At 39.2% G+C, this 72089-nt stretch overlaps 7 protein-coding genes and 3 pseudogenes across 7 annotated transcripts; 6 read left to right on the forward strand and 4 right to left on the reverse strand.

Annotated features, from left to right (window-relative positions):
* Positions 1-4865: 4865 nt before the first annotated feature.
* LOC141714467 (uncharacterized) lies at positions 4866-5351 on the forward strand. Its single transcript, XM_074517985.1, has one exon. The coding sequence runs from the start codon at positions 4866-4868 to the stop codon at positions 5349-5351; it is 486 nt and encodes a 161-aa protein (XP_074374086.1).
* A 2478-nt stretch (positions 5352-7829) lies between these two features.
* Positions 7830-11027, forward strand: LOC141712642 (lysM domain-containing GPI-anchored protein 1-like). Its single transcript, XM_074515655.1, has 5 exons — positions 7830-8981; positions 9538-9655; positions 9764-9925; positions 10030-10061; positions 10523-11027. Exons 1-5 carry the CDS (start codon positions 8321-8323, stop codon positions 10813-10815), a joined length of 1266 nt encoding a protein of 421 aa, XP_074371756.1. The 5' UTR covers positions 7830-8320; the 3' UTR covers positions 10816-11027.
* Positions 11028-11669: 642 nt separating this feature from the next.
* On the reverse strand, positions 11670-12963 carry LOC141710832 (senescence-specific cysteine protease SAG39-like; annotated as a pseudogene).
* Positions 12964-13895: 932 nt separating this feature from the next.
* LOC141714468 (secreted RxLR effector protein 161-like) lies at positions 13896-14276 on the reverse strand. Its single transcript, XM_074517987.1, has one exon. It carries the CDS (start codon positions 14274-14276, stop codon positions 13896-13898), a length of 381 nt encoding a protein of 126 aa, XP_074374088.1.
* Positions 14277-17157: 2881 nt separating this feature from the next.
* Positions 17158-18015, reverse strand: LOC141714469 (uncharacterized). The gene has a single exon (XM_074517988.1). It carries the CDS (start codon positions 18013-18015, stop codon positions 17158-17160), a length of 858 nt encoding a protein of 285 aa, XP_074374089.1.
* A 2962-nt stretch (positions 18016-20977) lies between these two features.
* LOC141714470 (uncharacterized) lies at positions 20978-23551 on the forward strand. Its single transcript, XM_074517989.1, has 2 exons — positions 20978-23029; positions 23132-23551. Exons 1-2 carry the CDS (start codon positions 20978-20980, stop codon positions 23549-23551), a joined length of 2472 nt encoding a protein of 823 aa, XP_074374090.1.
* Positions 23552-23554: 3 nt separating this feature from the next.
* On the forward strand, positions 23555-25390 carry LOC141714471 (uncharacterized). The gene is made up of 2 exons (XM_074517990.1): positions 23555-24383; positions 24447-25390. The coding sequence occupies exons 1-2, from the start codon at positions 23555-23557 to the stop codon at positions 25388-25390; spliced, it is 1773 nt and encodes a 590-aa protein (XP_074374091.1).
* Positions 25391-39224: 13834 nt separating this feature from the next.
* On the forward strand, positions 39225-40235 carry LOC141714472 (vignain-like; annotated as a pseudogene).
* A 19965-nt stretch (positions 40236-60200) lies between these two features.
* Positions 60201-61097, reverse strand: LOC141714473 (uncharacterized). The gene is made up of 2 exons (XM_074517991.1): positions 60906-61097; positions 60201-60785 (listed from the first exon to the last, which is right to left on the reverse strand). The coding sequence occupies exons 1-2, from the start codon at positions 61095-61097 to the stop codon at positions 60201-60203; spliced, it is 777 nt and encodes a 258-aa protein (XP_074374092.1).
* A 6114-nt stretch (positions 61098-67211) lies between these two features.
* Positions 67212-72089, forward strand: part of LOC141710833 (senescence-specific cysteine protease SAG39-like) — a 5485-nt pseudogene continuing 607 nt past the window's right edge.

Here is a 72089-nt window from a genome sequence, read left to right on the forward strand (position 1 = left end):
ACTAGAGTATTAATTGCCTTGTAATTCAGGTGAGAGGGCTTTTTATGCCACAACTTGCTTTGTTCTTCAGATATCTTGGTGTAGAAACAATAAATTACATCCTCATTTGCTGAGTCCAGGTCTGCAATAAATAAGCTTCCTTTCCTTGCTCATTTCAAAGCAAATATCACCATTCTTTTTGCTGATAATTAAGAATTCTCCTTCGTCAAATAAAATATCGAATCCTCTATCTATAAATTGGCTGACACTCAGAAGATTCATCTCAAGACCAGCTACCAGTGCTACATCTTCAATGACAACATTTCCAGAAATTATCTTGCCATATCCCATTGTGAAACCTTTGCTGTTGTCTCCAAAAGTCACTAATGGGCCAACCATCTCCTCAAATTATGATATCAGGGCCATATCACTTGTCATATGTCTTGAGCATCCACTGTCTATGATCCATATGACCTTCTTCACTTTGCCCTGCACACAATGAGAATTAAGTGTGTTTAGCAACCCAAGCAGGGTTGGGTACTTTTTTTTTGTTAACAGATTTGGTAGAAGTAGAATTTGATGATTTAGAAGAATAGAATTAATTGATAGATTGTATTTTTTTTCAACCGAGGACTCAATATTGACTTCCTTAAGATCTACTCTTTGTTTGTGGTAACTTGTCATTACTTTCATGTTGTAAGGTATGCAATCAAACTTGTCACAAAATGAGTAGAGATCATCAGCCTTTGTTTTATTATACTTGCATGCTCCCACTCCTGGATTGCTAACAACCTTTTTACAAAGGTGAGTTAGATGATTAACAGGGTCACACTTTTAACACTGCTTCCTCGGAGCATCTGCAACAAATGCAAAGTTATTGCTTTTGTTTATTCCAACCTCCCTATTTATGTTTTTCTTCTTCTTTCCTGCATTCGCAGTCTTAACCTCCTTGATTGGCTTCTTGGGGGTTTGATCCACCATGGGCTTCTTCTCAGTTTTAGAAGGTGGAGTTATTTCTTTGCATTTCTTTTCATTGTCCTCATCAACAAGTTCTTACTTTATGATCAACTTTTCTTCACTGAAATTTACTTCTCATGCTTTGAACAGTGGTGAACCAACCTTTCTCAACATAGCCAGGACATCTTCTTTTATATTTGCTTTTCCTTTGTCATCTTCACCTTTCTTGTTGTTGTTCAATGCATCGTAATCCAAGCCAATAGCTATGTTTGCACATGGCTTGTCCTTCTCATGTTACTGACCAACTAGATGAGGTGCATTCCTGAATTAATTCAGTTTCACCTTATTCCTCTTTATCTTTTCTCTTAACACGACTTCTATTTCACTAGCACACTTCAACTTGTTCTTTAGATACTCATTCTCTTGTTTGATTGTCTCAAGCTCCACAAGCAGTAGCTCAAACTCTTGTTTATCAATCTCAAGCTTCTCATTAGCTTTTTATAACCTAATGACCTCATCAGTAGCTGCTACCATGCTAGTATGGATGTGGAACATTTCTATGCTCATCTTTTCAACAGTCTCCTTAAATTGAATTTCATTTAAATCAGTAGTGGTAAGAGTTGGTACCTGTATTTTTGATGAGGATGACCCTCCTTGCTCCAAGGCCATGAGTGCATAGTTTCCTACTTCCTCATCATCATCTGAATCATCCCAACTATTTCCTTCTATAATATAAACTTTACCTTGTTGCTTTCTTAGAAGAGCCTCATACTTTGCCTCCAATTCAAGATAAGCCTTGTTCTTTTTCACCTTTTTAGGCTTCCCACATTCTGTAGCAAAATGGCCCAATTTATCACAACTGAAGCACATGATCTTTGACCTGTCAACATATCCTGTTTTGTAGCCATTTTTGCTGCCAGAGTTGTACTGTGCATTTGCCTTCCAGCTACTGTCCTTGTTGGATGTATGTCCTCATTTTTGAAGAATTTTGGCTTCTTTACTCTAATGTTAGAGAATTTCCTTGCTAAGTAATCCATGGACTGATCTAACTCATCTAGTTCATCCAAGGTATAGAATTCATCCTCTTCAAATTCAAGAATAACTTGCTTATGTGGTTCCTTGTTCTTTTGCTCATTACTTGAAATAACCGGAGTTTGGATTTCTTGTTCATCATCAGATGACTGACTGTCATTAACAACTAGTGCACTTGATCCATCAACAATGTGCCCTTGACCAACTCTTAAAGATTTTCTTTGAATCATTTCCAGTTCATAGGTTTTTAGAATACCATACAAAAACTCTAGTGTCATTCTGCTCAAGTCTCTCCCTTCTCTTATAGCTAAAATCTTCTGTTCTAGATGGTCAAGAAGGGTGAACAAAAACTTCAAGTTAACCTCCTCAGCTTCATAGTATTTGTCATGAAGCTGCAATTCATTAATCAACTTATTGAATCTTTCAAAAACATAATTATACTTTCCATTTGTTTAGCCATGAAACCATCATACTGAGACACTAGTATTCTCATTTGGTTGGTTTTAACTTCTTCTGTATCTTCACACAAAATTTCTATTTTTTCCCAGATCTGTTTAGCTGTGTCAAAATTGAGAATATTGTTGCACATGACATTGTCAAGTGACTCTATCATAATTAATTGCAGACCACTGTCAAGAGAGACATTTTTTTTCTCAATTTCTGTGTATTTAGAAGGATCTTTAGGACCATAATGATCTGAGATAACCATGTCTCCATCTGTAGATTCTTCAATCCTTTCCATAGGAGTGAAAGGTCCATTCTTCAGAATCTGGATGTACAATGGATTGCCATCCTTAGAAATAACATCATTTTATTTTTCCATAATGTGTAGTTAGTCTTGTCAAAGGTTGGTATCTTGATACTGCTTATCTTCTGTGTATGCATTCTTCCAAGATCTTTAATCTGTTTGCTTTCAAATGTTGCTCTGATACCACTTGTTAGTTAATGAATAAAACACCGATGGGGCGGGGGGGGGGGGGTGAATGTGTTTTAGATATTTTTAAGGCTTTTTGAATGTTTGTTACTTGGTTAATAAATAATATTATAAATGCAGTTTTATTATGTTAGCTGATATAAAACGGTGCACACAATATTTCAAAACTCAATTTTATATTAAAATCAAGCTAGTATTTTGCTACAAATCCTGGGTTCTTCGTAAGTAAAGAACTCAGCTTCTTCCTTGAGAGAGTTACAAGAAAAACTAGATATACCTGATACAACTAAAATAAAGGACCAGTGTTTATTTTATAGATTAGTAAACACATATTTACAGAACATGCAATAAGATGTACTAAACCCTACTTTAAGTTATCTCTAAAGCTTTCCATTTCTGGATTAGTAAATCTTTGCAAATCATGTAGGTCTGTGACTTTCGTTTGTCAGTTAATTTTGGCCTTTGATCTTGCACTCTTCAAGCTGCTTTTGTAGACTTTTCAATCTAAGCGATTAGATCGTTTGTTGATTGATAATCTTGAATATTTAACTTGTCTGCATTCTGTACTTGAGGTTCATATCGAGATCTCCAATTTGATCTATAGAGAACTGGCATCTCAATAAGTATAATGGCTTATCGAGATCTATGAGTTCTCTATAAGTGTCTTTGACTTGTCGAGGTCTCTTAGTTATCAATAAGTCAACTTAACTTGTCGAGGTCTCCAAATTTATGCATGTAGGAATGAATTGTCGATATCTCAGAGATCTCTATATACATTTTAACTTGTAGATATCTCCAATCTTCATATCTTCATTTTGACTTGTCGATATCTCTGAGTTCTCTAATGCAGAAATGACTTGTCGATATCTCAGAGATCTCTATATACATTCTGACTTGTAAATATCTATGATATCTCTAATGATAATTTTGACTTATCGATATCTTCAATCTTCATATCTTCAGTTGGCTTATCGATATCTCCGACACTTCTCTATAAGCTATTTTGGACTTCTCAATAAGTCATTATGGAGTTATCAAATGACTTCTCTATATGACTTGATCTGTGAATTGTAGATATCTTGACTTAGAACAATTTTTTCTAAAACAGATTTATTCAACTCCAAGCTTCTTCATAATTTCTCCGAGGCATGATCTTCTTCCAGAGTTTATTCTTAGGCTTGAGAATATTTACAGAAAAATACTCCAGTCTGATCTTTCACATTTTTACAGACTCAAGTAATACAATACAAAACACAAATTTAGGTTATCATACAACTAATTCTTAGGGCTATCAATTTGACCTAGTCTTGTTATGATACAAACATATCTTGCACATCACGAATCCCCCGGCACCTCAAGGGACGAATCCCTAATTTCAGTAACTACATGCACCTATAAACCCTCAACCCGTTGGGTATGAATACTCAACGATCATTACCCTATAGACCACTAACTCACCTTATGGGATAAATCTATACCCTGAGGTGATTGGAGGAAGTGGGCACTCTAATCGAAGCAAAGGACAAAGGCAGATGCCCCAATACATCCGCGGCTTAGCTCCCATCCCTGAGAACCGAGAACTCTCTTGACCCTACTATGCTAGAGACTCTGAATCATCAGACGATGAAGTCGCTTCAAGGAGGAGCCAATGCCTAGTGGCTACTAACAGCCCATGAGCACTCAAGGGACGATTCCCCGAGATGTACAAGAGAGGATCAGGGCTCATGAAGTGGAGATCCAAAGGATAAAGCGTGGCTTGGAGATGCACTTGACCCTAAGACCTCCACCTGCAGTGAGGCAAATAGATTTTTTCTCTTACCATAGACTTGGAAGGTCCAACACCAAGAAGGGTTGCTACCCCAAGAGCTGATCCAAGTGATCTAATGCCCCTAGGAGATCCTGATGATCCAAATGCGCCATTCAATGAAGAGAAAATGATTCCCAAATCTCAAGAAAGTTCAAGATGCCCATCATCAAAGCATATGATGGTACTGGCGACCCGACTAGCCATGTTAGGACGTTCTCTAACGCCTTGTTGCTACAGTCCGTGAACGACGCTATCAAGTGTCGCGCCTTTTCCCTCTCAGGTATGGCTCAATGGTGGTACAACCGTCTACCCGCAATTTGGATTGGATCTTTCAAGAATTTGAGTCAAACTTTCGTCAAGCAATTTATTAGCGGCAGAGTACATGAGAAGAGTTCGGCTTCTCTCATGGGCATTGTCCAAGGAGCAAAGGAGTCTCTTAGAAATTACCTGAACCGATTCACCAAAGAGGCCCTGAAAGTCCCAGATCTTGACGACAAGGTAGCTATGATAGCCCTACAGCAAGGGGCCGGAGATGAGTTCTTTAAGATACTCCTGTCCAAGCGCGCTCCTAAAAATATGTTGCAGTTCCAGGATAGGGCTGGAAAATATATCAAATCACGTAGAATTACTGACATTTCATGAAGCAAGTAGGGAATGTATTTAGTTAAGGTTTGTCATCCTACATATTCGAAAATCGTGTGGATTATCAAGTATTTCAGATAGTCCTATAATTTTGCTCGAAAATATTTCAGCTTATATCAAATAATTAGAGGAAGAATATACCAAAAAAGATCGAACAAAACACATCTTGACAAAATTATTTTACACGCATGAACTGCAAGAAAATGATGATATTAAAGTACGAAAAATCCTCTCGATGTGATAATCTGATCGATTTACTTACGAAGTCACTATCTACATTAACATATGAGAAGCTGTGAAATAATATTTGATTGTGGAGATTGAAATAATACTACAAAAAAATTGTTGAAGTGTGAGACATTCTATTTAGGTGAGATTATTTTCTTTTTTTAATCAAGATTTTTATCCCACTAAAATTTTGTTGCATGATTTTAATAAGGTATCTAATTTTAGTAATAACTCACGTTTCACAATTAGATGGAAGTTTTATAATATAAATGAAATAATGATTGTTCAACAATATTATGTTAAACTAGATTAGTTCCCGGACAGATGCCCGATTATATTTTAATTATATTCTGAAAATTATTTTAAAATAGCTTACTTTGAATATAAATCAATACAATATTTTTAAAACATAATAATGAGAATTGAATAAAATTATAAATATAGAAACTTAAAAAATAATATTATCCAAACTACAAACTTGATTATCAACTTTTTATTAAATATAAAAATATAATAATAAATATTGGTATAAATAAAATTAATTTTGAATAAGATAAAATTAGTGAAGGAAATGGAATTATTGAAATTAATAATTTAAGAATATAAAAATGAGGAAGAAAAAGAATGAGAAATGACTAAGAGAGAGAATAAGTGGAGGTAATAAATGAAAAGAGGGGGATATATAGATTTGAATTAATGTAAATTAAATGAGGAGATGATTGTTAGCGGATGATGAAATTATCAAATTAATGAGAACTTGACATATGATTTGATAATGTAAACTCTTAAAAAAGAGCTTGACACATAAATAATGTTTTAGTATAATGTAAATATCGTAACAAGACAAACTATTAATAGTTGTCAAGTTTATTACTAACTATGATAGCTTTGATACGTATACATGTATAATAGACTTTGTATAAGAACTCATTTATCATGTATATGGAATCAAATATTATAATTGCACGCCTTCACCGTGCATATGTCAACAAGGTATTATAGAGAAGATTAAGGTATGCGTACGTAAATAAGGTATTAGGAAAGTTTAAGGTGTACCAAAAATTGAATCCAAATATTTTGTCCACGTAAACAAACATTAGAGAAGCTTAATGTGTATCAAAAATTGAATCAAGAAGCAAATTATAATAGGATCATTTTCATTTATAAGTTTTGTTAGTTATCTTTATTAAAATGTATGATATTAAAAGTGCAAATAATATACACTTTCTCAACAATTTATTATATTTTCTAAAAAACAAATACCACCTTCGACATGCACACATTATAAATTATTTCTATATTTATATTTTAACAATTTATAAATTTGTCCCTCACATTAAAATTGTTACGATAAATACTAATTTGAAATTGAAAATTTCATTTATTACTTTAAGTATAAATCATAAGTTGAGCCCAACAACATTTATAAAGAAAAAAGAGCCTAGAAACAGTTGGACCCAGCGGAACAAATTTTGTAAAATGTTATAATGCCCATGTTTGGGTCGAACCATTTTTCAATTCATCTGGGCTGAAAGCTCATTATGCATTTTAAGGACTTTTTGGCCGAAAATTGAAAGCAGAAAGTACAATTACTTAACATTCAATTTTCATTTTATTTCTCTCACGCCTGTTAACGTGAATTGTAATTACTGCCATGTCTTAATATATTATATTATGGAAAATGCTACAAATATCAAATTTAACTCATAACTTATAATTTACCTAACATATTACCGACGTATACTTAAAATTATTCAAACGTTTAAATAACTTATAAATTACGATGTTAAGTTATAAGTTACATATATTAAGAAAGTTCACACTAGTCTCATATTTAGAATTGCGCTGGAAAAACAATAATATAAAAATGAATATTTAGAGTTGGATTGAACAATTTATAACCACGTCTCGTTATTATCACAGCATTGTTCCTTGGATTCTCATTTCACTTCTTTCTCTCTATGTGGATATATTTTCCATATAAAAACAATAAAATCCAAATGGTTCCTTGCTGCATGCCTGAAAAAGAAGTGGGGTTCATTTCAGATGCTCATAATTCTATTACACATCAAGAATCACTGCCAAAACTACTACCACATTACCCTCACTTCACCCCCAAACTACAAAATAACCAGGTCATTAATCAATTTTTAGGGTTTAACCAGAAGGGTAGTTTGGTAGTTTAACACCTAGTTTCAAGGCTCGTAGATCTAGGAGCATACTTGTGTCGGAACAATCAAACAATAATAAACAAAACTAAAACACTGTACTAACAGTCTAACACATCTGTGTTGCATTTCTTCTTCCGGTTGTGTTTTTGGGCTTTTCTCTGTTTTCTCAACTACATTTCTTTTCTCTCTCTATTTTCCATGTTTTTTATTACACTCAATTCATTATTAAATCTTGCAAGTTTTAATCTTTTTTAAACCATAGCAAAAACCCATTATCTTCCTTCTTCTTTAGGTGGAAATATCACCAGGAGGCAAAAGATACCCTAGACACCCTTAAACCCTAGAAAATCTAGTTCAAGATTTTCTTGAAAATCTTATCAAGTTCTTATCTTTTCCACTTCCAAATCTACCCATTGAACTTCTGTTATGTTTCTTCAACTATTTCAAAACCCCATAAGTTAATTTTACATCTAAAGATTTTTAAAATCTAAACTTTGTTCAAACAAGAAAAGATTCATTTTTTCAAATCCAATCTTCACAAGACTTCTCTTTTCTTGAACACCTTGCAAAATGGTTACTAAAAAACCCATCTTTCTCATGTTCTCCATTGTCTTGATGTTTTCAGATTTACCCTTTTTGGCCTCTAAATCCACTATTGAGCCATGTTCAAACTCAGATTCTTGCAACTCTTTACTTGGCTACACTTTATACACAGACCTTAAAGTCTCTGAAGTTGCTTCTCTCTTCCAAATAGACCCAATCTCTCTGCTCACAGCTAATGCCATTGACATTTCTTACCCAGATGTTGAAAACCACATTCTCCCTTCTCAACTTTTCCTCAAAGTCCCAATAACCTGTTCTTGTGTTGATGGCATTAGGAAATCTGTATCCACCCATTACAAGACTCGACCTTCGGATACTCTTTCGACTATTGCTGATTCGATTTACGGGGGTCTTGTGTCTGCTGATCAGCTTAAAGAGGCTAATTCTGTGTCTGATCCTTCTGTGCTTGATGTTGGTCAGAGTCTTGTTGTTCCTTTGCCTTGTACTTGTTTTAACGGAACTGATAATAATTTACCTGCTATTTATTTGTCTTATGTAACAAAACCGGTTGATACATTGTCTGCTATTGCCTCGAGATATTCAACTACTATTACTGATCTTATGACTGTTAATGCTCTGGGTGGTCCGGCTATCAGTGATGGTGATATCCTTGCTATACCGCTCTCTGGTAATTTTGGATACCCTTTAATATAATGTGCTTGTTATTGAATTGTATGTAGTGGTATAATTGATATGATGAAGCTTATTTTGGCCCTCTGTGTTTTTGTGGTTTAAAGTATAGATTTTGGTTCCCGAGTAAGTTTATAAAATTAAAATGGAAAAGCCTTGATGTTAAATTAGGTATATACATTTAGCAAAAAAAGAAAGAAAAGAAATCAGGTATATACATAGTTGTAGGATTTGTACCAATGATTTGCTCTGAGATGAGCGTAATAATTTCGTGCTTTATAATGTAAGCCAATGCCCTTTATAGTTGTGTTTATTTTACTGGACTTGTGCGCGCTGTGTTCAATCTCACTGCCTTGTGTACTAAAAATCACTTTAGTACAATATTGACCATGCTTCCGCCAAAAGTGATTCAGCGTCCATTGGCCCTTTCTTAGTAATCGAAGAACTGCCAGTATTTCAGTACATGTAGAATTCGAAACAATGACTTTTCCTGTAGCATTGCACCATTTATTGTTCATAATTTTATTAATAGTAAGCCATGGTAATGTTTTCAGCTTGTCCATCTAATTTTCCGAAGTATGCCTCGGATTATGGCCTGATGGTACCGAATGGAAGTTATGCAATTACTTCAAGTCATTGTGTGCAATGCAGTTGTGTTCCTGGGAGTAGGAAGTATGCCAAATTTCTTGAAATTTGACTTCATTTATTTTAGTTAATCTAAATCTTCTAGGAAATTTCGTTTGACTTGTGTCGATGGACTTGAACTTGGTTTTGATGCAGTTTATACTGCATGCCAGCGTCATTGGCTGTTTCCTGTTCTAGCATGCAGTGCAAAAATAGCAACCTCATGCTCGGAAATATTACAATGCAACAGAGTAGTGCTGGCTGCAATGTTACTTCATGTAATTATGGCGGATTTGTCAATGGAACCATAATCACTACGTATGACATTAGCTAGCATTCCGGTTATCCCATTTACTCTTATATGTAATATTTGCAATTCAAACTAATAATAGTTCCTTAATACTTTCTTGTCTTCTCTGCAGATTGTCTTCATCTCTCCAACCTCGATGCCCAGGTAAGAGATAGCAAATGCTACTCTGTACATTATTGGTAAATTATGTGGCAGTTATGTGATAGAGTTATTCATGGTTTTTGTAATTTGAGTTCTTTTGACAGTTTTTTCTTTCTCAAAATTTTATTGTTGAAGAGTAATTTTGAGATATCAGTTTCTTAGACTTCAGTATGCTGCTTCCTGTTTATCTCTTTTATAAATCACCAACTATATGGTTAAAAACATGGGAATTATATGTATATGATGTTTACATTCTTATATTGTAGTTTCTGCACATCAATTCTCAATGCTGTAAAGTGCAAGTATTCCAGTTCGGGAACTTTCTGATAAGAAAAGTTAGGATCCTGTGCGATATTTTCGCATGTGATTCTATAGAACTTAATATTCTAAACATATTTAGCCTTAAACAACTCTATAGCTCTGTGTGCTTAAGTTTTGTGTACTTGTTGATAAATATGATACAGGACCCCAACTGTTTCCTCCACTTATAGCTCCACCGACTGTAGTTGGCCCAAATTCATTATTTGCTCCAGCTCCTGCACCTATTCAATCTGGCGGTCCTGGAGGAACAATTCCGAACACTGTAGTGCCTTCAACTGGGGCAGTTCTTGGATTCCCTCCTGCAAATGGCCCGGCAGGAAGTTTCCCAGGTAGTAGTAACTCCGGCACATCCTCTCTTGTGAAGTCCTTTACTAGGTTGCCAGTCGTACTTGTCTTGGCTCTGTTTTTTAAAGCGGTGGCATCTTTCGCATTGTAATTTCAGTGATTAAATATCACGTAGATGGTAAGATTACATTTTGGTTTTTAAGTATAGACCTGATTATGGATGCAGCCAATTTAGTAGTTTCCCCTTTGGCAGTAGTTTTCCTTGTTTTTCTTTATTCTGTATTCCTTGAGACAAGAGGTTGTGTTTGATGTATTGTGGTGACAAATATTAAATGCAAATGGTAGGCTGATTGATAAATTTTATTTCTCTGACTCAAGTTATTTAGTACTTTTATTCCATACTCTGTCTGTTCTAGAGAGTATATTTTTGAAACGTTTCTGTTGCTTAGAATTAGCACAATATCGGGGAATTTTTGAACAGAAAAAGGGGTGCAAGACGCCAAGACCTTAATAGAGTCTGACAAAGGATTCAAGAGAAGGTTGTCTGTGTTGTGCAAAGGCCACAGCCAGGTCTTCGAAGTTGTGATATTTGGTCTTATTAAACGAGATCTTAATCTCATTCCTTTCTGATTATTAATTTAGGCCAATTAAGGCTGCTTGAATATATTTTTCTGGCTTTCCGTTTGACCAGCCATTATCCTTCATGATTGCAGGATGCAGCACATTTAGTATCTTTTTATTTTCCCTTCCATTTATTTACCCATGTCATCTCCGTGCTATAGTTCTTTCATCATGCAACTGGTTTTCAAGTAGGTATATATAGTTCGAAACTAAATTGATCAATTTACAAGCACACAACTGAGGCAACAACGTTATTACTCTTTATATTAAGTTTAGATAGAACTTGTATGTGTATATATAACAGGATTCTTGAGGCCTTTGCACATTATGCAATAAAGTAAAAAATACATGAAAAAGTAGTAACAAGAGAAAATGTTGGTGACCTTCAAATGCAATATAAGCATAGTTAAAATGTATATTAACCAAGTTGTTTACAAGATACATGTTCCTGCATAGTGGGAGATATTTTCAGTTGCATAGAATGATATTTTTTTAGTCCAGTATAGAATATAATTATATACATAAGCCTTTGTTTTTTGTTTTTAACTTTTAAGCAGTTGGATATTAAGCCTCCATCGCTATGCCGCAGATGCCTTCTTTGGCCTTAATGCCTCTTTGCATCCTTATGTAACCTTCTTCGCCCCAACTTGTACCCCATGAGTTCTTCACCAGCCAATACTTGGTCCCATCAGCAGCCATGCCCTAGCCTACAGCAGTCACTCCGTGATCCAACTCGGTTCCACATTGACCTGTAAAGACACCGCTAGAGTAGAATTGGAAGTCGGAACCACTAGCATCAATGGCAACGGAGATTGGTTGATTTGCAACAGCTTTCAGCAGTGCACTTTCACTATTTGCTGTCACATCCTCATGCCCTGTTATCGTGGCTGCATGGTTTGTTTCTTTGTTGGCATTGCAAGTTCCATCAGTTCCCCTGTAAGAGTAGTTTGTTTCAGTTGAAAGGTCGTGGTTGGATAAAATCAAATGCGTTGTCCATAAGACCTCCCTCACAGCCTTGATCTTCGCCACTAGTATGACAATCAACCAGTTCTTGCTCTGACAAAGAGATCAGCTTGCCAGTTTTAAGCTGAGTAATTCCTTCCATAGCGGCCACAGCTGAAAACGCCCAGCAGCATCCTGTATATGATGATAATTATCAATGTTATAAGATGAAACATTTCATTTGTTGTATAAATTTAATCTTTCTGAGCCTAAAATAAAATATTTCATTTGTTGTATAAATTTAATCTTTCTGAGCCTAAAACTTACCACATTGGCCTTGGTCCTTGATAGGTATAACCGCACCTTTCTTTCTCCAGTCCATGGTAGATGGCAATGCACACAGACATGGCTTTTGTGTTTTGTATCTGTTCCTTGTGGTTGTAAACTCTTCATTTGTAAGGTCTGCAAATTCATTGATTCCCAGTTTGGATGGCTTGGTATTTGCCTTGTTAAATGACTCTATATATTCCAGGTTCTTATTGAAGATGGAAGAACGCGTAGCTTTCTCTTGAGCATCTTTGTACACACGGCCATAGTGGGACATCCACTGCTCATGAGTCTTAAATGTTGACGCCTCGACCTCACCCAAAGAACGTGCTACAGCAATAGATGCCAAGGCTCCAATAATCAAGATCATAGCCATGACAATGAATTGGTGCTTGCTTGTAAAAGCCATCTTTTGTTAATGAGAAAGGTAGATCTTTTACTTTTGTGGGAGCTTATGCATTTACTTAGCATACCACTCCATTATATAGGCCCGCCATGGGTTGTAAATTAATAAATTGGATTCACCGACAAACTTAATCTTATTACAAATATATGGTATATATTATATATAAGATGAATACGGGAGATACATCATATGAAATTGTATTTCATTCAAGTGTATATCTTACAAGATGAGACTTGAGTCATATTTATAGGCTCACTAGAACATAGGTAAAAAAATTCAAAGGTCAAATACATGAACATAGGTAGAAAAATCCAAATGTCAAATACATGTATTTGAAAAGCCAAAAGTCAAGAGTTATGACTTTGGAAAGTCAAGAGGTTGTTCTAGAGTATTCTAGAGACATCCATATACTAACACTCACCTTTGGATGTCCAATTTTCAATAATCATGCCTCGCTAAAACCTTTCTACGAAAAAAACCCATTGGGAAAAAAATCCTAGTAAAGGAAAAAGAGTACATCGATTTTGAAAAGTTTATTTCAAGTTCTTAAGTCGACGCATGCCAATCTTATATACCAAGTTTTCAAAAACTGATGGGGGTAGCGACTTCGTGAATAGATCTGCTAGGTTGTCTCTTGAGCGTATCTGTTGGACTTCAATTTTTCCATTCTCTTGAAGGTCATGTGTGAAGAAAAACTTAGGCGAAATATGTTTAGTATTATCGCCTTTGATATAACCTTTCTTTAGCTGCGTGATGCATGCTGTATTGTCTTCGAACATTATTGTTGGTGTCTTGTCATGATACATGCCACATGACTCCCGAATATGCCGACATATTGATCTCAACCAGACACATTCTCGACTAGTTTCATGGATTGCAAGAATTTCTGCATGATTAGAAGAGGTAGGAACCAAAGATTGTTTAATAAACAATGATCACCATGAGATGACTGTATCCCCATAAGTGAACAAATATCCTGTCTGTGATCGAGCTTTATCTGGATCGGATAAATATCCTGCATCTGCATACCCCGTTAGCACTGCTTTGGATTTATTAGCATAAAATAAACCCATATCAGTTGTGCCTCGAAGATACCGAAAAATATGTTTAACACCATACAAATGCCTCCGAGTTGGGGCGTTACTATGTCTTGCTAATAGATTCACATAAAATGCTATATCGGGTCGTGTATTATTAGCAAGATACATAAGCACGCCTATAGCACTGAGATAGGGTACTTCAGGACCGAGTATCTCTTCATTTTCCTCCTTTGGTCGGAATACGTCCTTTTTCTTATCAAGTGATCGAACAACCATATTGGAGAGTTAAATGGATGTGATTTGTCCATGTAAAACCGTTTCAAGATCTTTTCTGTGTATGATGATTGATGCACAAAAATTCCATTTGGAAGATGTTCAATTTGTAATCCAAGGCAAAGATTTGTTCTCCCAAGATCTTTTATTTCAAATTCTGCTTTTAAGTAATCAACTGTTTTCTGAAGCTTTTCAGGAGTTCCGATGATATTCAAATCATCAACATACACAACCACTATAGAAAATGAAGATTCTGTATTCTTTATAAAAATACATGGACAAATAGGGTCATTCTTGTAATTTTCTCTTAGTAAATATTCGCTTAACCTCTTATACCACATTCGACCAGATTGTTTTAATCCATATATGGATCTTTATAACTTAATAGAATAAAGATCACGAGAGTATAATTTAGATGCTTCAGGCATTCGAAATCCTTCAGGAATCCTCATATAAATATCTTTCTCAAGGGAACCATACAAGTATGCTGTCACAACATACATTAACCGCTTTTCTAATTTTTCAATAACTACCAGGCTAATAAGATAACGAAAAGTTATAGCATCAATTACAGGGGAATATGTTTCCTCATAATCTATGCCTGGTCTTTGTGAAAATCCTTGAGCTACTAAACGTGCTTTATATCTCACAATTTCATTTTTATTGTTTCTTTTTCGCACAAATACCTATTTATAACCAACGGGTTTAGTCCCTTCAGGGGTTCGGACTACAGGTCCAAAAACTTCATGCTTGTTAAGTGAGCTCAATTCCTTTTCAATTGCTTCTTTCCATTTTGGCCAATCTTCCCTACGTCGACATTCTTCGACATATTTTGGTTCAAGATCCTCGTCTTCCATCATTATATCAAGCACTAAGTTATATGCAAAATTTTCATCGACGATGATGTTATTTCGGTTCCATTTCTTTCCCGTGACAACATAATTTATAGAGATCTCTTCTATTTCAATATTTTCAGGTACCTGGTCCTCTTCCGGGGTTTGGTTATTCATGTCACGGGTCTCTTCTGGAGTCTCTCCTTGAGATTTTATTTCATCTATTTGGGCATCATCATATTTTGCTCCATTTCTTTTCCGAGGATTTTTATCTTTGGAACCGATTGGTCTACCTCGCTTCATGCGAGGTCTTGACTCATTTTCCTTGATAATTTGTCCTTCATAGACTTCAATTTTTGCAGGAACATTTTCAGCTGGTATGTGTGATTTAGTCACTCTATTGATATCATTGAATGCTTCAGGTAATTGATTTGCTATGCCTTCTAAATGGATTAGTCTTTGAACTTATAGTTCACATTGGTTTGTACGAGGATAAAAAATGTTCAATATTGGTGCATTCCATGTAATTTCTTTCTCCAGCTGCTTATTTTCTCCCACCGATTTAGGGAAAATTTTAATCTCTCCCCCTAATTTTGGAAAAACATTTTCATCAAAATGACATTCTGTAAATCTTGCAGTAAATAAATCACCTGTCATTGGTTCAAGATATTTGATTATTGAGAGAGATTCATAACCAACATATATTCCCAATTTTCTTTGAGGACCCATCTTTGTGCGTTGTGGTGGGGCAATTGGAACGTATACCGCACATCCAAATGTTCTAAGATGGGAAATATTAGGCTCTCTTCCGGAGGCCAATTGCAAGGGAGAGAATTTGTGATAGCTTGTAGGTCTGATGCGTATAAGTGCTACTGAATGTAAAATGGCATGTCCCCAAACTGTAACTGGGAGGTTTGTTTTCATAATTAATGGTCTAGCAATCAGTTGGAGTCTTTTAATAATGATTCTGCAAGACCATTTTGTGTATGAACATGAGCTACAGGATGTTCAACACGTATCCCAATTGATGCACAAAACTCATAAAAAGCTTTTGATGTGAATTCTCCGGCATTATCCAATCGAATTGTTCCAATATTATAATCCGGAAATTGTGCCCTTAATCGGATTATTTGCGCAAGTAGTCTCGCAAACGCCATGTTACTAGATGATAATAAGCACACATGTGACCACCTTGTTGATGCATCGATTAATACCATGAAATATTTAAATGGTCCATATGATGGGTGAATGGGCCCACATATATCACCCTGTATTCTTTCTAAAAATTTAGGAGATTCTGTTCCAATTTTTGCTAAGGAGGGTCTGATAATCAATTTTCCTTGAGAACAAGAAGCACAAGAGAATTAATTAGATTGAAAAATCTTCCGGTTTTTCAATGGATGCCCGTGTGAGTTCTCAATAATTTTTCGCATCATAATTGATCCAGGATGCCCTAGCCGATCATGCCATATAACAAAATTATTTTTGTCAGTAAACTTCTGGTTTACAGTGACATTTACCTCAATATTTCGAATATGGGTATAGTATAATCCGGAAGAAAAGGCTGGCAATTCTTCTATAACACATTTGCTACCCGAAGTGATACTTGTAATATAAAGGAATTCTTTATCCCCTTTATTCACCGTTTCAACGTGATATCCATTTCTTCGAATATCTTTAAAACTTAATAAATTTCTTTGTGACTTTGGGGAGAACAATGCATCATTTATAATAAATTTTGTTCCTTCGGGTAGTAATATAGTAGCTCTTCCGGAGCCTTCGATCAATTTTATACTCCCGAAAATTGTGCATACATTGCCTTCATATTTATTTAAAGAGGTGAAATATTTTTCATTTTTAAGTATAGTGTGGGTCGTTGCGCTATCTACAAGACAAATATCTTCCTCTTTTGTTATATGCCCAATACGAGAATGTAAAAAATCCATATTGCTTCTATAATACATAAATATATAATTAGTAAGGATAATTAGGAAGAGATACAATCATATGCATGCGAATGTAAAATAAAGCAAATAAATACATCAAGCATTCTATTTATCATCTAGGGTAGTGGTGCCGTCAGGAGTCTCATAAAAATTAGCGGTATCCAAATAAGTCATTGTTAAGAGATTATCTGCATGGTCTTTATCTTCGAAAACTAAATTTGTTTCAACATTATTGCCTTTGTCCTTCAGGGACGCTTGATAAAGGTCAGCTAGGTGTTTTGGCGTACGGCAGGTACGTGACCAATGGCCTTTCATTCCATATCTATAACATTCACTTTCAACAACCCTTTTTCCTTTATTAATATTTTTCTCCAACTTCGGGTTAGAATTAGATTTATCATACTTGAAAATAGGGTAATTTTGGATTTGAGATCCACGACCACGGGTTCCTTGTCCATGAGCAAAACCACGTCCACGCCCACGATTACCCCCTCCTTCACGCCCATAATTGTATATTGCCGCATTCGCTTCAGGGAATGGGCGAGATCCTGTGGGGCGAGACTCATGATTCTTCATCAAAAGCTTATTATTTTGTTCAGCAACAAGAAGACAAGAAATCAAATCTGAATATTTTGTAAAACCTTTTTCACGATATTGTTGCTGAAGGAGTACATTTGAGGCATGAAAGGTTGAGTAAGTTTTTTCCAACATATCCACATCAGTAATATTCTCTCTGCACAGTTTTAATTGAGAACTTATTTTAAAAAGTGCGGAGTTATATTCACTGATGGTTTTGAAATCTAGCAGCCTCAAATGCATCCAATCATAACGAGCTTTTGGAAGAATCACAGTATTTTGATGATCATACCTATCCTTTAAATTTTTCCACAATTCAAGTGGATTTTTCACCGTAAGATATTCACTTTTAAGTGCCTCATGGAGATGGCGGCGAAGAAAGATCATAGGTTTTGCGCGGTTTGACTCAGTCTTTTGATTTTCCTCTTTAATTGTATTTCCAAGACCTTGTGCAGCCAAGTGAATTTTGATATCCAATATCCATGACAAGTAATTCTTTCCCGTAATATCAAGAGCCTCAAATTCAGTTTCGTAAAGTTTGACATATTATAAACTATACAAAAAGTGTTAGTAAAATATATTAAATATTTATTACAAATAATAAGACTAATAAATCACAAGTGTAATATTTTAAAAATATCCACTCTTATCATGCAACAATAATAAATAATTATGAACAAAGGTTACTCCAATAAAATTAGTTATAAATTATAATGAACATAAAATAATGAGTAAAATAAATTAACAAAGGATAACCTACAAAATATTATTTTTATTCTTAAAGATTTTCGTGCATAATATCATGCATAACACGTAATTAATCAATAAAGAATTATACGCACAAGACTAGCATCAATATTGATATTAATTTCTCGTTTTAGATAAAAAACAAATAATAAATATACAAAATGATGGACACAAACTCTGAACTATAACAAAAAGGTACACATGATCAAAATGTTTGCGACAAAAAATGAGACACTATTATTTATTACACATGAATAAAGATATCCAGTATTAGTGCCTAGTGGTTACTCATTTTTATATATTAATATTCTTACATGACACATACAAAATATGGAGCTCCAATGACTACTCTTCATTTTGGAAATTTCATTCCTAGATAGGCAGGTCATGGTGGAAAAGAAAAAGTATAAATTTAATCTAATCTTTTTACTCATGTTAGTCACTAACAACAAAAAGCAAAGAAGGTCCAGTTTGCATGAATTTAGGGTAGCAAAAACACTCAACCAAGAACACAATCCAGAGGATTAAAATAATATAATATTATCTAAAAAAATTGTAATGCATGTAGATAATATCTTTGGCTTAAATGGGATATAATAGATTGCTCCTTCTAAACTTTATGCAAACCAAACTCCTTTCAAAGTTTTGAGCAACTCGTGCTGATATCGTATTACAATATAAAATATATTATATATAAGATGAATATGAAAGAGAAGACATCATATGAAATTGTATTTCATTCAAGTGTGTATCTTGTAAGATGAGACTTGAGTCCTATTTATAGGCTCACTAGAATATAGGTAGAGAAATCCAAAGGCCAAATATATGAACATAGGTAAAGAAATCCAAATGTCAAATACATGTACTTGAAAAACCAAAAATTAAGAGTTATGACTTTGACAAGTCAAGAGGTTGTTCTAGAGTATTCTAGAGACATCCATATTCTAACAAATCTTGATTTTTTTCCTTACCCACACACTTTAACGTCGTGTACGTTCATTCAAATAATAACATTAACATCTGAAGTACAGTGTATATGAACACATTTAGCTTGTAATTTTTTTGAATTTTATGTGCACTGTAGTCAGGTAGAGTACACATTGATGTGCTGCCTTAACATACACTATGCATTTATCCGCTTGGAGCATGCCTGATAATTATGCTACGAAGATGTACACATTCTTATTCATAATAATTTACTATATAATAAATTAGATTATAAGACTTGGTAAACAAGTATAATATTTTTTAATAATGAAAATAAATCATATCTTTATAATGATCAAATCTCCATTCTCGTATTTGTCATCTTATCCCTTATTGTCGTCTCTGTCATTGATTTGATCATTATTGTCTCTTAAATCCATCATTTTTGTTGTTATTTTCTGTCAGATATAGTCACTCATCGTCGTTTCCAATTGAAAAATGCTCGTCATTCGCCTTGTTTTATCATTTTCAATCGAGAAACAATTATCAGCTCGTCAGTCATCCTCACATATCATGAATTCATATAATGTTAATTATACTCGCACCTCCCAATTCTAGCATGTTTAATTTTCTCATAATCATAAATTATTGCGAGAACAACGTAGGCTCTTGATACTATAATAATATGGATTGTCAAAAATTGTTTACTATATGGACTGTGGTAGATTTACCGGAACATGATCAGTTAAACTAAAACCTAATACTCCCGACCAAAAATAAAAAATAAAAAAACCTAATGCTATGAACAGAAATATACCTGAAGGTTACACTCGTATATGTATGTATACTTTGATTCCCATCGATGATTGAGGAATACAAGCTAAATTCACTCTATCTGTTGGTTATAGGCCCAACCAGGCCCATTGAACGAAGGCCCAATAAGCAGTTAAGGTACTGGTCCGAAGGACCTCCAGGCCCGAGAAACGAAGGCCCATGAAAGTCCAGGCCGAGGCCCACTACTTGCAGACCGTTGGACAGAACAAGGGACATAACGCCCCCATTTCACTCCCTCCTTAATTTTTGGTAACGGCCGACATTCAAAGCAGAATTGGGTATAAAAACCCTTGTGAAGTAAGACAAAATATACACACATTCTCGTAAACACTCTACTTTTCTTGTATTATTACCCTACTTTACAGCCAGATTCTGATTCTCACACCGGAGGTGAATCGGGGGCACAAACCCTCGCATTCTCTTCACTTTCAGGTACGACCGAAGCCACCTCGAAGGCAGCCGAAGTCTGTTCAAGTTACCGAAAGGATCTGGGCGTAACATTTGGCCCCTTCTGTGGGAAATATGAGAGTTACAAGTTGAGAACAAGACTATGACAGAAACAATTCATGAACATTCACCGCCGCCTGGTTTCACCGACAAAGGACAACCGTCCTCCCTAATCGACGAGGACGGGGTTATCACACTAACCCCTGAAGAAGAGGCCTTACTCCTAAAGATCCGGGCGGAAAAGGCCGCGGAGAAGGGTAAGACCAAAGTTGATTAGATTGACAAAGAAGCGGAAGCGCGAGCCAAGAAAAGAGAAGCTGATGCGCTCCGACTGAAAGCCCTGCAACTACAGAGGGAGGAAATTGAACTGCAAGAACGAACCTTGAGGGAGGCGATGCGGGCCGACGAGACCGGCATAGTACAAAAAGATAGAAGGGAACGTAGGGCATATGACGAAGAAGATGAGTCTGACTCTGATTCACATCCCCGAAGGAAGAGGACTAACCAACCTTACTCTTCTGATTCAGATGAGGAGCCCGATGGATCCCGCCTCAGGCTCAATCGCTTAGAGAAGGCCCTGTTTAGTGATAGGAGGCCCGATCGAGAACCTGTTGTAACACAAGAGATTGAGCTATACCGACCCCCTCCGGGCGAAGAGAGACAATTCCCCAAGATGAGCGAGTTCTACGGGAAGGGAGACCCCGAGGACCACTGTGAAAAGTATGAACTCCTGATGGTTGGGATGGGCCACAATGATATCATGCTGTGCAAAATGTTCAAGACTTATCTCAAAGGGTCTGCTTCGAGGTGGTACAAATCCCTGAAACCTCGGTCCATCGGGTCTTACGAGCAGTTGAAGAGGAAGTTCTTAAAGTACTACTCGCACCTATGCCGAAAGGCGAAGGATACTGAAGCCCTGGTCCACTATCGACAGAGGGCGAATGAAGAGCTGGGGGATTATCTCGCTCGGTTCAAGGAAGAAGCGGGGATGGTCACTAACCTGGACAAAATCAAAGCAATGGGCTTCCTAACGGCGGGGCTAGACCCCTATAAAAGTAAAAAGCTTCGCTCATCTCTTTACGATTTTCCCCCAAAATCCCTGAATGATATATATGTAAGAGGCGAGAATATTCGCCGAAAGATGGAAAGTATTGGAGGATATAAAGACTCAAGAAGGGACGACCGATCAAAGCAAGCCGACAGATATGAGGGCTCAAGATCAGGATCTGACCGGAGGGATAGCAGGAAAGATGGAAGGAAAGAAACAGATCGTGGGGCCAAACGGCGTCGAGATAGAGATTCGGCCGTGTTCACTCCTTTGAATGCGCCGATCTCCAAGATTCTCCATGAGATAAAGGGCAAGCCAGGGTTTGTTTGCCCCGCCAAGATGAAGGTCCCGAACCACAAGAAAAACCCCGATAAGTACTGCGACTATCACATGGACAAAGGGCATAACACCGATGAATGCTATCGCCTCAAAAAGCTCATTGAGCGCATGATCAAAGACAGTGAGCTTAATCAGTTCGTCCGAGATCTGAGAGATAGGTTGGGGCTGAAGGAGAACCAAGAGGAGGAAGTAGAGGCCGATGAGCCAGAGCGAAGGGACATGATAAGGGGCGAAGTAAAAACTATATCTGGGGGAAGCATCCTGGATAAGGATAGCAAGACAGCAAAGAAGAAGTATGCCCGACAGGTGTACAATCTGTATCAATTCGGACAGGCAAAGCCCTATATGCCCATGACCTTCAACACTAAAGATTACGAGGATGTCATTCTCCCGTACGAGGACCCTCTAATCATCAATCCCATCATCGGGCAGAACAAGATATGGAAAGTGATGGTGGATACAGGCAGCTCGGCCAATATACTGTTCCACATAACCTACTGTAAGATGAACTTGGCGGGAGAGCAACTAGAGCCCTGTAACGAGGCTCCCCTTTATGCCATCGGAGGACATCCTATTCAGTTCGAAGGAACGATTACTCTTCCGGTCCTCCTGGGCAAGTTGCCGTATACCATCAAAAAGTTGGTGAAGTTCTATGTGGTTCGGATTGAAAGCCCGTACAATGCAATATTTGGCAGGCCCTTCTTATCAACCTTTGAAGTAGTGGAGTCTATACCCCACCTCAAACTCAAGTTCCCCACTGAAAAAGGGGTAGGAGAAATGAGGGGCGATCAGAAAACCGCCCGAATCATAATGCTCGAAGACCTTGAGAAGGATCAGGAATATGAAGGACCAGATGGAACCGGGAAGAGGAAGCGGGCAGAATCCGAACCCAGAGGAAGCCGTGAAATATTGAACATCGAGCTGGAAAAATTTGGGGCCGATCTCTCGAGCCCAATTGCCGAACCCGCAGCAGAGACCGAAGAAGTGGAATTGTACGCGGGCCATTCGGGAAAGATGGTTCAGATTGGAAAAAACATGGGGGCGGATCTGAAGGCAAAGGTAATAGCTGTCATCCGGAAATACCATGATGTGTTCGCCTGGGGGCCGGAAGATATGCCTGAATTGGATCCCAAGACGGTAACGCACTGCTTGAATGTGTAGCCCGAGGCCAAGCCGGTAAAGCAGAAGAAGAGGACATTTGTAGTCGAACGACATAAGTTAATAGAAGCCGAAGTGGAAAAATTGTTAGAAGCCAAATTTATCGAAGAAATCGAGTATCCCGACTGGCTAGCCAATGTGGTGGTTGTGAAGAAGTCGAATGGGAAATGGAGGATGTGCGTGGATTACACGAATCTCAATAAGGCATGTCCGAAGGATCACTATCCCTTGCCTAACATCGACCAACTGATAGACGCAACGACAGAATATGAGGTACTTAGTTTTTTGGATGCTTTTTCTGGTTATCATCAAATTTCTATGAATGATAGGGATGTGCCCAAGACAGCGTTCATAACTCCGAAGGGGACTTATGCTTATATTAAAATGCCCTTCGGACTGAAGAACGCTGGAGCCACATTCTAGTGAATGGTGAACAAGGTCTTTAAAGAGCAGATCGGGAGGAACATGGAAGCATACATGGATGATATGATAGTAAAATCACTATTCCGAGATCATGCCGAAGACTTAAAGGAATGCTTCAAAACGCTCCGAAAGAACAACACGAGGATCACTCCGAACAAATGCACCTTCAGAGTCTCTAGTGGAAAGTTTCTCAGGTACATGGTCAGCGCTCGGGGAATAGAGGCGAACCCAGAGAAGATCGAAGCAGTTATCAATATGGAACCTCCCAAATGCATCAGAGATATACAGAAATTGACAGGCCGGCTCGCCGCTCTTCGGCGCTTCATTTCCCGGTCAGTCGAGAAAGCACTTCCCTTCTTCGCCGTGCTTAAAGGGTCAAAGAATTTTGAGTGGGGGCCCGAATGCCAAAAGGCGTTCGAAGAAGTAAAAGAATATTTGACAAAGGCACCACTCTTGATGAGGCCCGATTCAAAGGAAACTCTTCAGCTTTATCTAGCTGTGTCTGACAGAACTCTGGGGGCCGTCCTTGTGAAAAACTATGAAGGTAATCAACATCCTGTGTTCTACGTGTCCCATGTCCTCAAGGACGCAGAGACAAGGTACCCAAACGCCGAAAAATTCGCATATGGGTTGGTTATGGCCTCCCGAAAATTGCGGCATTATTTCCAAGGCCGGACGGTCCAAGTTGTCACCAGCCAACCTCTGAAGAAGATTTTGACTAGGCCCGAAGCCTCTGGGAGAGTCATAGCATGGTCAATCGAACTCGGGGAATTTGATCTCGAATACGTTCCCCGAACGGCAGTTAAGGCCCAGGCTTTGGCCGACTTCATGGGTAAATGCACATTCTCGGGCTCGAAGGATCTTTAACCTTATGAACAACTAATCCGGATCTCAGGAAGGTGGAAGCTTTTTGTAGATGGGCCAGTAGCCGGAAAAAAGTGTGGGGCCGGCTTGATCCTCTCCAGCCCCGAAGGATTTGAGATATGCCAAGCCATAAGGTTCGACTTCCCTTTGACAAATAATGAGGCCAAATATGAGGCCCATTTCGCAGGGATGAAGCTGGCCCGAAGCCTTGAGGAAAAACACCTAAGGGCCTTCAGCGACTCCATGTTGGTCGTGAAACACTTCACAGGGGAATATGAGCAAAGAGATCCCCGAACGAAAGCGTATGCTGCCAAGGTACGTGATGCTTCTTTATCATTTGAAACCTTTGAACTAAGTCAAATTGGCAGAGAGAACAATTCTAGGGCAGATGCCCTTTTCAGGCTAGCTTCGGCCGAGACACAGAACTTAACTGGTTCTATTTACCTCACTGAAGCCAAGACGCCTTCGATCGAAAAGAAAGAATGTCTTGAAATCCACCAGGGGAGCGACTGGATGACCCCCCTCAGGAACTTTTTGGAGAAAGGCATTCTACCACCCGACCTAAAGGAGGCGCTGCAAATTAAATATAGAGCATCGAACTACACTGTAATCAATGAGCAGATGTATCACCGATCAGTCAGTCAACCCCTTCTGTGCTGTTTGAACAACGAAGAACAGCAACAGGCTCTGGAGGCAGTGCACGAAGGAATTTGCGGCGAGCACCTAGCTGGCCGGTCGCTCGCCTTTAAAATTCTCCAACAGGGATTCTTCTGGCCCACTCTGAGGGCCGATGCCAGCGACTATGCAAAAAGGTATGTACAGTCCCAGCTGTTCGCCACCGTCCCGAAACAGCCCCCAGAAGAAATGACCTCTGTACTAAGCCCTATTCCATTCGCCGTATGGGCCGTGGACATAGTTGGCATACTGTCCACTAGCACGAAGCAAGCGAAGTACTGCATAATCGCCATCGACTAATGACCAAATGGGTCGAAATCCGTCCTCTGTCCTCCACAGCCGAAGAAGCCGCAAAAAAGTTCTTCCTGGAATAGGTCATTCTCCGATTTGGCATTCCAAAAACATGCATCTCAGATAATGGAACTCAGTTTATTGGAAGCAAATTCCGCAAGTTTTTGCACCATTTCGGAATTGAACAGAAATTTAGCTCAGTCGCCCAGCCGCAAGGAAATGGGGCAATCGAGGCGGCAAACAAAGTGATATTCCGAGGAATAAAAAAGAGGCTGGGCGAGGCCAAAGGAAGATGGGCGAAAGAACTCCCTTGGATCTTATGGGCTTACCGAACCACCCCTAAGACATCAACGGGAGAAACTCCTTTCAAAATGGCCTATGGAACCGAGGCCCTAGTTCCTGTTGAAGTGGGTTGGAATCATACCGAAACGAGACCGACAATGTGGAAACTAATAGTTTCGGGTTGAAGGTAAACGTAGACTTACTGGAGGAAGAAAGAGAAGCTGTACATCAAAGGAACATAAGGTATTTACTACAAGCAGCACAATACTATGACTCCAATGTGAAGAAAAGGTCCTTCGGAATAGGAGACCTAGTCCTAAGGGAGTTGGCCGCATCCATGCCGGCCAAACAAGGAAAGCTTCAGCCCAACTGGTAAGGGCCTTATAAGGTGATCGAGTTCATTCGCCCGGGAACGTACAAGCTTGAAATGCTGTCCGGCGAGGCAATCAAAAACACTTGGCATGCCAGTCTCCTTCGAAAATTTTATCAGTAAGAAATTTCTTTAAAAGTTTGTATTTGAATTCTATTCGAAAAAGGTAAACAATTCGGCTAAACAAAGAAGCATATTCTGTCATATTTCTCTATTTGCACATGCCGCGGCCGGCCGAGTATTATCTGAGGGCGATCCTGAAGAAGATAAACCATTCGGCCGCCGCCCTTATCCAATTCGATAATTAAACATGTAACAAAAGGGGCAATTGGTAAACATGAATTAAGGGCCTTAAGGGGCAATCCTGGAATAACGCCCTATCATTTGTCTTCCCTTAATCATTTGATATTAAAAAGGCCTAAGGAACCCCTGTCCCGGGGCGATCAAAAGAAGAACATGGTAACCCAAAACCAGGTCTAGGGGCAATCCCGAAGAAGACCTCCTCACCATGACATGCTGATCTAGGGGCAATCACTGAGATCAACATCTCTGTTCCTTCACCTACATCCAGTAAAAAGGATTAACAGCCCGAAGTCAACTTCGGCCTTTAACCCTTGGGGCCGTAGGGGGTAATTAGGCAGCAATTCGATAAAATCGTTAAGGCGAATAAATAAGCCGAAGATACGATTCATTTTATTAAAATTGAAATTGTTAAGGCAGATAAAGCCGAAGATACAATTCACTTCATTAAAATTGTTAAGGCAGATAAAGCCGAAGATACAATTCATTTTATTAAAATTGTTAGGGTAGATAAAGCCGAAGATACAATTAGATAAGATCGTTAAGGCGAATGAATAAGCCGAAGATACGATTCATTCTATTCAAATTATTAAAATTATTAAGGCGAATGAAGCCAAAAATACAATTCATTTCATTAAAATAGTTAAGGCATCCATAATACCGAAGAGGCGATTCATTTTAATTGTTAAGGTGAATGAAGCCAAAGATACAACTATTAAATATAGTAAGACAATGCTGACGAAAGACGAAAGATGCATTAAAATATAAAAACCCGAAGGCTAGTTAAATTACAAAAGCTCAAAGGCAGGAGTACCAATTACAAAAAGAGTACGATTACAAAAAATAAAAATACAAGAAGATCAACGAAGAATGCCTCTGCAATAGTTGGGTACGACCATGGAAATACCAACGGCAAACTTCGCAACAAGATCATCTTCCGTCATATCAAGCACCTCAGTGCTGAAGGCTTAGGCTTGAAGGTCTTCATCCGGGAGCTCCTCGTCATCGCCGGAGGAGACAGGAGGGACTTCGACTGCTGGCCGACCGATAGGATCCTCCAGGCTGTCGTCCAGCAACTGCTTATAATCCCAGTTCAGGCCATGGGCCTTCTCCAGGACATAGTCAGCGCCGAACTGTAAGCAGCGCTCCTCCGTCAGGTCCAGCTGCTTCTGCTTCTTCCGAAGCTCCTTTCGTGACCTCTTCAGCTGGACGTTCCGGTGGGAGATCCTCTGGTTCGCCTTCTCCAGTTCAGTCTCCAGCCGAGATCTGTCCTCCTTCAGCACGGTGGCCTCGACCTCGTTCTGGGCTTTTACCCTTACGAGTTCCTCCTCGGCCGCCATGGCCCTCCTCTCCAACTCCTTCACCTCAGTCATCCGAGTCTCCATGTCCTTAACTTTATCCTCCACAGCTGCGGCCCAAGGAGCAGCCTGTAAAAAGACAAGACAAAAAATATTACTAAAAGGTGCCGAAGGGAAAAAGATGGATGAAAAATAAAAAGGGGAGATTAAGAAACGTACTAGGGACAGGAAGGACAGAAGCTCCGTGCAGGCCTCGGTAGCAGAGGCCGAAGCAAAGGTCGGAAGATCGACCGGAAGCTGGAGGCCATGACATAGGTCCGAAGCCACCTCCTTTGTGGATTGCCGGGCTGGATACACAATATGGTCGGACGTGAGCACGCCCCACCCTGGGAGATAAGAGCGCACAATCCCCTCCTTGCTCCGGGTCCTCTTGAAAGGGTTTCCCTCTCCCATGTACTCCAGGTCGTCCCCCTCCTCGGCCTCAGAAGCCGCATGAGATTGGCGGGGCGACGGAGCCCTTTCGGTCTGAGCCCTCTCGCCTGTGCCCTCCGAAGGATCTGGCGTAGCCTCCTGATCGGCGACCTTCTTCGCCGCCTCCTCAGCCGTCTTCTTTTCGGCCGCCCTGGCCTTTTTCCTCTCGATCAAAGCCTCTCTCGAAGACACTAAAATACAAAGGGGAAACAAGTTAGTCCGAGTGTATATAATCAAATGCATAACAAGGAAAAATAAATACATAGGTGATGGGACAAAACTAATGAAAGAAAAAACAAAGGAAGAAGTTTTGTTACCCCCACCCCACAAGCTGAAGAGCCAGTCCTTGTCCCGAAACTCTCCGGGACCTAGCTTCTTCACGTTGACGTCTACTAACGCTGTGTAATTCTCCTTCTCCTCCAAGGTCAGGCTCGGCATAAGAAGCAGCGAGGGATTCACATCTCGCCAAACCGACATGGCCGCCAACTTTGGACCACTCACATAACACCAATGAGTGTGAGTGGATTTATTGTTCGAATTGGTCACCATCCAATCAGGTCGCCCTGCTCGACGGGTGATGGTGTAGAAACCGGGACTCTTCGGATTCTTCCGAAAGTCGTAATGATACAAGAATAAACGAGTGTTGGGTGCGATCCCGGTGTGAAGACATCTATTATAGAAACAGTTAATATGGATGAACCCGTTCGGGTCCATCTGTTCGAGGGCGATGCCCATCTAGAAGAAAAGGTGCTTGATCAACTTCAACGGAGGCACCCGCAAGCCACACTTGAAGGCCGCTTCTGAAACCCCTACAGTGCAGCCTCCATATCTATCTGGCACCCCGGGAGTATCGTAGATCCTTTCGCCCTCCCTCGGCGCATACAACCAACAAAACCCTCGAGGGATGGAATAATACTCGTACATCTGAACTACGCGTCCCTTCGTCAGTTCTGATCGATTATTGGCTGCGGGATAGTCGGCAGGCGAACTAAAAAGGGCCCGTCCCGTCCATTTGGGGCGAATGGAAGACGTTCCCGCCAAGATGTTCGTCAAAGGGTCCCAAGAATCTAGGGGGCGGTTTGCTCGGTCCATGTCCCTGTATCAGGAACAGAGAGACATTAGTCCATGTACTCAGATTAGCACACAGAAAAGGAAAAAATAAAAAACCGAGTACACGTCCCAGGACCGAGCGAACCAGAACCTCGGAGGCGGTTTCCGAAGGTTGTTCCTGGGGCAAGCCATCCCGAAGAATGTTCTTGCCTACAGATCCTTTGGCAAATATCTCAGACTCCGGACCACATGTTTACGCCCTGGGTCGGCCCCCGAAAGACGTTCTAAAACCAAGAAATCCCGAAGAACGTTCTGAAAGGAATATGTCCTAAGTCCAATCATGTATTAGAATTTAGGAATAACTCTTTATGTAATCTATTTTGATTTCATTGATATTAATAAAAGACTTGTTATGTTTTTATTACGGGCTCTATCTATTTAAGTGTTTAAATAAGATATACCATAGTTTAGAGTAAAGCTTTTTATGGATTATGATGAGATCATAATAGTGAGACCTAAAAAGATGATAACTCTAAACTTAAATAGTTCCTGATCGTAGGATTACTAACTGGTAATTAGTAATCCGCAGAGATCGGTACATACTAGGCTTGCTTCATTATGAAGGATGTCTGTTCTCATAGACATTTGTGTGGTGACACTATAGCTAGTATGTAGGTGCTTATTATGGAATAAGTTCACTGAACATGACTCGCACAACTGAACAACTGATGGAGTTCACTCACGTGTCAGCAATTGTTCACCTAGTGATAGTTGTACAAGTATCCTTAGACTTGAGGTCATCATAGTCATCTTGTGTACACTGAACTATGCTTTGGTTTAGTTCTTAGTCTCCAAGGATAATTATTAGGGCTCTTCTGGGTATAGGAATTTGTACACGAAGATAGTGTATGATCAATAAAGGATCTACCCCTTCCAGTGAAGGAAGCGAATGTTCAAGGCTGATCTACTTATGCTAGTTCAGGAATCTCTGGCCAGAGTGAGTGAAATTAGAAAGGAGTTTCTAATTTGCATAGAACTACGCATAGTAAATGGTAAGCAAGTGATTGAATTAGATAGGCTTGACACGAGATCCATGCCTTGTATTTAATCGGGACATTGTAGGGTAGAAGGAGTTTATTGTACGGTAACTATTCACTGACAGGTTCTTGGTATTCTAAGCAGTGAATTCATATTATCCGGATAGTCGCGATATGCTGAGAAGTATCCCTCACGATGTAGAATAAATGTGATTAATTAATTAATCATATTTAATAAATTAGAGAATTTATATAAATAATGATAAAATAGTTTTATTATTATTTATTTCTACTACCGGCTTAATATTGAACCTACAGGGTCACACCATAAAAAGAGAATGATTTAATGGTGGAGGAATTAATTAATAATGGCTAATAATTATTTATTTATGAAATAAATAATTAATTGGCAAATTTAATAATTGATTAAATGAGATTTAATTGATTATAAATTAATTAAGAAAAGTTCTTAATATTATTAATTAAAGGATTTAATTTTTGGAAATTAAATCAAGAGAGAGAATTATTTCTAAAGTGTTTAGAAAAAGGATTAATGATTAAAAGGTGTTTTAATTATTAATGAGAATAATAAATGGGATAATAATAATAATATTTATGGGAAAATTTCAGCTGAAAATTTTGCCTATAAATACACTATTATAGACCCTAATTTTATTCGAACCCACATCGAACCCGAAAACCCAAAAAGTTTGGAAAACCCAATTCTCTCCACCTCCTTCCTCCTCCTTAACATCGTTTTCTTGGTGGATACCGGTAGAGTGCTTCACACTTGAGGAGCAACTGCTAAGGATCTCTGATCGTTGTCTCCGAATTATTTTAAAAGGTTAGATTCGATCCCTCGAATTTTTATTCACGATTTATATGCTTTTATTTGGATTTTGTATGTGTAAAAGTGTTTTGCCATGCCCCCGCTGCGTTAAAAATCCAACAATGGTATCAGAGCATATGTTGTATGCATATAGATCTGTGGTAAAAATTTCAGAATTTTATGTGCTTGTATGAATTAATTATGATTTTTACAAGTTATATCATGGATTAATTTTGCCTGATGAGAAATCGTTTCTCAGAATAATTTTGAATGTTGATCTGGGTTCTACAAGTGTTGTAGATCGTCTGGGTATTTTTTTCATAATTTTATGATGTATAGATTTTTTATTATGAATTTTTGAAGTTGTATCAATTAAATTCGTAATTAAATAAATCATATATATATATATGAATTGTATGTATGTATATATCTGTATATGCTGTACATGCTGTTATCTGCTGCTGCTGTTAATTGCACGGAGACAGAAAAGCACAAGTCAGATGTCAGGTGCGGCGCGGTTTCCGAGAAAGAATTATGTCGGCTGCTGAAAAAAAAATAAAAAACAAAAATAGGGGTGTAACGCATTCCGGGAATGCGATACACACCTGTGGCACATTTACGGAATGCGTTACACCCTTTAATGGCTTAAAAGGGGTGTAACGCATCACCAGAATGCGTTACAGGGCTTGTAACGCGTTCCTGTAATGCGTTACAGCCCGTCTGTTGATATTAAAATTGATTTTCTGGGAGTTACGTAACTCCGTTTTGGGCGTGCAATATACCGTTGGATTCGTTTTTCCGAGACAGATCTAATGGAGTGATCAATTTTAGTTTATATAAAAGTGTTGAACTGTTTATATTTCCATGAAGTGTTTTAAAGCTGTTTTTGATTGTTTTAATTGATTTTAAATGCTTCATGTGATACATAGAGATGTATAATGCTTAGACTAATATGATGGATGATGTAACATGCCTACCTTGATGTTTATTCATGTTGATATATGTGATATATGCTTAGTTTATCATGCGATGATAGATTTAGGTGAACTTAAATAAACATAAGGCGTTTGTTAGACAACCTAGTATAGTGAAATTGTTTCATAACCTTAATAATAATATTATGAATACAATCATGAGATTCTTGTGTTTATGAAACACGTAATTGAATATGAATTTTTGATATGAGAGAAAGGATGATTCTGTCAATAACAGATTTCTATCTGTAAGAAAGGGTTATTAAGTGACGCCTCTTGACAATGCTCCACCCGATCTGGGAATCATCTGATTATTGATTATTGATTTGAAATATTTAATTTAAAAGGAAGAATCTCTTTATAATATGATTATGATTGTAACGTAATATAATCCCTCTAAAATTAAATAATATCAAGTAGTAATTGGCCAATGACACAACGGGCTTGTGTCGGTCATAGCCTTCCAACATGATAGAAAAGTAGTTCTTATTTTTGAATCATTGTCGGTTCGTGCTACAGCCGAGGGCTTTGATTTCGAAATAAGAAATACTTGTCTATTACATAGAGATGTGTACATTGAATAAGAATCTAAAGGTCGGTACATGCTACAGCCGTGGGCCTTTGGGGACTGATTCAACTGTACGGAATGTTGGGTTAGACTTGACTTAGAATATTGAGTTTGTCGTGCTACAGCCGAGACTCAATTATTCAAGAGGCTAAAGTTTGATTAGGGAATGACATGAGATGTAATTGACAAAAGTTGTCTGCCTATTGAACATTGCATGGCGGTTCGTGCTACAGCCGGGGTTGTGTAATGGAATGTAGGATCCCTATTCTCACTAGCATTATGAATGCTTAATTTTTCACGTAGGGGGTTGAATAAATTAAGAAAACTAGTGGGAGCCACTTATGAATAAAGACCCGATTCATATAGTGTTTTGAAATGAAATCGAATATTTGCTAAGTGTTGTTATGTGTTTATCATTTACAGATTTACTTTGTACGTTATGTCTTCTGCACTATCACTCAGGAGTATACTAGATGCTCACAAATTGACTGGTCCTAATTATGCTGACTGGCTTCGAAACTTGAGAATTGTTCTCAGGATTGAGAAGCTGGAATACGTGATTGACTCACCTAAGCCTACTGAACCTGCTAGTGATGCACATAATGATGAACATGTTGTGTATCGTAAGTGGATAGATGATGCAAATGTTGCTCAATGCATCATGCTAGCTTCCATGAACATTGAGCTACAGAAGCAACATGAGCATATGGATGCTCACACTATCCTCATTCATCTACAAGAGTTGTATGATATGGCGGGGAGGACAGCTCGATATGAGATATCGAAGGAGCTGTTCGGTTTTAGGATGTCTGAGGGATCATCTGTGAATGACCATGTACTTAAGATGATCAATTTGATTGAACGTCTTGGACAACTTGGTTTTGTTATGGATGGGGAGCTGAGCCAAGACCTGGTCTTGCAATCGCTTCCGAGTTCGTTCTCGCAGTTTGTTGTGAACTTTCAGATGAATAAGTTGGATATCAGCCTGCCTGAACTCCACAACATGTTGAAGACTGCGGAATCGAATTTCCCCCCTAAGAAGAGTTCTGTTCTTCTAATTGGTGAAGGTTCCAATCCTAAGAAAAGAAAGAGGAACTCTTCCAAGAAGAAGAAAGTAGGTGAAGAAAAGCCGGTTCCACCAAAAGCTGAAGACCCCAAGAGCAAAGTTGTTTGCTTTCACTGTAACAAGGTGGGGCACTGGAAGAGGAACTGCAAGGTTTACCTTGCAGAATTGAAGAAGAAGAAGGGTAGTGAGACTACCGCTTCTGATTCAGGTATGTTCATGATAGAAGTGAATATGTCATTATATCAAATTTCTACTTGGGTATTAGATACCACCTGTGGTTCTCATATCTGCAATTTGTTGCAGGGACCAAGGAGAAGTAGGACTCTTGAGGAAGAGGAGGTGATTCTACTGATGGAAATGGAGCAAGAGTTGCTGCTGAAGATGTAGAATCATTTCATTCATATGCCTACGGGCAAGACTATTATTTTAAATAATTGTTATTTTGTTCCCTCGATTGTGAGGAATATTATTCCCATGTTAGACTTGGCTGGATTTTCATTTATTATTGAGAATAATGAATGTTCTATTCTTAGAGATAATATTCTTTATGGACGTGGTGCTTTAAATAATGGTCTGTATATATATGTGACATAATTTACTTTAGATTGAACAAACTAATAAAAGAAAAGGGATGATGAAAATCTCACTTCATAGTGGCACTGCAGTCTCCATTTAGTGGACATGGAGAGAGGGCTGCAAATTTGCTAGGAATGGTACACACAGATGTATGTGGACCAATGTCTACGCAAGCCATGGGTGGATTTTCATACTTCATTACTTTCATAGATGATAGATCTGGATTCGGATATGTGTTTGATGAAACACATGTCTGAGGCCTTTGAAAAGTTCAAAGAATATAAGTATGAAGTGGAGAAACAACCAAACATAGTATTATAACTCTTTGATCAGATCGAGGTGGTGAATACTTTAATGGAGTGTTTCTAGATTATCTCAAAGTAAATGGTATAGTCTCCCAGTGGACTCCTCCAGATTGGTATCTGAAAGGAGAAATCGAACTTTGTTAGACATAGTTCGGTCCATGATGAGCTATGCAAATCTTCCAGTATTCCTATGGGGTTATGTATTGGAAACCTCAGCATATTACTGAATAAGGTGCCTTCCAAAATCTGTTCCTCAAACTTCGTATGAGATATGGAAAGAAAGGAAACCGAGTCTTAAACACGTTAAGATTTGGGGATGTCCAAGCTTATGTCAAGTAAGTTGACCCAGATAAGCTGGAATTCGATCCGTAAAATGTAGTTTTGTAGGATATCCTAAAGAGACTTTAGGGTATTACTTTTACACCGATCATCGGGTGTTTGTATCCAGACATGCTACCTTCTTGGAAAAGGAGTTTATCCTTGAAGGAAACAGTGGGAGCAAAATTGAACTTGATGAAGTTCAAGAAGCACAAACTACTACGGATCAAGTGGAAACACTTGTTCTGACTGGACAACCTTTTGTGGAACAGCCCATTCATAGATCAGGGAGAGTGTCTCGCCGACCTGAGAGGTAATATGGCCTTGTCATTGAGAATGACAATGAGTTGTCGATCATTGATGATGACGACCCTGTGACCTATAATGAGGCTATGAGTAGTGTTGACTCAGAGAAATGACATAGTGCCATGAAATCCAGAATGGAATCTATGTATACGGTATACAAAAGATAGATTATAGCAGATGGCCAGGTGGAGACCTATAAGGCCAGGCTTGTGGCAAAAGGATTCAAACAAAGGCAATGGATTGACTTTGATGAAACCTTTTACCTGTAGCCCTGTTAAAATCAGTTCGGATTTTGCTTGCGATTGCTGCTTACTACGACTATGAGATCTGGCAATTAGCCAGATGGTTTTCTTTCCAAGGGAAATGAAAACCTAGTGTGTAAGCTACTGCGAACCATATGTGGTTTAAAGCAAGCTTCTCGTAGATGGAACATTCATTTTGATGAGATAATCAAAGAGTTTGATTTTATCAAAAGCGTAGATGAACCATGCGTCTACAAAAGAGTAAGTGGGAGCGCGATAACATTTCTTGTATTGTATTGAAATAGAGTTGACACACATAACAACATAGCAGACCCACTCACAAAGCTACTTTATGAAAGTCACTTTGATCGTCATAATGACAGGATGGGTATTAGATACCAGAGTGATTGGCTTTAGTACAAGTGGGAGATTGAAAGGAATATGTCCTAAGTCCAATCATGTATTAGGATTTAGGAATAACTCTTTATGTAATCTGTTTTGATTTCATTGATATTAATAAAAGACTTGTTATGTTTTTATTACGGGCTCTATCTATTTAAGTGTTTAAATAAGATATACCATAGTTTAGAGTAAAGCTTTTTATGGATTATGATGAGATCATAATAGTGAGACCTAAAAAGATGATAACTCTAAACTTAAATAGTTCCTGATCATAGGATTACTAACTGGTAATTAGTAATCCACAGAGATCGGTACATACTAGGCTTGCTTCATTATGAAGGATATCTGTTCTCATAGACATTTGTGTGGTGACACTATAGCTAGTATGTAGGTGCTTATTATGGAATAAGTTCACTGAACATGACTCGCACAACTGAACAACTGATGGAGTTCACTCACGTGTCAGCAGTTGTTCACCTAGTGATAGTTGTACAAGTATCCTTAGACTTGAGGTCATCATAGTCATCTTGTGTACACTGAACTATGCTTTGGTTTAGTTCTTAGTCTCCAGGGATAATTATTAGGGCTCTTCTGGGTATAGGAATTTGTACACGAAGATAGTGTATGATCAATAAAGGATCTACCCCTTCCAGTGAAGGAAGCGAATGTTCAAGGCTGATCCACTTATGCTAGTTCAGGAATCTCTGGTCAGAGTGAGTGAAATTAGAAAGGAGTTTCTAATTTGCATAGAACTACGCATAGTAAATGGTAAGCAAGTGATTGAATTAGATAGGCTTAACACGAGATCCATGCCTTGTATTTAATCGGGACATTGTAGGGTAGAAGGAGTTTATTGTACGGTAACTATTCACTGACAGGTTCTTGGTATTCTAAGTAGTGAATTCATATTATCCGGATAGTCGCGATATGCTGAGAAGTATCCCTCACGATGTAGAATAAATGTGATTAATTAATTAATCATATTTAATAAATTAGAGAATTTATATAAATAATGATAAAATAGTTTTATTATTATTTATTTCTACTACCGGCTTAATATTGAACCTACAGGGTCACACCATAAAAAGAGAATGATTTAATGGTGGAGGAATTAATTAATAATGGCTAATAATTATTTATTTATGAAATAAATAATTGATTGGCAAATTTAATAATTAATTAAATGAGATTTAATTGATTATAAATTAATTAAGAAAAGTTCTTAATATTATTAATTAAAGGATTTAATTTTTGGAAATTAAATCAAGAGAGAGAATTATTTCTAAAGTGTTTAGAAAAAGGATTAATGATTAAAAGGTGTTTTAATTATTAATGAGAATAATAAATGGGATAATAATAATAATATTTATGGGAAAATTTCAGCTGAAAATTTTGCCTATAAATACACTATTATAGACCCTAATTTTATTCGAACCCACATCGAACCCGAAAACCCAAAAAGTTTGGAAAACCCAATTCTCTCCACCTCCTTCCTCCTCCTTAACATCGTTTTCTTGGTGAATACCGGTGGAGTGCTTCGTACTTGAGGAGCAACTGCTAAGGATCTCTTATCGTTGTCTCCGAATTATTTTAAAAGGTTAGATTCAATCCCTCGAATTTTTATTCATGATTTATATGCTTTTATTTGGATTTTATATGAGTAAAAGTGTTTTGCCATGCCCCCGCTGCGTTAAAAATCCAACACGTACTTGGTCAGAAAACACCTCGCATGCCATCTTTAAACCCATGGGGCCCCCTCAAATTAGTAAAACCCGGAGAAAATTCTATTACCTACCCAGAAATTCCCAAAACCCCCTAAAAAAACACAATGGAACACGCACAAAACCTCTAAGTCCACATGAAAATATCCTAAAACACAGGAAACCGGCATGCAAATTTAAAACTGGAAAACAAGAAAAAGGACTTACTTATCTGGAGATGTTCTTGGATTGAAATGGGATGATCTGGGAAGACGGAGTTGCTGTTGCCCGTGATTGAAAGATTCACCTCAATTTGTCACCGTGTATGGAGAAACTAAAAGTGATGAAAAGAAAAGAAAATGCATAAATGGGCTTATATAGGCGCCTAAAATGAATTCAGAAAAGCGACGTTTGGGGGTTTTTGAAATAGACGTCCCAGATCAAAACGGTTGATATTCAACGGCTGAGATTGAGCCATGGAACGACGTGCCAACAGCTGTCACATTAATGCACTACAAGTCCCCACAAGCTTGCCACGTGTACGACCGAAGATCGAGGCAGAACTGAAGCAATCGCCCTAGGGTTTCTTCGCCCCAATATGGGCCGAGACCGGTGTCCGTCGGCTGACCCGAAGGCCCAGCCGAAGGACAGGGACATGTTGGTTATAGGCCCAACCAGGCCCATTGAATGAAGGCCCAATAAGCAGTTAAGGTACTGGGCCGAAGGACCCCCAGGCCCGAGAAACGAAGGCCCACGAAAGTCCAGGCCGAGGCCCACTACTTGCAGACCGTTGGACAGAACAAGGGACATAACGCCCCCATTTCACTCCCTCCTTAATTTTTGGTAACGGATGACATTCAAAGTAGAATTGGGTATAAAAACCCTTGTGAAGTAAGACAAAATATACACACATTCTCGTAAACACTCTGCTTTTCTTATATTATTACCCGACTTTCTGATTCTCACATCAGAGGTGAATCAGGGGCACAAACCCTCGCATTCTCTTCACTTTCAGGTACGGCTGAAGCCACCTCGAAGGCAGCCGAAGCCTGTTCAAGTTACCGAAAGGATCTGGGCGTAACACTATCAATGATTTTCTTATATCCGTGGCCGTATAGTAAACAATTTGTTTAACGGCCTCAGTGTCTTTGAACATACAGCCATTTTCCAATGGTCTTAAGAGTTTAGTAAGTACTACACTTGAATGTAAATCTCTGAAAGTTTAAGTTTATACTCCAGGAGCATAAAAATGAAGTGCTGTTATAAAGGTAACAACAAGGTTTATTTCAGATCCTCGACGGCCCTTTAAAATGATCCTGAGAATGAGTTGGCTACTGATGTTTTGAAGAGCTTGAGGTTGAAGTTTAAAGCTGTTCGTGCTACTTTGAATGTTAAGTTGGAGTATGATAGTTATCCCAAGAGCTCTGATGTTGGATTTTGAGAGAGTTTTGGTTTGCACTTTAAGTGTTTGATGTTTGGTCTGAATGAGTTATGATTTGTGAGTTGGTTGTAAATTGTAGTAATATGTTTTGTGTTTGCTCATGTTTTAATATTGAATTGATATTTCGAAGCTATAATATTTTTGTTGTAATCTTGTTTTGCAAAAAAAAATGAAAAAAAGAAAAGTAAACAAGTACCATTCACAAAATATGGATCATTCCAAGCACATCTAAATCTGTTTCACATGTAAACTGCTTTAATCTAGCACCTTAGTAATCCATACAATATTACAGGAATCCTTTTCAGATAATGTTGCCGTGTCAGGCATGCTGATGCAACAAATTTGTGTAGCATATCCAAAAAACCAAATAAAATTGTTTCATGACCACCTATATAATGCAGAAATCAAGGGGTAGACTAGACATTTAATAAAGCCAATAAAAAACCATACAAACTAGGGGTCAATGAATTTGCAGACCTTACGAAACAATTCAAGAGCCATGTCTGTGCTACGGCAGACATGTTACGGAAAATGTTTTTAGATATGAAAATGTTACGGCAGTACCATCTAGTATGGACTGGAGAATAAAAGGTACAGTTACACCTATTAAGGACCATGGACAATGTGGTAAGTCTTGAAATCATATGTCACGATTAAGTATTAACAATCTAATATATTTGTTGTATCTTTTAACACTTCTATAATTTACAGGGTACTACCGGGCATTTTCAGCTGTGGCAGCTATGGAAGGAATTACTCAGCTTAAAACCAGCAAGTTGATCTCTCTGTCTGAGCAAGAACTGGTTGATTGTGATACTAGTGGCGAAGATCAAGGTTGTGAGGGTGGTCTTATGGACAATGCATTTGACTTCATCCAACAAAACTACGGCCTCTTAACTGAAACAAACTACCCTTACAGTGGAACAGATGGAACTTGCAATGCCAACAAAGAAGCAAACCATGCAGCCACGATAACCGGGCACGAGGATGTGCCTGTAAATAGTGAAAGTGCACTGCTGAAAGCTGTTGCAAATCAACCAATCATCGTTGCCATTGATGCTAGTGGTAACGACTTGCAATTCTACTCTAGTGGCGTCTTTACAGGTCAATGTGGAACCAAGTCGGATCACAGAGTGACTGCTGTAGGGTAAGGTATAGCTGCTGATGGAGCCAAGTACTGGCTGGTAAAGAACTCATGGGGAACAAGTTGGGGTGAAGCAGGTTACAAAACAATGCAAATAAGCATAGCTGCGGCGGAAGGCCTATATGGCATTGCAACGCAGGTGTTGAAGGAGGAATTTGGGAGCAACAAAATTTGAGGTTCGTAGCCGGAAACAAGATCTGTGATGGCGGTTCTTATTCGGAAACGTGAACAGTAACCAGTGGATCCGATGAACAGTATTCGTCGGACAAGATGAACAGTGTTTGGTGGTGATAAATATTGGGGGCTGAGATTGCTTAGGGTTAGAGGTGGTTCCTTTGCGCTCTCGCTTCTGACTTCTTACAATTTTCCTACGTACCCCTATTTATAGAGGATCAAGCCCACATAGTTCTTGGGGAATAAGAAACCTAATGGGCTTAGATTTCTTATCCCGAGGCCCAGTAGGAAACCTACTAAAAACTGTCTTCTACTAGCTTTAGGAATGTCCGTCGATGAGGCCCAACCACAAAGGCCCAAGGCTCGTCCGCAGCTTCGAGACTTCACGGATGAGGCATCTCCCGGGCCAAGAATAACCCTCCGCTACCAGCTGTTTCTCTAGTCCACGGATGCAGGTATAGCCGTGGTTCACCCCAAATATTGGACGCATCCTTGTCCCCCGATAAGGAGCCCCTACCAGATTACAGGACAAGTGATCCCAAGCTCTTGGGTGCAAAGTGCAGGATACTCCAAAGTCTCCCAACGAGGACACCCGTTGACTACAGAGACAGAGTTCCCAAAGCACACACCGGATTTCATCCCACATCCCCAATGACGACACCCATTGACTACAGGAGGAGGTCTTCAGTCCAGGAATACCCCTGGAGATCTCTGACCACGGACACCGCCTTTCCTGTAGATGTGCTACAGGAAGGAGTTCTTCAATAGAGTACCTACATCAAATATGATAATAATAACCATCTCCATCTTCCTTGAATTTTCCACAGAACCCGTCCAAGTAATCATGTTAAGGTCTTCCCAAATCATTTTACCAACTTATGGCGCACCCCAAGTTCTGCCTCTTGGAAGGAACCATTCTAATAATCCTCTACCATTTTCACAGCCACAGGGCGCGCCTTCTCTCTCTTTTATGGGCGCGCCGTCCGTTATATGGACGATTACAATTTCCCATCCATTCCTTTCATAATAAGGCGCGTCTTCATTACATAGGGCGCGCCTACTATCTTTTTATGGAAAGTTAATCTTATCTTTTCCTAGATTTCAGGCATTTCTCCTTCGATTTTGCCTATTTTATCAATCTCAATCTCAATATTGTTTATACCAATTTTCGGGCATAACAACTACCCCCCAAATTCCATATGTCATTGAAAATGGGATTGGAATTTCTCTTTTATGTCTTAATAAAATCTGTATAAACAATTTCCTAGTATTACTTAATGGGGAGCGCCTTAAACAGGGCTTGATCTGTTTAGAGTTCCTACTTTCGCGCATCCCAAATTTCAAACTGCTGTTAAACTTATGAGGCGCGCCTTCAAGAGGGCGCGTCCTAAAATTCGAAATGATTCGAAACGGTTTTCCTTATTCTTCGAGAATCGTGATTGATATAACAGATTTGACAGCTGTCCTCTTTACCTATAAATACAAGTCACCATCAGTCATTTTCATTTTTACTTTTACTCTTCCCTTTCTTTTTATTTTCTCTTTCTTCACCAAAAATTTCAACTCCAGCGGCGACCTTTTGCTCAGAATCTTCTCTCTCGGCCACCATTTCCTCAGTTTTTTCCGATCATTCTCTTCTCCATTCGAAAAGGTATGTAAAACTTCTTTCTTTTCTGAATTTCATCACATAAATCACATTGCATGCTACTTTGTCTCTTCAACTCCTTTAACTGTTCTTGAAGATATACATAAAATGGTGTATGTATCTGTGTATGTATATGTGTAATTTCAAATTTTTACTGACTTAGATCCAAAATTATTGGGTTTAACTTTTAAATTGATGTTCTTGAGAATTCCAATCGTTAGTGCCCTTACGCCTTAAAAACCATCACTTACGATCTACACATGACCATCGGTGCCTTTAAAATCCACCAGCAACTTAGGACGCGCCTTATCTTTAGCTTATAATCTGTAAATGACCATAATAAGGGGCGCCTGTTTATAGTAAAACACATCCTTATGAGTAAACTATGATTTTCGTTATGGCGTGCCTTCTCATGAGAAGGCTTGTCTTAGAAGGGAGTTGACATAGATCCTAGGAAATATTTTTCTCTTACACCTCCCCTTATCTTTCCTGTTTCCTTTATACTTTCGTATTTCGTTCTTTCGTATCGGGCGCGCCCTCAAAATTTCTTTTGGTTTTCTTGACAGCTGGAAGACGAGGGCGCGTCCTCCCCTTTTCACCCTTTCAAGAATTTCCTTACCAATCTGGGAATCTATTCTCCCCCAAACACTTACTTTGATCCCCAGCCTCCAAACGCTCACCATACTCCTCGATTTCTGAACCGGGTGGCGCGCCTTGTTCAAGATTCTAAAAAGGGTACCGTAATGGCAGATTTTTCAGACAGTTCGTCCACGGATAACATTCCTCTATCTCGTTGACACAGGAAACAAAAACTAGTCCAAAAAGAGAGATCTCCAGCTCCAACCAGTACAGAACTGGACGATGATGACTGGTTCGAGAGTTTGAATGCTGACAGATACAGAGGGGTTGAAAGGGGCGTCAATGTGGACGCAGGGCCTTCCAAGGTTTTATATAGGGCTGTTTCTCCAAGCCTATCCCGTCAAATACCACAGGGCGCGCCTACTTCTCCCATTCCTGAAGGCGCGCCTGAAGTAAATGCATCACCACTCCGTGATGAAGAAAATTTCTTTGATGAGGATTCATTCCAGTTTTCCACCTCCCCTGAACCTTCTCCAATCCCCTTCCAACACTGGGAAGTTTCTGATAGTGAATTAGACTTTGATTGAGAGGAATTCGAACCATGCAATGAAGCTGTGAAGAAACGTTTCAGAAAGGAGCATATGAAGCTTTTCTGTGTGGGCCTGTCCTCAGCTTGTTCAGATGAGAAACTAGGATGGCTCATGGAGTTTTATGATATGGAGGGCATATGTGCGCGCCCTTTAAGCATGATGCGGCCCCATATATTCAACTATGGGAGGAAATTCAAAATCCCTAGAATGGTGACCAGCCCCAAGCTGGTATCTTTGGGTATAAGCGCACCTTTACATCCCTACCTTAGGGAAGTGATAGAACTATATGACGTGGCTCTATTCCAACTTTCTCCCAACAGCTACAAGTTTATCCTGGCTCTGTTCATCCTTTATACGGACTTGGGTTTCCCCCAGCCGTCAATGGCTGAAGTTACTTATTTTTTCAATCTAAGAAAGTCTGACCATGGGTACTACTATTTGGTTGTAGACAAGCAACACAACAAGAAGGGTTTCTCCTCTGGAAAGCTTAGCCATGAAAAAGGTTGGAAGGAAATCTTCTTTTACTTGTACGACGTTCCCAAAATAAGGATAAGATTTAACAAGTTACCAAGTAAGGGCGCGCCCTTTCTTTCTTTTCCTTGCGTTATTTCTATGTTCTTTCTTCCTTTTCTCATCTTTATACTTTTTCAGACAGACCAGTGGCCAAACCTCTTAAGGGCGAGCCCAAAAAATGAGCTGAAGCCCTTCTTAGAGTGGCTGCTGACAGGTGGAACTTAAAAACCTTAGTCACCCGGACCAACTTGATGCGAGTATGAATCCTTTCTGACCAAGTAGGAATGAAGTGTAAATATATAAAATTTAGGAAAGGTGCTCCTGTTTCTCGCGTCATTGACTTAGATAGTGAAGAAGAGGCTAAAGAAGAAGAAGAAGAGGCAGAAGATAGCTTTTTTCAGGGCCAAGATCCTTCAGGTTCATTAATTGTAGAGCCTAAAGGCGCGCCCTTTACAATTGGCGCGTCCTAGCTTCTTTTCTATTTGCTTTTGTATTAGCATACTATATATAAATTAACGTGGCTAGTCTTTCTGCCCCTTAGGGCGTGCCCTTTCACTCTAGGCGTAGCACTTTATGCATGTTTATCAATGTTATCTTTATCAATTGCCTTTATTTATTACTCTGTTCAGCACATTTAACTATCACGTTCAATTAACATGTTTAGTGTTTTATGCAGAAATGGCTCCTCCAAGAATCCCCAAATCTTTTGGGGCGCGCCCTGGTGATAAACCTAGGCCCAAGCCAAAGAAAGATGCTCCTGCAGCACAGGCCTCCATTCCAACTTCTGCCCCCATTCCTCAAACAACACATGTCCTAAAAGGCCCATAATTGATCTTATAGAGAAGCAGGGCGCGCCTAAGAGGCATAGAACATAGGGCGCGCCTTCTGGCTCATCTGCTGCTTTGAATGCTCTCGGCCCCATGGGTTCCCTTCACGTCTCAGATGAAGAAGTGGAACAGTGGCAAGCCATGGATTTGGGAGATGCTGCTCGTGCTTCTATAAAGGCATCTTGCTAATTGTTCATCCACTCTACCCGAGTGGTGGACAAGCTACTTGAAGAGGGGGCGCGCCTAGAGAGGCTGCAGGGTGACAACAACATTCTGAAAAACACCTTCAAGGACAAGGATTTTTTGCATGCTAAGGATATCAAGGCCAAGGATTCTGAAATCTCCTTTCTCAAGGATGAGGTGGCCAATCTCACTTCTCAGCTAGAGATTGCCAACAAAAAGGCTACCTCTCTCCACACTGAGCTTGGTGCAGCCAACTTGAGGATTGAGTATCTGGAGGAGCAGCAGAAACTGGGATGGCCTGATGAAAAGAGGGAAATGACTGATGAGGCATTTGCCAGTGGTTTCCACTTCTATAGGGTTGGTTTTGTGGCCAACGATCCTGATTATTCTTTTGAGAAGTTTGGAGAAGAGACCGTCGCTGAGATGGTGGAATTTAAAAAGGAGCATGCTGCTGAAATCAAGGCAAGGAGGATAGAACTGGGGTTAGAGGAGGAGGAAAATGAGGGCGTGCCACAAGAGGAATTCCCAAAGGACGCGCCTGAAACTAATCCCACTGTTCCTCTTCAATCTATTCCTCCAACAGACCAGTCTCAAGGCGCGCCTTGATTTATTTTAGCTTAAATTTCAAATACTTCTGAGGAGCCAGCCCTCTTTTGATGCTGTGCAAAGTTGTATGACTTATTTTTCTGCTACACTTTTACTTTTGCATGTATGGCTCGATGTTAATTTTATCTTTTCCCGTATGCATAAAAATTTGTTAAGGCACTTTGATTTTTCCCTTGGCCATTTTATGTTTCCATGGATTATGTTACTATAGGGCGCGCCTTTTAACATATTTTTGGGTGTTTTCCTTTTTATGTGATCTCAAAGTTGTCGTCGTATTATTAAGATCTAACGTCTCTTTTATCGTAGCGTTTAGATATGAGGGCGCGCCTTTTTTTTCGAAGTTGTAAATAACACGTATATTTTCTTACCAGTAATGCCTTTGCGATATTTTACTTAAGTATCAGCCCAAGGGCGCGCCTTAATCTGAGGAGCTTTTGCCTTAGCTTATTTTGCTGGCCATGTACATTTATTCCTTTCATCCTTGTATACTATGTTTATCTTGATTACGATGCAGAAGTTATTAGACAGGGCGCGCCTCAACATAGGGCGCGCCTCTGATGTTTTTCAAATGAGAGATTCCTTGTTAAGCAAATAAAGTAACTTTTCCTTTTTATTGATAATGTGCTCTAGTGTATAAATTACACCAGTCCCATGGCTACTATGCTCTATTTGAAAATTTTTCTTCCTTCTGCTAGTTCCAAGGTTCGCAGTCACATGTACTACTGATAAGTGGCAATTTATACCACTTAGAACGTCTTAAAATGGCTTAAATTGGTGTCTTGAAATCAAGTATTTTGTGTATTTGATGCGTTTTTCTAGTGTTTATGCATTGCAGGGTATTAGTTACATTTCGGGGGAGGAATCATCATGAATAAGCTTTGGCATGTGTTCACCATTGCGAGAGAAAAGAAACGGGCAGATTACGGCGAAGAAACGGAGCAAAATCAGATTTTTTCCAGTAGAGGTCTGAGCGCCCGCTCAGCTATGCTGAGCGGCCGTGCAGGGTCGGGAAAAAAGATATAATATTTCTGGACTTCTACTTCTGTTTGGTTTCCACTTCTATGTAATCCGAGTTTTATAGGACTATTATATAAGTAGATTTGAGACGTTTTCACAAGTGTGGAGTGAAGAAGATTGTGTTTTTACGCAAGGAGAAAAAGAGATAAGGAAGAAGACCGATTTAGCACACCATAACGAAGAGGAAGCATATTTTCTTGTGATTCTTGTTTCGTTGTAACGTTGGATGCTAGTTTTCTTGCTTTGAACTTATTTACTCTTGTGACGTACTCTGTTTTAATATAATTAGTTTAGTTATTATTTTCTTGTGTTTGTTTATCATGATTTCATATGAACCCATGATGACGATAAGTGCTATTATGGGCTAATCGTGATCATGGGGTTGCAACGGATTTACTATAGAATTCTTTAGTTAATTGTTTAATACTTTAGTGTGTGATGATTGTATGATATCTAGTATTGGTTGTGCGTATTCGTCTTATGTGCGTCGCGAACATATAAGATAGGGTGTTAATCTCTTGTGAAGCGACGGTGGATCTTGAGATTTAGAACTTGCCATGCTAGCATAGGTTCATGTACGTTGTGTATGATTAGTGGGTAACTCTAACAGTTTTATTTGCCCTATGTAATCAAAAGGAATAACTTGTGCTTAAATCGTTGTGTTGTCAATATCTGTAGACATATAGGAACTCAACATAATTGATGACTATTCAACTTCTATCTTAATTGTGGATGTTTGGTAGAATGGTATTAGTACAATGAAAGTTGGCTTTTATCAGTTTCGTGTTATTCGATTAATATCATCACTGTCACATGCTAAAGGTAATAACAATGACTATTGAAGTAAGTAATAATGAAGTTGTGATCTCATGAGTGTTTTATTATTAATAATTTGAAGTGTTAAGTAAGTGATTAATTAAGTAGTTAATTGTAGTTAATATTTAATCAACAATTTTAAGTGTTAGTGTCTTAACATTGAGAAGTAATCATACATTGGTGAGTGAGTTAAATTAGACAATAATTTAGTCTGAGTCTCTGTGGGAACGAACTAGAAAGTATTCTATATTACTTGCGAACGTGTATACTTGCGTGAATATTAGCGCGTGTTTTCGCCCTAACAAGTTATTGGCGCCGCTGCCGGGGACTCGGCGTATTTGTTTAGTTTATGTACTTACCATCATTGGTCATTAGGACTCAGTGATTAGGACGTAGTAGTTACTTATTGTTTCCGGTTGTGTTTCAGGTACTTTAGCAAGCGTTTATGCAAACTCGTTCTCGTGCTCGCAAGAGGACTTTAGATACAGCTGAGGAGACAGACGAAGTTCTTGATATTCCAGAGAAGTTAGATTTTGAGGATTCGGATTCAGGAACTGAGCAGAAAGAACCAGTAAACATGGGAGATCGTATTGTTCAAGCTGATCCAGCTCTTATGGATTTTTCTCGGCCTAAAATTGATGACATTCAGTCAAGCATCCTTCATCCGGCTATCCAAGCTAATACCTTTGAAATCAAGCCGGGCACTATTCAAATGGTGCAGAATTCTGTTTCTTTTGGAGGAGCGGCAACTGAAGACCCCAACATGCACATAAGGAATTTTGTCGAGATCTGCAGCAGTTTTAAGTATAATGGCGTGACTGATGAGGCTATCAAGTTGAGGCTTTTCCCATTCTTACTAAGGGACAAGGCTAAAGACTGGTTACATTCTGAACCAGCTGGGTCCATCACTACGTGGCAAGATCTTGCGCAAAAGTTTCTGGTGAAGTTTTATCCGATGGCAAAGACTGCTGCTATGAGGAGTGCTCTGAGTCAGTTTGCGCAGCAACCTACTGAATCTATGTGCGAGGCTTGGGAACGCTACAAGAAAATGTTGAGAAAATGTCCACATCATGGAATAACGGATTGGATGGTGATCACTGGTTTCTATAATGGTTTGGGGGCCCAATCTCGGCCCATGTTCGATGCAGCAGCTGGAGGCGCCTTATGGGCTAAAAGCTATACTGAGGCGTATAATCTTATAGAGACGATGGCTGCAAATGAGCATCAAAACCCAACTCAGAGGATGACGTCATGCAAGGTAGCAGGTATTCTGGAAGTTGATGCAGCCACCGCTATTGCAGCCCAACTCCAAGCTCTATCAATGAAGGTTGATTCTTTGGCTACATATGGAGTTAATCAAATAACTATGGTTTATGAGCTTTGTGCAGGTTCTCATGCTACGGATCAGTGTTCTCTTGTCAATGAATCTGTTCAGTATGTGAATAATTATCAGCGACAACAGCAGCCTGTGCCAGCGACCTATCATCCTAACAACAGAAATCATCCAAATTTCAGCTGGGGGAATAATCAGAATGCTATTCAGCCACCATATCAGCAAGGAGTGAGTAAACAGTTTAACCCACCTGGATTCCAGCAACCACAGCAGTATGCTACAAGGCAATCATATCCTCAACAGGGAATTACGGCTGCACCTACTAGTGCTGATTTTGAGGAACTTAAGCTGTTGTGCAAGAGTCAGGCGGTTTCTATCAAGACCTTGGAAAATCAAATCGGTCAATTAGCCAATGCAGTGCTCAATCGTCAACCTGGCACTCTTCCCAGTGACACGGAAGTACCAGACAGGAAGGAAGCTAAAGAGCAAGTCAAGGCTATTACCTTAAGGTCTGGAAAAGTTGCTGATGCTGAAAAGGCAAAAGAAGGAGAAGCTGAAATTAGAGATGAAGAATCTAAGCAAAAGGAGAAAGCGGCGGAACCAAGGAAGACTACTATTAAACACACTCTGCCTGAGGCTAATACAGGGGAGAAACAGCTCTATCCTCCACCACCTTTTCCTAAAAGATTACAGCAACAAAAGCTGGATAGACAGTTCGGGAAGTTTCTGGAGGTGTTCAAGAAACTTCACATCAATATACCTTTCGCTGAGGCTCTGGAGCAAATGCCTAGTTATGCGAAGTTTATGAAGACTATTCTTTCAAGGAAGGTGAAACTGGATGACCTTGAAACCGTTGCTCTCACGGAAGAATGCAGCGCTGTTCTGCAGCAAAAGTTACCACCAAAACTGAAAGATCCAGGAAGCTTCACCATTCCTTGCACCATTGGCAATCTGACTTTTGACAAGTGCCTTTGTGATTTGGGAGCAAGCATTAATCTGATGCCGTTGTCGATCTTTAAAAAGTTGGATCTGCCTGATCTAAAACCCACATACATGTCTCTACAATTGGCTGATCGTTCCATTACTTACCCAAGGGGCATAGTTGAGGATGTGCTCGTCAAGGTGGATAAGCTCTTCTTTCCTGCAGATTTTGTTATTCTGGATTTTGAGGAAGATAAGAAGATTCCCATAATCTTGGGAAGGCCTTTCTTCGCTACTGGCCGTACCTTGATAGATGTGCAAAAAGGTGAACTTACTATGCGGGTCCAAGAGCAGGATGTGACCTTCAACATATTCAAGGCAATGAAATTCCCTACAGAAGATGAGGAGTGCTTAAAAGTAGATGTGGTTGATTCTGCGATTACTTCGGAACTCGATCGTATGTTAATGTCTGATGCATTGGAAAAGGCCTTAGTGGGGGATTTTGACAGCGATGATGAAGATGGCAACGAGCAATTACAATATCTGAACGCTTCTCCCTGGAAGCGAAAGCTGGACATGCCGTTTGAATCTCTTGGTACTTCTGACCTTAAGAATGCTGAAGGAAAGCTCAAACCATCAATAGAGGAAGCACCTACCTTGGAGCTCAAGCCATTACCTGAACACTTGAGGTTTGCTTTTTTAGGTGATTCATCTACGTTACCTGTTATTATTTCATCTGACCTTTCAGGTAGTGAGGAAGACAAGCTCTTAAGGATTTTGAGAGAATTCAAATCGGCTATTGGATGGACCATAGCAGACATCAAGGGGATAAGTCCTTCATATTGTATGCATAAAATTCTGCTAGAGGAAGATAGTAAGCCAACTGTGGAACAGCAGCGAAGACTGAATCCCATCATGAAGGAGGTGGTGAAGAAAGAAATTCTGAAATGGCTGGATGCAGGCATCATTTATCCTATTTCTGACAGCTCATGGGTGAGCCCCGTACAATGTGTACCTAAGAAAGGAGGTATCACTGTGGTTGCAAATGAAAAGAATGAGCTCATCCCCACTCGAACAGTTACAGGATGGAGAGTATGCATGGATTATAGAAAATTGAACAAAGCCACAAGGAAGGATCACTTCCCTCTTCCATTTATTGATCAGATACTTGACAGGTTGGCGGGTCATGAGTATTTTTGTCTTCTGGATGGTTATTCAGGGTATAATCAGATTTGTATTGCACCAGAGGATCAGGAAAAGACTACCTTCACTTGTCCATTTGGCACATTTACTTTTCGTAGAGTTTCGTTTGGGTTATGTGGCGCCCCGGCCACTTTTCAGAGATGTATGATGGCTATATTCTCGGACATGATTGGAAATAACGTTGAAGTGTTCATGGACGACTTCTCCGTCTTTGGACACTCATATGATGAATGTTTGAATAATCTGCGTGCCGTACTCAAAAGATGCGTGGAAACTAATTTGGTGCTCAATTGGGAGAAATGTCATTTTATGGTGCGTGAAGGCATTATTCTTGGGCATAAGGTCTCTAACAAGGGTCTGGAGGTGGACAAGGCCAAGGTGGGAGTCATTGAAAATCTTCCCCCACCTAATTCTGTGAAAGGAATCCGTAGTTTTCTTGGTCATGCGGGTTTTTATCGGCGATTCATCAAGGACTTTTCAAAGATATCTAAGCCGTTGTGCAATTTGCTTGAGAAAGATGTGCTTTTCAAATTTGATGATGAATGTTTGGCAGCATTCGAGACTCTCAAGAAGAGTTTGATCACTGCACCAGTTATTACAGCACCGGATTGGACAGAACCGTTTGAGATGATGTGTGATGCGAGTGATTATGCGGTAGGTGCAGTTCTGGGACAGCGCAAGAAAAATCTCTTCCATGTGGTCTACTATGCGAGTAAGACTTTAAATGGGGCCCAATTAAACTACACCACTACTGAGAAGGAGCTTTTGGCTATAGTCTTTGGTTTCAAGAAATTTCGATCTTATCTACTTGGTACGAAAGTAACAGTATTCACTGATCATGCGGCGATTCGCTATCTGGTTTCCAAGAAGGATTCGAAGCCGAGACTCATTCGTTGGGTGCTTTTACTTCAGGAATTTGAGTTAGAGATCAAGGATAGAAAAGGTACTGAGAATCAAGTAGCTAACCATCTCTCTAGGTTGGAGAATCCCGATTCTACTTCACAAGATAGGACGTTAATCAATGAATCTTTTCCGGATGAGCAGTTGTTTGCAATTCAGGAGGAAGAACCATGGTTTGCAGATATTGTAAACTATCTCGTCAGCAATGTAATGCCTCCTAATTTGACATCCGCTCAAAAGAAGAAGTTTCTGCATGAGGTGAAGTGGTATATGTGGGATGAACCATATTTGTTTAGATAGGGAGCTGACCAGATCATCAGGAGATGTATCCCGTTCTGTGAGACGGAGCGGATATTACGAGACTGCCATTCCACGGTTTATGGTGGACACTATGGTGGTGAGAAGACGGCAGCTCGTATTCTGCAAGCAGGTTTTTTTTGGCCTACTTTGTTCAAGGATGCTCATCACTTTGTTTTAAGGTGTGATCGTTGCCAAAGAGTGGGAAATTTGTCAAGGAAGGATGAGATGCCATTAAATGTGATGCTTGAAGTCGAGGTCTTTGATGTTTGGGGAATCGATTTCATGGGGCCTTTTATCTCGTCTTGCAATAACCAGTACATCTTGCTGGCAGTCGATTATGTCTCAAAATGGGTCGAAGTTAAAGCTTTACCGACAAATGATGCAAAGGCAGTGCTAAATTTTCTTCATAAGCAAATTTTCACAAGGTTTGGAACACCTCGAGTAATCATAAGTGATGAAGGATCGCATTTCTGCAACCGTAAGTTCACTTCTATGATGCAGCATTATAATGTGAATTATCGAGTAGCTACTGCCTATCATCCGCAAAAAAATGGTCAAGCAGAAGTGTCTAACAGAGAGATAAAGCGCATTCTAGAGAAGGTTGTTTGTCCGTCAAGGAAGGATTGGTCTTTGAAGCTCGATGAAGCTGTTTGGGCTTACAGAACAGCATACAAAACTCCACTTGGTATGTCCCCGTTTCAGTTGGTGTACGGTAAGGGATGTCATCTACCTGCGGAGCTTGAGCATAAGGCCTACTGGGCATTGAAAAAGTTGAACCTGGATTTAGATGCAGCTGGTAAGAAAAGAATGCTTCAGCTTATTGAACTTGATGAATTTTGACTCCAAGCGTACGAGAATAACAAAATGTATAAGGAAAAGGTGAAGAGGTGGCACGATAGGAAGCTACATCCTAAGTTATTTGTGCCGGGGCAACAAGTTCTCTTATTCAACTCTCGACTCCGACTTTTTCCAGGGAAGTTGAAATCGAGGTGGTCTGGGCCTTTTATTGTCAAAACTGTGTTTCCACATGGAGCGGTGGAAATTTTTGAGAATGATCCGGACCAAGCATTTAAGGTTAACGGTCAGCGGTTGAAGCACTACTATGGGGACATGGCAAACCGAGAAGTGGTTAGTGCCATTTTGTTGACTACTTGAGAAGGGTACGAAACGTCAAGCTAATGACGAAAAAGAAGCGCTGCATGGGAGGCAACCCATGAATCGTTGTTACAGGAACCCTTAGAAGTTAATAACCTATCCAAAAACACAAAAAAATCAGGAGCGACCGCTCAACAAGCTGAGCGCCCGCTCAACAAGCTGAGCGCCCGCTCAGCTTTGCTGAGCGACCACGCAGCAAGCTGAGCGCCCGCTCAACTTCGCTGAGCGACCGCTCAGGGGTCGGGTACCAGAAATTTTTTATAGTTCAGAGAAAAAATAAAATAAAAAACAAAAACACAAAAACAGTTTTAGCCCATAAACCCACGATTTGTTCCCACTACCCCATCATTTTAACCCTTAATTCCCAAACCCTAATCTAATCCACACCCTATATATACATACACCTATCCTACATATCTCCCACAAACTTCCTACACTTAAACTCTCTCCCAACACCAGCAATCAGTTCTTACACACTTTTATTCACGAATCAATGGCACCCAAGAGAGCACGCACTATTGACAGCAGCAACACAGTTCCTACTGCTGATTCATCGAGGGGTACTACTGCAAGGCCTCGGTTAACTGACAGAGCCACGGAGGAGGAGTACACTAGGCTGTTGGGGAAGCCGATTCTGAAGGAGAGGGGGTTTTTACCATCGGGGATGGATGGTGAGTTGCTGCCCATGATTGCAGAGAAGGGGTGGATAGCTTTCTGTGAGTCACCCGAAGCGGTACCGATGAGCGTTGTTCGCGAGTTCTACGCGAACGCGAAGGCCGAAAAGAATGGGTTTTCTGTGGTCCGAGGGCTGACGGTTGATTATCATCCTGCGGCGATTCGCCGTGTGATTGGACAGCGAGAGAGGAAGCCCGATGAGGAGAACTGGAATGAAAAGACTGCTGAAGATTTTGACTTGGATTTGATTTATGCGACTCTCTGTCGACGGGGCACAGTTTGGACCTTCAGGACCGGCACTAATGAGTATCGTCACTTTCCGGCGATCGCCATGAACAGGTATGCCCGTGCATGGAATGCATTTATTTGTGCTAATATTTTGCCTTCTTCGCATGCACACGAGGTCACAGTTGAGAGAGCACAGTTGTTGTGGGGAATTCTGAATGAGGAGTACTATGTGGACCTTGGTGAGTTTATCTACCAAGGAATTCTGAAGTTTTTGAGTGGAGCGAAGCATATGAACATCCCTTATGCATCCAAGGTTATGAAGCTATGCCAAGCAGTGGGAGTGAACTGGCCGGCTCATGAGCAGTTGCAGTTGCCGGCAGCTCCGATTGATTCTGGGACGCTGAATGGGATGCAGGATTGGACCGGTGGTGAGCCTGAGGAGCATGGGCTGGGTTATCGTCTTCCAGGAGGGCGTCCAGCACGAGGTGCTACTATGGCTAGGCCAGGGCGTGATGAGGCTGGTTCTTCGAGAGCTCAGGAGGGTGCTGGGATGGTTGATGCCCAGTATAGGAGGCTTACACGGCGGATGGATGCTATGTACGAGACGCATAGCAGATTTGCTCAGGAGCTCACCCTTGCGTTAGGGACTGCTTTTCGGGGCCTTGGAGCTGATATCCAGTGGCCAGTTTTTGGTGAGGACTCTGCATACCTGCCGCCTGATACTCCACCCACTGAGGGTGATGATGATGATGACTCCGAGTAGGTATACCCTGTGTTCCTTTCTACTACCTTCACTGAGGACAGTGAAGATTTTAAGTTTGGGGGTGGTAGTTAAGGAATATTGTGTGTGTGTCATATAGCTGCATATTCATGATAGTTTAGTTCATATAGTTGCATAATTTATGCCATATAGTTTTTTTTTGTGTTATGTATGTCATGTAGCTCATGCATTTACCATGATCCCTTTTGCAATAATTTATCGACTGAATTGTGATATTGATGCGAGTGTAGTGATATCATTAAAGTGATATTAAGTCAGTGTAGGTTGATATGCATGCTACAAATACTTGTAATTCCACTAAGTCTTAGAGAATGCATAAGGGCGAGATTGTTGTTATAATTTGGTTGTTTTCGAGGTCAATCTATTTATTATGCTTAGAATTCGATAATAGGTTCTTAGTGATAAAGGCATGAAAAAGAAATTTTTTTTGGAAAAAAAAAATATTTGGAATTCGTTGCTAGTTGTGGCTAGGCGTTAAATGGCTAGTAGCCGGCTCGCATATGGTGCGAGTAGTCTAGGGTTGAGCAAGATGGAGCGAAACGCACTTGCTCAGAAGTTAAAAAAAAAAATTAGTTATGCATAATTGATCAAGAGTGGGCTCTTTGGTATTCGAGTTATTAAGTTCTTAGGGGACTTTGTGCCTAGTGACCTAAGGCTTTTAGAGTCTGGGATCCGCTAACCTAACGCTCGTTACATGGATACCATTGTATAAGTTTTTTGTGGACCTCACTCATTGCACGGTCAAATAAGCAATTGTGTTGTGAATAAAAAGCACGATTCCGTAATAAGCTCCAGAATTCTTGTAGTGTTGTATATCACTTTGTGCCTAGAATTTTTATTCTTTGTATAATCATGTGATTGCCTTGAGGATAGTCGAGTCATAATAATTGGTCTAGTTCCGAAGCATATCTGTTAAGCATTTGCACACACCACGTTTCTGGCTGTATGTCCGTTTGCATGAGTTTATTGATCTTTAGTTGTCTAACTGCATTTGTTGAGATGTTGCAATTTGTTTGGTTAATTGTAGTAAGGAGGATCGCTGCATTTTCATATAGATTGCATTCATGCATGTTTTTATTTATTTTTGAGTCTGTGACGCTTGAGGACAAGCATCGATTTAAGTTTGGGAGTGTGATAAGTGGCAATTTATACCACTTAGAACGTCTTAAAATGGCTTAAATTGGTTTCTTGAAATCAAGTATTTTGTGTATTTGATGCGTTTTTCTAGTGTTTATGCATTGCAGGATATTAGTTGCATTTCAGGGGAGGAATCATCATGAATAAGCTTTGGCATGTGTTCACCATTGTGAGAGGAAAGAAACGGGCAGATTACGGCGAAGAAACGGAGCAAAATCAGATTTTTTCCAGTAGAGGTCTGAGCGCCCGCTCAGCATTGCTGAGCGTCCGCGCAGCAAGCTGAGCGCCGCTCAGCTATGCTGAGCGGCCGCGCAGGGTCAGGAAAAAAGATATAATATTTCTGGACTTCTACTTCTGTTTGGTTTCCACTTCTATGTAATCTGAGTTTTATGGGACTATTATATAAGTAGATTTGAGACGTTTTCACAAGTGTGGAGTGAAGAAGATTGTGTTTTTACGCAAGGAGAAAAAGAGATAAGGAAGAAGACCGATTTAGCACACCGCAATGAAGAGGAAGCATATTTTCTTGTGATTCTTATTTCGTTGTAACGTTGGATGCTAGTTTTCTTACTTTGAACTTATTTACTCTTGTGACGTACTCTGTTTTAATATAATTAGTTTAGTTATTATTTTCTTGTGTTTTTTTATCATGATTTCATATGAACCCATGATGACGATAAGTGCTATTATGGGCTAATCGTGATCATGGGGTTGCAACGGATTTATTATAGAATTCTTTAGTAATTGTTTAATACTTTAGTGTGTGATGATTGTATGATATCTAGTATTGGTTGTGCGTATTCGTCTTATGTGCGTCGCGAACATATAAGATAGGGTGTTAATCTCTTGTGAAGCGACGGTGGATCTTGAAATTTAGAACTTGCCATGCTAGCATAGGTTCATGTACGTTGTGCATGATTAGTGGGTAACTCTAACAGTTTTATTTGCCCTATGTAATCAAAAGGAATAACTTGTGCTTAAATCGTAGTGTTGCCAATTTCTGTAGAAATATAGGAACTCAACATAATTGATGACTATTCAACTTCTATCTTAATTATGGATGTTTGGTAGAATGGTATTAGTACAATGAAAGTTGGCTTTTATCAGTTTCGTGTTATTCGATTAATATCATCACTGTTACATGCTAAAGGTAATAATAATGACTATTGAAGGAAGTAATAATGAAGTTGTGATCTCATGAGTGTTTTATTATTGATAATTTGAAGTGTTAAGTAAGTTATTAATTAAGTAGTTAATTGTAGTTAATATTTAATCAACAATTTTAAGTGTTAGTGTCTTAACATTGAGAAGTAATCATACATTGGTGAGTGAGTTAAATTAGACAATAATTTAGTCTGAGTCTCTGTGGGAACGAAGTAGAAAGTATTCTATATTACTTGCGAACGCGTATACTTGCGTGAATATTAGCGCGTGTTTTCGCCCTAACAACTACCCCCCTAGGCTAGGAGGAATTTATTTGTTACTTGCCTATTACATAAGAATCAAATAAGAAAATAAAGGGGGACACAACCAAACCCTACTGATAATATTTCCGTAAATGTTCCGCATTCCATGCTCGAGGAATAAGTTTACCATCCAGATCTTCTAAGCGGTAGGTTCCCTTCCAGAGTATGGCTTTAACCTTGTACGGTCCTTCCCAATTAGCTCCAAGCACCCCGTGCTGAGCTATCTTAGTGTTAGGCATAACCTTTCGCAACACAAGATCTCCAATCTTGAATGGTACGGATTTTACCTTTTTATTAAAATACCTTGCGATTCTTTGCTGATACGCAGCAAGCTTTAATTGAGAGTTCGTTCAGGCTTCGTCTAACAGATCCAAGTGAAGCATCTGGTTAACTTCTGCATCTTCCTCAACAAACACGTCTCTCCGAAGGGATCCAGCTCCTACCTCCACGGGAATCATGGCCTCATACCAATAAGTCAGCAGAAAGGGGGTTTCTCCTGTGGTCGATCTAGGGGTCGTATTGTAAGACCAAAGGACCATGGGCATCTCCTCCGGCCAATCTCCTTTTTTCTCTTCTAATTTTGCCTTCAAGGTATGTTTTATGATTTTGTTTATGGCTTCCGTCTGACCATTACTCTGTGGATGATAAACCGCGCCGAAGTCCTTTTTAATTTTCAAGTCCTCACAAAGCTTCCTTAACTCTTTACTATCAAACTGCTTCCCATTGTCTGAGATGAGTTTGTAGGGGATACCAAACCTGCAAACTATGGAATTGAAAACAAAATCCCTTATCTTCTTTGGCGTGATCATGGCTAGTGGCATAGCCTCTGCCCATTTGGTAAAGTAGTCCACAACCACCACGGCGTATTTCACACCCCCCTTTGCTTTGGGCAACTCCCCAATGAGATCAATTCCCCACATGGCAAAAGGCCAAGAACTTGCCAATGAGGTAATGGTTGATGCCGGGGCGTTGGAATAGTTGGCGAATCGCTGGCAACTGTCACAAGCCCGGACAAAATTGAAGGCATCTTCTCTCATAGTTGGCCAGTAGTATCCCTGTCTGAGTACTTTTAATGCCAACGAACCACCCCCGAGTGATTGCCACAAATCCCTTCGTGCACCTCTCTGAGAATATAATTTCCTTCTTCCACATCCACACAACGCAACAGTGGCTGATTAAACCCCCTTTTGTATAATATCCCATCGTATTCCACATACTTTGCAGCTTGGTACCGAAGACGTCGAGCTTGTAATTTGTCTTCTGGTACAGCTCTTGTCTGAATATAGTTATGAATGAGGTGAAAGAGATATGTCCTAAGTCCAATCATGTATGAGGATTTATGAATAACTTTTATGTAATCTGTTTTGATTTCATTGATATTAATAAAATGCTTGTTTTGTTTTTATTGCGGGCTCTATCTATTTAAGTATTTAAATAAGATATACCACAGTTTAGAGTAAAGCTTTTTATGGATTGTGATGAGATCATAATAATGAGGCCTAAAAGATGATAACTCTAAGCTTAAATAGTTCCTGGTCGTAAGATTAGTAACTGGTAATTAATAATCCGTAAAGATCGGTACATACTATACCTGCTTCATTATGAAGGATGTCTGTTCTCATAGACATTTATGTGGTGACACTATAGCTAGTATGTAGGTGCTTATTATAAAATAAGTTCACTGAACATGACTCACACAGCTGAACAACTGATGGAGTTCACTCACGTGTCAGCAGTTGTTCACATAGTGATAGTTGTACAAGTATCCTTAGACTTGAGGTCATCATAGTCATCTTGTGTACACTGAACTATGCTTTGGTTTAGTTCTTAGTCTCAAGGGAAAATTATAAGGGCTCTACTGGGTATAGAAATTAATACACGAAGATAGTGTATGATCAATAAAGGATCTACCCCTTCCAGTGTAGGAAGAGAATGTTCAATGCTGATCCACTTATGTTAGTTCAGGAATCTCTGGCTAGAGTGAATGAAATTAGAAAGGAGTTTCTAATTTACATTAAATAGAACTAAGCATAGTGAATGGGAAAGCAAGTGATTAAATAAGATAGGCTTGACATAAGTTCCATGCCTTGTATTTAATCGTGACATTGCAGGGTAGAAGGAACTAATCGTATGATAACTACTCACTGAATAGGTTCTTGGTATTCTAAGCAGTGAATTTGTATTATCCGGATAGTCGCGATATGCTGAGAAGTATCCCTCACGATGTAGAATAAATATGATTAATTAATTAATCATATTTTATGAATTAGAGAATTTATATAAATAATGATTAAATAGTTTTATTATTATTTATTTCTACTACCGGCTTAATATTGAACCTACAGGGTCACACCATAAAAGAGAATGATTTAATGGTGGAGGAATTAATTAATAATGGCTGATAATTATTTATTTATAAAATAAATAATTAATTGTCAAATTTAATAATTGATTAAATGAGATTTAATTGATTATAAATTAATTAAGAAAAGGTTCTTAATATTATTAATTAAGAATTTAATTTTTGGAAATTAAATCAAGTAAGAGAATTATTTATAAAGAGTTTAGAAAAAGGATTAATAATTAAAAGGTGTTTTAATTATTAGTGAGAATAATAAAAGGGTTAATAATAATAATATTTTATGGGAAAATTTCCAGCTGAAAATTTTGCCTATAAATATACTATTATAGACCCTATTTTTGCCTCAACCAAAACGATTTACGAAACCCTAATTCTCTCCATCTCCTCCTCCTTCATTACATCATTTTCTTGGTGGATACCGGTGGAGTGTTTCACACTTGAGGAGCAGCTGCTAAGGATCTCCGTTCATCGTTCTTGGATCGCTATTAAAGACCTTCATCTTTTCATTAACGTAAAGCTTCTTAAGGTAAACATACTGAACTACGAATTAAATATTATTTTTCGCATGGATCCTGCAGAGGGTTTCGGTTTTTTTATTTAAGATTAAATTTACGTTTTCACTGCGTTTATGTGCTAAAAACCCTTCATGGGGGTCATCCAGTTTTCTCGTAGGACTTCTTGCATCTGAAGCACCTCTACCTCTGGAATACTTGGAATTTCCTGGATTCCCTAAGGGATTTGTCCAAGTTGAACGCTGTTCATCTGTGAACCCATCTTGGCCAAAGCATCCGCATTACTATTTTCTTCTCGTGGAACGCTTTCTAGCCTGGCATTTGAAATTTTTTTCAGTAGGCATTGCGCACATCTCATATATAGCTCCGTTCGTGATCCCCGGGCTTGGAAACCTCCGTTGACCTGGTTCATAACTAATTCGGAATCACTCCGAACTATCAGATTCACGGCCCCTACCTTCAGAGCTAATTTCAGACCGTTGATCAAGGCTTCATACTCAGCATCATTGTTAGTAGCATAAAACTTGAAATGGATAGCACTCATCAAACGGTGTCCCTCTGGAGTGATCAAGACAATCCCGACACCTGATCCATTATTGTTCATGGCCCCGTCAACATGTAATATCCACCAAGGGTGTGGGAGTTCCTGCCTCTTTTCATCCTGATAACTTTCTTGCGAGGTCGGTTCTGCCAACACTATCGCCTTATCGTCAACTTCTGCATCGAACTCAAGTATGAAATCAGCCAGCGCTTGTCCCTTGATTGCCGTGCGAGGATAATATTCCAAATTGAATTGTCCTAGCTACACTGCCCATTTTAACATTCTCCCTAACGATTCGGATTTATGTAGAATATGCCGAAGCGGATAAGCGGTGCGAACTTCTATTCGGTGGGCCTGAAAGTATGGTCTTAGCTTACGTGCCGCAAGAATAAGAGCGTACACTAGCTTTTCCATGTTGGTGTACCTGGTTTCCGCATCCAACAACCTTTTGCTCACATAGTATACGGGCCACTGGTGGCTTACTTCTTCTTTTACCAACACCGCGCTGATGGAGTATTCAGATACCGCCAAGTAAAGAATCAACGTTTCTCCGTCTTCTAGATTGGCCAACATTGGAGGATTTCCCAACTGCTCTTTGATTTTCAGAAAAGCTTCTTCACACTCAGGAGTCTACAGAAAATCCTTCCGCCTTCCTTTGATTTCCTTGAAGAATTCTTTGCACCTATCCGATGACTTTGAGACAAATCGATTCAGGGCCGCAATCCTTCCTGTCAGACTCTGTACTTGTTTGACGCTGGTGGGAGATTTCATGTCTAGCAGAGCTTTGATTTTTGATGGGTTAGCCTCAATCCCCCGGTGGTTGACCATGAATCCCAAAAATTTCCCCGACTCCACACCGAACACACACTTCTTCGGGTTTAGTTTCATCCTATATTTTCTCAGAATATGGAACATTTCAGCTAAGTCGGCTATGTGGTCTTCCACCCTTTTCGATTTTACGAGCATGTCATCCACATACACTTCCATCGTCTTCCCAATCTGCTTCTTGAACATTTTGTTTACCAATCTTTGATAAGTGGCACCGGCGATGATCAGACCAAATGACATTCCGATATAGCAGTAGAGCCCTCTATCAGTGATGAAAGAGGTGTGCTCCTGGTCGGGCTCATACATAAGGATTTGGTTATACCCGGAGTATGCGTCCATGAAGCTGAGCAAGGCATGTCCTGCCGTGACGTCGACCAACTGATCAATTCTTAGTAGGGGAAAACTATCTTTCGGGCATGCCTTATTCAGATCGGTGAAATCCACACATGTTCTACATTTGCCGTTGGGCTTTTTTACCAACACCGGGTTTGCTAGCCATTCTGGGTAGAAGGATTCCCGAATTAGTCCGACGTCCAGGAGCCTCTCTACTTCCTCTGCCAGGGCTATAGCTCTCTCTCCGCTTACGACCCTTCGTTTTTGTCGAACCCCTTTATGCTTGGGGTCGATATTCAATCGGTGGCACATTATGTCTGGATCAATTCCTACCATATCAGAATGGCTCCATGCAAATATATCAAGGTTCGCCAAAAGAAATATTGAAAGACCTTCCTTCAACCTTGGTGCTAACTGGGATCCTATTCTCAAAACCTTACTCGGATCTCTTTCATCGACATGGATTTCAATCGTATCTTCTGTTGGCCCCATCTTTTCCATCGGTATTGGTATCCGAGGATCCAGGTCAGGCGAATCATGGATTTCATTCTCTTTTAGAGAAGGCGCATCCCCTTTAGGAGGAGCGTCGACTTCTTTAGAAGGCGCGCCTTGCATAGCAGGGGCATCAACTTCCTTGGTATGTTTTGCGGGTAAGGGTGCTCCTTCAGGGGGGAGGGCATCATCTTATTCGAGGCTTTGCAAGACATCGAATCTCCCTTCTAACCGTTCCCCATTGAAATCTGTTTGGACGATGGTGTCCATTGCCTCCTCTTCTTTCAACATCTCAATTCTGATTGTGTCTTCCAAGCACAACATTGTTAGGGGTAGCCCGGAGGGATGCTCATCTTCTTGCTCAACATAATAGTAGACTCGGATTTCCTCGATTGGTTGCTCAATGCTTTTTTCTTGATCTACGTTCGAAGTATCTTCGGCATGGGAGTCTTTTCTAAAGCCTCTCATAGCTTGCCTGTAGCACTCCCGAGAGTCATACTGAGAACTCTTTATACTCCCCACCCCATTTGGCGTTGGAAATTTGATGGTTAGGTGGTGAATTGAGGTGATAACTCTCATCTCCCGCAGAAAAGGTCGTCTCAACAACACGTTGTGGGACAATTCCTGATTCAGGACCTTAAATTCAAGCATCTTCGTTACCGACAATGAGCTTTCCCCTAAAGTACATGGCAGCCGAATCGATCCCATAACTCTAACTCCTGCGCCTGAAAAGCCATAGACCCACGAGTCTTCCCCCGACATGTCCTGATCAGGTAGTCCCATTTTCTTGAAGGTGCTGTAGTAGAGGATATTTGTCGAGCTTCCATTATCCACGAAGGCTCTATGGATATTTTTGGTTCCGATCTGGATGGAAATGACCAGTGCATCATTGTGGGGATGATGTACCCATCGGGCATCCGCTTCTTTGAAGGTGATATCCATTGACTCACCCTTGAATATTTTGGGCGGCCGAGTTTCCACCCTATGAATGTCCATGAGAGGCCTGAACCGGGCTTCCCTAGCATATCTTGCCAAGGCTCGATTGCTGCATTCCATCCCGGGATCTCCCCCGTAGATTGTTCGGATACTGCCATCCCTGACAAATTTATTTTCCTCCAGGGTATCATTGTTCGACCTGCGCGGGGCCCGCCTTTCTTCTTCCTTTGCTCTGTCATCCTTGTGCTTCCTTACTTCCTTGACTACCCATTCTCCAAGGTATCCTTCCTTGATAAGCGCTTCAATTTCATCTTTTAAATGTCGGCACTCATGCGTGTTTTGTCCAGATGATTCATGGTATTCGCAATATTTTTTCTTGTCTTTGCTTTGCCAAGATGATAAAGCTTCAGGTTTTCTAAATAGCCCTTTATTTTTGTTTACTTCGTAGATATGCTCGATAGATGCGACCAAAGGCGTGTACCGGCTTGTTCTATAGTCATAGTTTGAGGGAGGACTCCATCCCCTCCTTGTGCTCGCGATATTTATCTGATCTGGGCTTCGACTACTTCTTCTGTACCTTGGGCTTGGAGACCTATCCCTCTTCCTTCCTTTGCTTCTCTGACTTGACTGTGAAATCGGTTGCACTTCTGCCAGAGATTGTTCTATAGCTTTAAATGATTCTGCCAACACAAAGACATCTGCTAGAGTAGCCGGGTCTTTCCCTTGCAAGTGCTTCCAAAAATCCGAGCCAACCCTTAATCTTGCGATCAAGAAGCTTTTCAGGGCTTCGTCTGATGCTCCTCTCACGCTAGTAGATTTAGCGTTGAACCTTTTGAAGTACGATGTCAAGCTTTCATTTTTCCTTTGCCTAACATTGGCAAGAGTTGTGACAGAGGGCACGTATCTCACCGTGGCTTGGAACTTGGTTAAGAACAGAGTTTTCATCTGATCCCATGAGGTGATCACTCCTGGCCCGAGCTTTTGAAACCACTGCTGGGCACTTTCTCTAAAGATTGCTGCCAAGAGACGGCATCGAGCCAAGTCCGGGACTTGATACACATCCATCTCTATGTTGAAATGACCCAGGAATTCTACCGGATCTGAGTTTCCGTGGAAACGGAGATCGCTAGTAGTGTTGTGATACCCGGCCGGCAATTGCGCCTCTCTTACCGCCACCGAGAATGGAGAAGGGATTTCAGCTGTGGTCGTCACTCTGCCTTCCAGGTGGTTAAGTAGCCTTTTTAGATCTCCCACGTTGAAAGTTCCTACGCCTGGAATGGTCTGCATTTGAGGCTGCGGACCTTGGGGTTGTAATGGAGGTGCCTCCACTTGATTCCCCCCGGGAGGGGCTTGCTGCTGGTTCGTATTTTGGGCGTCTTCGGGTATCACAATTATTTCGGGATTCCGTCCTTGATTCCTCCCTTGATTTTCTTCTTGACCCTGGCCGCGGCCTCGAGCTGTACCGCGATCGTAGTTTTCTACGTCTCTATGATCATCATGTTCCGCATAGTCATAGCTGTCTGCTCGGTTATTCCAGCGGGAATCAAGGTGATCGCGATAATTGTCGCGACGGTATCCCCCTAGGTATGTACCTCGGCCTCCACCTCTTCCCCTCCATTGAGGCCTTCTCCAACGATCGTTTCCATACCCACGCCCATATCGATCCAGCGATCTGCGGGGAGGAGCTCTCTCATGATCGCGGTGCCGCTCCCGATTTTCCTGGAAATTCAGGGGAACACGTGTTGGATCGCGGTGCCGCTCCCGATTTTCCTGGGAATTCAGGGGCACACGCGTTGGATCGCGGTGCCGCTCCTGATTTTCCTGGGAATTCAGGGGCACACGCGTTGTATCATGGGGCATCACATCTCCACGATCAGCTTCTTTCTTCCATTCAAGTAACACCATTCTTAAATCATCATCGCCCAAGCGGATCCCCAAGCAATCTTTCAAAGCTGCGAAGCCCCGTTGCTGATTCTCCGGCATCGACTCTGCCTGTCGGCGTTCTTCGAGACTACGTCCAGACCGGTGCGGATGGGTGGCTCCCCGGGTATCTGCCCGCAGAATTTCCCGACCATCAGCATCTTCTTCCACTAGCTCGATGATAGGGGACGTGTCATTGGAATAGTCCAGGTGCCGCGGGGTTATCGGCACACGCCCTCCTTCGGTGCAGCCATGGCCGGCTGAGGCATCCCTATCAGTCATGGGTGCTTTTCCAGGTGCATGAGTCGCTCGGCTGCGGCGAAGACCCCTCCTGGCCTTGCGCCGCTCCACAGTGCTCAACCTTGAATCGAAACCATTCAAAGTATCGCCCATGCGATATAGTTGCTCTAACAAGTTGGCGTTGCTGATGTGCATAGGCGGCTGTCCCCCAACGTCCAGCGTGGGACGATCAGTCATTGGCGGAACGTAGGGTTCACATTCATAGCCGTGATCAGAATCTTCTTCAGATTTTCATCATAAAAACTTCCATCACGATATTGAGACATCTTTTCTCCCAGATGCAGATCTTGATTAGCCCCTCCTTCTAGCGCTAATTTGTTGACGGAGGAATTTGGGAGCAACAAAATTTGAGGTTCGTAGCCGGAAATAAGATCTGTGATGGCGGTTCTTCGTCGGAAACGTGAACAGTAACCGGTGGATTCGATGAACAGTATTCGTCGGACAAGATGAACAGTGTTTGGTGGTGATAATTATTGGGGGCTGAGATTGCTTAGGGTTAGTGGTGGCTCCTTTGCGCTCTCGCTTCTAACCCCTTACAATTTGCCTACGTACCCCTATTTATAGGGGATCAAGCCCACGTAGTTCTTGGGGAATAAAAAACCTAATGGGCTTAGATTTCTTATCCCGAGGCCCAGTAGGAAACCTACTGAAAACCGTCTTCTACTATCTTTAGAAATGTCCGCCGATGAGGCCCAACCACAAAGGCCCAAGGCTCGTCCGCAGCTTCGAGACTTCACGGATGAGGCATCTCCCTGGCCAAGGATAACCCTCCGCTACCAGCTGTTTCTCTAGTCCATGGACGCAGGTATAGCCGTGGTTTACCCCAAATATTGGACGCATCCTTGTCCCCCGATAAGGAGCCCCTACCAGATTACAGGACAAGTGATCCCAAGCTCTTGGGTGCAAAGTGCAGGATACTCCAAAGTCTCCCAACGAGGACACCCGTTGACTACAGAGACAGAGTTCCCAAAGCACACACCGGATTTCACCCCACATCCCCAATGAGGACACCCATTGACTACAGGAGGAGGTCTTCAGTCCAGGCATACCCCTGGAGGTCTCTGACCACGGACACCGTCTTTCCTGTAGATGCGCTACAGGAAGGAGTTCTTCAATAGAGTACCTGCATCAAATATGTTAGTAATAACCATCTCCATCTTCCTTGAATCTTCCACAGAACCCGTCCAAGTAATCATGTTAATGTCTTCCCAAATCATTTTACCAACTTAGGGCGCGCCCTAAGTTCTGCCTCTTGGAAGGAACCATTCTAAGAATCCTCTACCATTTTCACAGCCACAGGGCGTGCCTTCTCCCTTTTAAGGGCGCGCCGTCCGTTATATGGACGATTACAATTTCCCATATATTCCTTTCACAATAAGGCGCGTCTTCATTACATAGGGCGCGCTTACTATCTTTTTATGGAAAGTTAATCTTATCTTTTTCTAGATTTCAAGCGTTTCTCCTTCGATTTTGCCTATTTTATCAATCTCAATCTGAATATTGTTTATACCAATTTTCGGGCATAACAGCAGACTTCCTATCCCACTTCTCAGTAATTAAGAAGTTTCGACTGTCATAATTTGTTTTTATCTGTCTTTGAACATATATTCAGTTGTAGTTCTAGCTTTGAAGGTTTTAATTTAGACTGAAGCATTGTAAGAAAGTTCTTCTGCAGAGGAATGTACTTGAGACTAATTGATTGAAGACTTTTTCCCAAAGTAAAGTATACTATATATAATAGTGTAACTTCTGTAGGCTAAAAAAGGTAACAATAACAGGGTTTATTGCAGATTCTTGGTAGCCCTTCGATTTTTTTTCTACCTGTTGCAAGGATAATCCCCCTGTGCACGTTTCATATGTGAAAAGCTGGAAACTGGAATGAGCTCAACAAATAAGTTGAATTTATGTCATTATATCACTATCATCATCATGTATGGAATCTTCTTAAATGCTTATGCAGTAATATTGTCAATGTGTCCCATTGACAAAAGTTCATAGTAGATTAAGCATGTTTCATTCACAACAGCAATGTAGATAAAAATTTCTTATACTGTACAAAACGCTTAATATTTAGTTCATCAAATGCAACATAAATCTGATAAGTTACAGCATATAAAAAATAAAAAGAGCTGTGAATGGAAATTCAGTAGCTTAATACCCCTTCTGACAGACAGAGCAGCAGTATCAGATATATAAAGAGTGGCAGCTAAATTTATACATAAGTCTGTCTGGTAGTTTTCCCTAGTTCAGCCTTTCCCTTGTTGATGCAAGGTTTTCTTTGTTTCCGTTTTCCTGTTGTTGGTTTTATTGGTTGAACTCCTACTACAATTGGAGGTTGTTTTAACAAATTGATCTTCCAAAAAAATATATTATATATGAAGTAGGTTTGGCATATGTTCATAATTATTACTATATGTCATATGTGCAGTTATTGATGATTTTTTTATGATGAAAATCCGTTTAAATGGGAGATAAATCCATGTTTGTTGGGTTTTTTTTTTCTTCTAATATGAATTTGCAGATAGTTTACTAGTGTTTAGATAGTGGTCAAATCGAGCAGGTCCAGATTTAGATTTACTTGAGCCTCAGCAATTGTGAATTTCGGATCATGTTAGCATTCATTATTAACTTGTCAATTTTATCTTTCTATTGAAATTCGATAAAATGTATATACAAAAATTCTAACAAAGTTACCAGTCGTATGTGCATCTTCGGGTTTTATCTGTCAAAAATTAAGTTATGTTATAGTGAAGTATGTGGTGATGAAGACGGCCGAATAAGGGGCTAACCTAGGCTGAAATTTGATTAAACTAAATAGTTTAGTTGGAAATTTTTTTATAAAGCCACAATTTTTTATTACAAGTCTATCAATTTTTTTAAGCCCCAACCGGCCTCTAAAATTTGCAATAAATTCTTGTAATTCTGGCTATTTTGTGATCATGACAAATCACAAACCATTGTAGGTTTTTTTTTCTTATTCTAACAACCAACGTAAACCAATCTATTATATATCTAATAAAACAACAAGAGTTGGTTAAGCAAATTTAATCATAAATACAGTAATTAATATCCATACATTATTTGTTTTAACCATTAATACTCATTCATTATTATATAATTAATACCGATTCATTCATGTAATTTTTATTACCTCAATTAAAACATCATTAATATGCAACTCATTCATTATTATATATTTAATATGGTTTATTCATGTAATTTTTATTAGCTCAATTAAAATATCATTAATATGCAAGTCATTAAAAATAATTTCTTCATAAAATTTACATACTCTATTAAAAAAAATTAGTATAAAAAATTTAAATGATAACCCTTGCATAAGAATTCATATAATACATAATTGACTTACTAATATCGATTAGTTGTTGCATACTTAGTATATATATTTATTTATAACTAATTATTATAGAATTATTATAGAGATACATGCATGCATCATATAATACATAAGTTATCCCATAAGTGACTTACTAATATAGATTAATTATTGCATACTTAATCTATATACATATATATTTATTTATTTATTTATAACTAATTATTATATAAATACATGCACGCATGCATGTATCCATATATATATACATACGCATGCATGTATCCATATATATATACATACATATATCAATACAAACATATGTACGTATGTACGTACATGTATATATATAACAATTTACTTAGATATATTATATTTTGAGAGCAGGTTCTTAATTATCAGAGCAAAATAATAAAAATATTATATTACACTGAGTTTGTTTTTCTATTTGGCATGTGACAGTCATGTCTTGTCCTTTTTATTTGCTTCGAAAATTAAAAACCTAATATTCAAATGAAATTTCTCTTTTAGTTAATGATTCAATTTTTTTTGTCTATAAAAATAAAATTGTACTTATTTTTAACGTAAGTTAAATTCTAAAGACGATAATACATAAATTATTAATTATCAAATTAATAATATAAATAAGTGAATTTTAAATATAAAGTAAAAATAATTATTAATAGTAATAGTAACAATTTTAAATTTCATTAAAAATAAAAAATATTTAATTTGAATAGGAGGTCTATAAAACATATATATTAAAAATTCTAATAATAATAATTATTATATAATAATAATAATAATTATTATTATTAATATTATTATTATAAAAAATAAACAATATTAATAAATGAGAAACTTGAGTACGAAATCATGTTATTTATAAAAAAAAGTGGTAGTACATTTAAATTATAATAAAATTTATTTTTACAAAATATTATTGTTCGTCGTTAATCTTAATAACAAAAAATATATATATAGATAAAAAGATATGCGAAAATCATAAAAATCTTACTATTAAAATAAAATTTATTTATTTATATTAATTGGTCAAACTTGAGTAAAGAATACTTCGTCTCTCTTCGCCCCCGCCCCGAAAAATAGCACAGCGCCCATTCGCTTCGCACCCTAATTATGACATCCCTCCTCTCCCACTTCACACCCACCTTTAGTTGTCATATACCATATTTATCACATTTTAGTCTACTATAAATATTTGTGAATTAAATATTAAAAACAAATCAACTAGAGAAACTTATATATTAAATATGATTATGTGCATGACAACCATTTATACCTCTAACTGAATAAATATTTATATCTAATCATGTCATACTTTGAGTGTTATATTCTTATATTTACACAAAAAAATTAAATTCAGAACTTTCATTTATATATATAGACACACACATATATGTATATTATATATATATATATATACTCTTATATTTACATAAAAAAATTAAATTCAGGACTTTCATATATATATATAGACACACACATATATATGTATATAATATATATACATATATATATGTATATCTATGTGTTAGTTTATGCAAAAAATCTTTAACTTATGGTCTTCATAATTCATAAAATATATGATTATGTTGGTTTACATTGGTATTTTACGGCGCCATCATGGCGTGAACGAATAATATTAACTAAAATAATTCATCTTGGTAAAGTTTACATATGAAATACAACCAAGAAGCGCCTAGTATGTCGAGAGATGTGAATTTATTAATATTTTTCGAGAGAGGGGAAAGAGTTACTAAGGTCGGAAATTAAAATTGAAGAATACTAAAATTCAAATAACAATTATAAAATAAAATTTTATGTAAACAAACAACTATATCGTGCAGTAGTTTAGGCAATTACTAAAATTTCTAAAAAACTTCCATAGATCGTCCTTAACAGTGGAAAACAAGAAATGCCACTGGTCTCTACGTCAATTGTAGATAAACCTTATTGCATCAATGCCATCACAACAAAAATTTACTCATATACACAAATAAATTCATCAACATTCGGAGGATAACATGAAATATTATCATAAAATATAATTAAAATAATATTGATTCGTCCAATTTAGAGCATGTCCATACATTGCACGAGTTATAAAGCTAGTTAAGTAATAATGTAATATCACCGTGCTGTCAAAATCAACAGAATTTGTTACATGTATTGTTACGTATACAAGTAGACAACAAATTATGGTGCAACTTACATGTGAACTCATTTAGCTGTTTGGCCTTTTGAATTTTATATCGTAGCAAATCAGACGAACGGGTAAACCTCAACAACTTCTTTAAATACTTTATCAGCCCATTTTAACAGGCACGCTAATAACCTCAGTAACACATCCAAAAACTAGCTAAAGATGTTTTCACGTTTGCCTATATATAGCAAAATCCGAGTGCTTGAATACATAAGCTCACAGTAACTGCTAAACATCCATCTTAAGCGACAATTAGTAAAAAGTGGCCTCTACCATCAAGCAGCAGTGCATAGTCATGGCTCTCCTCTTCACCTTCGGAACCCTGGCATCCTGGAAAGCAGGGATTCTTCACTCACTTCACGCATCGCGCATCGGATTCTTGGGGATTCTTGGGTGCACAGGGATTCTTGGGGATTCTTCTCTCATCCACGAGTGAGAGAAAATAATACAAATATTTGAAGATTTAATCAATTAACTATGCTAAAATGCATCAGTTGGATTATCAAGTAATAATAATATATATTTTTAACGATAATGTACTCATAATGAACTTATGTAGTTCATTGTTTAGTTTAATTTGACTGAAACTCGTGAAAAACATATTAAAAATACATTTTTAATGTATTAATGTTTGGCGAATCCCCCGCACCCGAATCCCCAATATGATTTGCCAAATTCCTGTATCCCCGTATCACGCACCCCCGCACAAGCACTCACGCTTCCTAGCTGGCATCTGTTGCTGCAGCTCGTTCTTTGAATGAGGCATCAATGACGGAGATACATGAACAATGGATGACTCGTTATGGACGTGTGTACAAAAGTGCTGACGAGAAAAATAGGCGTTCTATCATCTTTGAAGAGAACATCAAATATATCCAGACTTTTAATAAAGCCAATGACAAGCCATACAACCTAGGGGTCAATGAATTTGCAGATCTTACCAATGAAGAGTTTACAATGTCAAGAAACAGATTCAAGAGCCATGTCTGCACCACATCTACTAATGTATTCCGATATGAAAATGTTACTGCAGTACCATCTACCATGGACTGGAGAAAGAAAGGCGCAGTTACACCTATCAAGGACCAGGGCCAGTGTGGTAAGCCTTGATTCATATTTCATTACTTATTATCTACCACTACCAGTCTATAACGTTTGTTTGGGTATCTTTTGAGTTTTGACACTCTTTCATGAC

This window comes from Apium graveolens, chromosome 3 (genome assembly GCF_009905375.1).
Source record: "Apium graveolens cultivar Ventura chromosome 3, ASM990537v1, whole genome shotgun sequence".
Classification (NCBI taxonomy): Eukaryota; Viridiplantae; Streptophyta; class Magnoliopsida; order Apiales; family Apiaceae; genus Apium; species Apium graveolens.

Bases quoted from the DNA above. Each gene is read 5' to 3' on its own strand.
- LOC141712642 (XM_074515655.1), top strand. From the start codon at position 8,321: ATGGTTACTAAAAAACCCATCTTTCTCATGTTCTCCATTGTCTTGATG. The intron at 8,982-9,537 runs GTAATTTTGGAT...TAATGTTTTCAG, and splicing joins CCTTGCTATACCGCTCTCTG to CTTGTCCATCTAATTTTCCG. The intron at 9,926-10,029 runs GTATGACATTAG...TCTTCTCTGCAG, and splicing joins AATGGAACCATAATCACTAC to ATTGTCTTCATCTCTCCAAC.
- LOC141714467 (XM_074517985.1), top strand. From the start codon at position 4,866: ATGCCCATCATCAAAGCATATGATGGTACTGGCGACCCGACTAGCCAT.
- LOC141714469 (XM_074517988.1), bottom strand. From the start codon at position 18,015: ATGATCTTTCTTCGCCGCCATCTCCATGAGGCACTTAAAAGTGAATAT.
- LOC141714470 (XM_074517989.1), top strand. From the start codon at position 20,978: ATGCGGGCCGACGAGACCGGCATAGTACAAAAAGATAGAAGGGAACGT. The intron at 23,030-23,131 runs GTAATAGCTGTC...TTGAATGTGTAG, and splicing joins GGGCGGATCTGAAGGCAAAG to CCCGAGGCCAAGCCGGTAAA.
- LOC141714468 (XM_074517987.1), bottom strand. From the start codon at position 14,276: ATGGTTGTTCGATCACTTGATAAGAAAAAGGACGTATTCCGACCAAAG.
- LOC141714473 (XM_074517991.1), bottom strand. From the start codon at position 61,097: ATGTTGGCCAATCTAGAAGACGGAGAAACGTTGATTCTTTACTTGGCG. The intron at 60,786-60,905 runs GCACGTAAGCTA...TGGGCAGTGTAG, and splicing joins TGTACGCTCTTATTCTTGCG to CTAGGACAATTCAATTTGGA.
- LOC141714471 (XM_074517990.1), top strand. From the start codon at position 23,555: ATGGTGAACAAGGTCTTTAAAGAGCAGATCGGGAGGAACATGGAAGCA. The intron at 24,384-24,446 runs GTAAATGCACAT...TCCGGATCTCAG, and splicing joins GGCTTTGGCCGACTTCATGG to GAAGGTGGAAGCTTTTTGTA.